The sequence below is a fragment of the Cucumis melo genome, chromosome 11 (genome assembly GCF_025177605.1).
Source record: "Cucumis melo cultivar AY chromosome 11, USDA_Cmelo_AY_1.0, whole genome shotgun sequence".
In the NCBI taxonomy this organism is placed as follows: Eukaryota; Viridiplantae; Streptophyta; class Magnoliopsida; order Cucurbitales; family Cucurbitaceae; genus Cucumis; species Cucumis melo.
Window position 1 is genome coordinate 7,925,759 of NC_066867.1, and position 71,571 is coordinate 7,997,329.

At 33.6% G+C, this 71,571-nt stretch overlaps 5 protein-coding genes and 1 long non-coding RNA gene across 27 annotated transcripts; 2 read left to right on the plus strand and 4 right to left on the minus strand.

Annotated features, from left to right (window-relative positions):
- Positions 1–1,694: 1,694 nt before the first annotated feature.
- Positions 1,695–7,189, minus strand: LOC103501131 (maltose excess protein 1-like, chloroplastic). The gene is made up of 9 exons (XM_008464630.3): positions 6,566–7,189; positions 5,836–6,009; positions 5,119–5,409; positions 4,925–5,014; positions 4,495–4,596; positions 4,289–4,407; positions 3,842–3,904; positions 3,699–3,760; positions 1,695–2,163 (listed from the first exon to the last, which is right to left on the minus strand). Exons 1-9 carry the CDS (start codon positions 6,821–6,823, stop codon positions 2,081–2,083), a joined length of 1,242 nt encoding a protein of 413 aa, XP_008462852.3. The 5' UTR covers positions 6,824–7,189; the 3' UTR covers positions 1,695–2,080.
- Positions 7,190–13,148: 5,959 nt separating this feature from the next.
- LOC103501091 (ABC transporter F family member 4-like) lies at positions 13,149–16,856 on the minus strand. Of its 2 annotated transcripts, none has more exons than XM_008464588.3 (2): positions 16,556–16,856; positions 13,149–15,572 (listed from the first exon to the last, which is right to left on the minus strand). In XM_008464588.3, exon 2 carries the CDS (start codon positions 15,557–15,559, stop codon positions 13,379–13,381), a length of 2,181 nt encoding a protein of 726 aa, XP_008462810.2. In that variant the 5' UTR covers positions 15,560–15,572; positions 16,556–16,856; the 3' UTR covers positions 13,149–13,378. The 2 variants fall into 2 exon arrangements, with proteins under 2 accessions (XP_008462810.2, XP_008462811.2); XM_008464589.3 differs by having other exon boundaries at positions 13,149–15,575; positions 16,556–16,787.
- A 3,885-nt stretch (positions 16,857–20,741) lies between these two features.
- On the plus strand, positions 20,742–32,530 carry LOC103501095 (septin and tuftelin-interacting protein 1 homolog 1). Of its 7 annotated transcripts, none has more exons than XR_001764279.2 (3): positions 20,742–23,878; positions 30,370–30,419; positions 32,067–32,530. XR_001764279.2 is itself a non-coding variant. In XM_008464592.3 (2 exons), the coding sequence occupies exon 2, from the start codon at positions 21,159–21,161 to the stop codon at positions 23,772–23,774; it is 2,616 nt and encodes an 871-aa protein (XP_008462814.2). In that variant the 5' UTR covers positions 20,742–21,016; positions 21,142–21,158; the 3' UTR covers positions 23,775–24,007. The 7 variants fall into 7 exon arrangements, 1 of the variants encoding a protein (XP_008462814.2); XR_007815535.1 differs by lacking the exon at positions 32,067–32,530 and adding an exon at positions 24,930–29,767 and having other exon boundaries at positions 29,879–31,136; XR_001764281.2 differs by lacking the exon at positions 32,067–32,530 and adding an exon at positions 30,538–31,136.
- Positions 32,531–32,573: 43 nt separating this feature from the next.
- Positions 32,574–36,147, minus strand: LOC103501092 (RNA polymerase sigma factor sigA). The gene is made up of 10 exons (XM_017047446.2): positions 35,903–36,147; positions 34,860–35,680; positions 34,412–34,610; positions 34,230–34,322; positions 33,769–33,897; positions 33,611–33,664; positions 33,437–33,514; positions 33,266–33,328; positions 32,994–33,106; positions 32,574–32,908 (listed from the first exon to the last, which is right to left on the minus strand). Exons 2-10 carry the CDS (start codon positions 35,549–35,551, stop codon positions 32,800–32,802), a joined length of 1,530 nt encoding a protein of 509 aa, XP_016902935.1. The 5' UTR covers positions 35,552–35,680; positions 35,903–36,147; the 3' UTR covers positions 32,574–32,799.
- Positions 36,148–41,127: 4,980 nt separating this feature from the next.
- On the plus strand, positions 41,128–57,043 carry LOC103501098 (uncharacterized). Of its 15 annotated transcripts, XR_007815545.1 has the most exons (11): positions 41,128–41,541; positions 42,145–42,250; positions 42,523–42,744; positions 43,879–43,951; positions 45,717–45,830; positions 45,922–46,014; positions 46,084–46,175; positions 46,253–46,329; positions 46,432–55,615; positions 55,889–55,975; positions 56,373–57,043. It is a non-coding gene; the product is annotated as an uncharacterized LOC103501098 (long non-coding RNA). The 15 variants fall into 15 exon arrangements; XR_007815544.1 differs by lacking the exon at positions 45,717–45,830; XR_007815547.1 differs by lacking the exons at positions 45,717–45,830; positions 46,253–46,329.
- Positions 55,398–56,781, minus strand: LOC103501132 (GDSL esterase/lipase At2g30310-like). The gene is made up of 3 exons (XM_017047441.2): positions 56,149–56,781; positions 55,723–55,984; positions 55,398–55,594 (listed from the first exon to the last, which is right to left on the minus strand). Exons 1-3 carry the CDS (start codon positions 56,779–56,781, stop codon positions 55,398–55,400), a joined length of 1,092 nt encoding a protein of 363 aa, XP_016902930.2.
- Positions 57,044–71,571: the final 14,528 nt, after the last annotated feature.

The following is a 71,571-nucleotide window of genomic DNA, read 5'->3' on the forward strand; positions in this document are numbered from 1 at the left end:
AGACATGCTTTGGAGTTATTTTTCAACGAGAAATTTATAGTTTTAGTTCATATACTAATTGTAAGTAATTTTTTTAACTTATTTTAAATTCAATGATATTTTCATTTTTAAATTTTTCAATAGTTTAGAGGTATTAACTCTTTTCATCCAAAACTAACAATAAGAACATTTTTTTAGAATTTGGAGGTATTTTTTAATTTTTTGAAAGTTTATAAGTATTTTAATTTTAATCTAAAAACTCTTAGTTTCAAAATATTCCAGACATCTATTTTAGTTGTTGAGCTTTAAGAAAGTTTTTTCTTTTTTAATTTTTGAGGCAAGTTTGTGTTAGTTGAGTAACACAATATTGATGATATGACATTATCTTTGGTTTTTTTCTTCATATAAGTTTGACAGATTGAGTAGTTGAAATGTTACGAAACATTATTAGAGATAAAATCAATTTAACTTTTATGTCAGTTTGCGAATCCTATAAAACAAAAGAAGAAATGTAATCTTGAGTCGAACTACTCATTATTCCTGAACCATCTCAATTCGATTAACTGATGGTTTACAAGGCCCCATATCATACGAAGTAAAAGATGAACAAGTTCAACGTTATGTCAAAGCTTTATATTTTCACACTTATAAGAGACATTATGTTCTCAAGTCTAATAATATTGCGCACCAGATGTATCTCCCTTTGCTGCTAGATCTTTGAAGAGCATACGTGTATAATTGGAGAGCATAATGTCTTGCAGTGGTTGATAGAAAAGATTACTTGGTGGGCCAACTAACACTTTCAGAAATATGGACATGACATCTATTTTCATTTTTGGCCCCTCGACAAACGCACTGATATAGAACCAAATAGGTGATAGACCTTTAGCTGTATGGTGCGATCGTTTTGTTGTACTATAAACTAAAGCATTTTCCTTTTTGATATCCTAAACCCTAAACATTTTGTAAACACAAGTAGACCCTAAAATTGTAACAAACAACTCTACATACGTATTTGTTAAATATAAATATATGTAATGCTTTGAGTTAGGAGTGAGACATGAATGAACCGAAATCACAATTAAATGAGATGGATCCTAATAATATGGGAGTATAGAAAATGCTTAAAAGAATGAGATGTATCCTAAGAATATGAGAGTATGCTTAAGAAAATGCTTAAAAGAACTAAAAGTTACTCTTTATGCAATGTACTTTTTTTTTTGTGACTCAATCATAAGAACCTCGAAATTAAATATGTTTATCTTCAAACAACTTATTTTGGTGATTTTCTTAGAAAGCATGTGAATGAAGACAAAACATATTGAAATGATTTACGTTGGTTTGTCAAAACAAGCTTCACTCATCGAAGTAGTTAGAAAAGCAAAAATGGCATATCCAAGTCGAAGGGGAGTTACTGAATCCATATTTTGAATTTTGGTCTGAATCCTAGGCCTGGACGTCAAGAACAATATCATAATGAAGCCTCTCCCAATAAGATATAGTTCGAAGACGAACCTAATAAAAGCCGGTAGACATGTAACACTTCAAGTCTAGGAGGCATTCCAAATATATGCTACATGCCTTAACCCCAATATGTGGCCCAGTATGTGGAGGGTGAAGGGGTGGGCATTCGTAACTTGGAGGTCATTTCCCAAGGATCTACATTGGAATAATTTGAATACATCACCTAACTTTAAAAAGATCATAAACATTAGTTTAAATAATGAACCATTCTCAGTACGATCTACTAAAGAAAATTAGAAGTACACTAGATAATGAGGAGTGATATCAATGGAACTTAGTTTGGTACCTTATTACTATACAAGAGACGTGTATGCTTTTTTTTTTTCAAAGCATAATATGTACCCAAAAAAATCAATGAGCTTACTCCATATCTCCTATTAGGGAGAAGAAAAAAAGGTCGCTTAGACTGGTTTTTTCCCTCTTCAAAATGGTGTTATTGATTGAGCAAATATTTCCAACCACTGTTTCCCAATTGCAGCCATTGAGAAAAAGCACTTGAGACTTGGGAGAAGTTGCTGTTGCATTTGTGTCAAAGCAGCCTGAAATCTGGCTTTTTCTTGAAGCTGGAATTTGGCAGTCAGGATCCAAAAAGTAGCTCCTTAAGAGATGTTAGAGGTGAGTTGAATCCATATACCACAGAGTCTCTCCAGAAGAAAAAGCCTACGAGAATTAGCCAACATTTGATATCTTCAGATGTCATCTTACAACAATCATGTTTCTCATTTACTACTTCATGGTTTTCGTTTTTTTTTTTTTTTTTTCCTTTCCATTGCAGTATCAGAAATCTAGAGCTCACTTGATATGATAGTATTCAAATGTTATTCAAATTATATTCAAATCTTATGTCGTGAATTTAAGCACCATTTGATAACCTTTTGATTTTTTAAAATTATGCTGTTTCTTATAACCTTCTTTATGTTTAATCCTTCCTAACTAAACACTTGAAATCTTAGTCAAGTTCCAAAAGAGAAAACTACTTTACAAGCTATTTTTCTAAGCTTTTGAAAACTCCTAAAAGATAGATAACAAATGGTAGTGTTTATAAGCTTAACTTTCAAAGAACCAATCAAATAGTTATCAAATGGAACCTTCGTTCTTTTTTCTAAAAATGTAGGGACATTTGGCATCTATTTGGTCTATGGTTTTTTAAAATTAAGCTTATAGACATTACTTTCCCCTCTAAGTTTCTTTGTTTTGTTATTCACTTCCTATTAATGTTTTTAAAAACTAACCCAATTTTGAAAACTAAAAAAATGGTTTTCAAAAACTTATCTTTGTTTTCAGAATTTGACTAAGATTTTCTGTCAAGAAATGTACTTCCTAGAAATGTATACAATTTAGGGTAAAACAAGTATATATTTCAAAAACTCAAAAAAAAAAAAAAACAAAACAAAACAAAAAAGAAATACAAAAATAAAACCCAAACAGGACCATAGTAATTCTTCTCTAAAATGAAAAATCCAATCTTATAGTTTACCTTTTCAACTTCTGAAAACACAAAGAAAACACAAATAAATAAATAAATAAATAAATATATATATATATATATATATATATATATATATATAATCTTTTTCCAAATAAAACTCATAATAAATAAAGAAATTTTTACATATAGAAAAAATGTCAAACTATTAACATAAATAGCAAAAAAGAAACCACACAAAAATATACACCGATAGACTTTTATCAACTTCTATTGATGGTAGACTTGTATCAGTTTCTATCACTGATGGACACTGATAGACTTTTATCAATCTCTATCAACGATCGACTTCTATCAGTTTTTTCATGAAAGACGTTGATAGACTTCTATCAGAATTGATAGACTTCTATCAGAATTGATAGACTTGTATCAGTTCTTATCACTTATAGATTTTGATAGACGTCTATTTGTGTTGTAAGGAATGTAGAAAATTTTGTTATAACTTATAAATAGTTTTGCCCATTTTTCTATATTTAGAAACCTGCTTATAAATACTTAAAAACAAGATAAAAAAGGACGGGATAGTTCTAATAAATCTATTTATCCTTTTTTAAAAAAATATATATTCAAGTAAAACTTCTACTTAAATAAGTAACAAACAAGCTAACAATGCGTTTCTTTAATTAGAAAGTCATTGTTTCTTTTCCAATGAATCAATATAAATCGGAAATAAATGGAAGAGAAAAATGAATTGAGAGGAGAGGAGAACCTATCCAGGAGAATAGACTAGCAGTTGCAGCAATGAAGAACTCCCTGCTCACCCCATTGCAACTGTGGGATCCATAAAAACATTTTCTTATCTAATACTGAGGCAACATAAATGTCGATGTATCAAAATGATCGGCAGCTTACCAATACAAGCATAAGATGTTAGCATATCCATAAAACAAAATTGCCCAACCCGAACCCAAGAACCTGCAATTTTGGTTGTAACAAGTATTATCAATACGGTAATAATGGCTGTTAACTTTCATACATTCTACAATTGTCGTGAATTGTGGCATTGAAGTGTATGCTTTTAAAAGTGAATGATATAGAGGCAACCAACAATGATTTGGCCTACTTGCATTGATCAATGATCTGCATAAGAAATCATTTTTAAAAAAATGAAAAGAAAAAAAACCATAGAAAATAAATGTAGTTTGGAAGCTTCTCAAGAGGGACTCCCTGTGCTTCTCAAAGCCATCCTGAATCCATCATAACTTTAAATCTTACCAACTGTGACATTCAAGTTGATTGAAAACAAAATAATGATCTGGAATCAAACATGAAGTACTGATTGGTTGGAAATAACTTTACCACATGAAGTCTCGAATGAATAATGCTCGTGGAAGCACAAGACCATTTCCAATCAGAGCAAGAAGCATTGTGAGAGCTGATAAGCCTTTAATGTTCTCAGGATTCAGATAATTAGTCCACTGAACAAGAAGGATGGTGGTTAGAAGCACAATAAAGATGCATGGTATATAATTTATCATAATCAAAGTTCAAAGAGTACAAAATACCATTTGCGAAACTGGCATCCACATGAAGAGAAGGGTTGCTGTCCATCCCGATAATGCTCCAACAAATTTCACACCTTTCTCAGGAAGTTTTCCTGCTCGTGCCTGTAAATCTTACAAGGACACTTCTAAGGGATGTTGAACTAGATCGAAGTAATAACATTATTAGCAACACGATGAGGAAAGATAGTAATATTGGTTTCAGATCTCTATTTCAGACTATTCAATTTAATAACCATATACATGTAAGAAAAGTTATTGTCCAGAAGAATTTTGCAAAATAGGGAGTATGACCATCCTATTTGGTGCGATCTTTGCAACACCATTATTGACAGAGATACTCAATTATCAAAAACATGAGATTTCTGTGCTGATGTATTTCATTAAACAGATTACCAAATGCAAGAAAAGAACAATGCAAGAAAAAATCTACCAAAGCAACTGCTAGCAGCGCTGCAACCAGAGCAGTTGTTCCAGGCAAGATACTATTCGGTAAGAAGGGAACAAAAGTAGACCACATAACCTGCAAGAAAATATTTGTGAAACTAAACATCCATCTCTTTGAGACAAATTTTACTGTTAAATGTTATCATCTCTTCAATGAAGCTGGGGCCGAAGAGAAATTACCTGGGGGAGGATAGAAAATCCACCAACAGTGATGAAGTCTTCCCAAAGTTTCAAGATTTGTATAGGAAGAATATTAAAGTAATTCGTAAAGTTTATAAGAAGACCAGATGCCACAACAGCTGATGTGGCTGCAAAGTAAGGCAGAGGCATGGCCCCTGCTATTGCAAGCTGGGAAAAAACTATATATGTTGTAACTGCTCCTAATGTTTGAATAATCATGGCCTCCTTCTCCCTCTTCTTTGCAAAGTATGATAGCAGTGCAAGGTTTCCAAGCAAACCAGTTAACATTCCCTACATGGATAAATTAATTCTGCGAGGTTCAATACCTTGGGACTTTGAGGATTAGAAATAAATGAAATTGGAAAGTGAAAGAGAAGTATTCCCTGTCTCTTTCACTTCCAGACTCCAGAGAACTTAACACTAAATATTAATGCACATCACTCAACATTTTAGAGCTAATTTTCATCGCCATTCTCATTAAACAACTTAGTATATGTTTAGGAGTCATTTTGAAAGGGTTGAAACTGAAACCACTTTTCTCATCTTCAAAAATTACTTTAAAACATGTCTTTAATCATTTAATATTTGATTTTAAATACAATTTAAAATTTATTTTGAATCGTTTTGAATAAATTTTGAACAAAACAAAGATGATTTTAACCGTTTCGAAATTATTCTTAAACATATCATTAAACTTTGAATGGAAACACTTCTTACCAGCCATGGAACAGCCAAAAGTGCGGTTGTGTTTCCAGCTAAAAGATTTCGAGCATTGAGGATAATTTGAGGCAATTGCAACAACATAAAAGGAATATTTGCTGCTGCAGAGAACTTTGCTGTTAATGAATTCCACTCCTCAAACCTTTTGCTGTCCTTTAAAGTCTCAGATCCCTTTCACAGTTAAAAAAGAGAAAGTCAGTACATACATACAATAACCAGGATCTGCTGGGTCATTCCAAAACTTTAAAGTTTTAGTGTAAGATACAAGGCTCATCATTACACACCTTATTTTATATTGCTATTGAAATTCATGGCCATGATAATAGATGAAGTTATCATTAAAAAATTGCAAAACCAACTCAACAGTGAGAAACGTAACATCTTGTTCTTCCACTTATACAACAACACAACACATTGACATCAGAAGAGAATGAGAGCAATTCCATCCCAGCTTGGGAATTCGCAAGCCGCATATTCTCTCCACAAATTGGAGATTTTTAAACTTGATCGATAATTTTAAAGAAATATTTTCAGAAATTGATATTTCTACTTCCAATTCATTCCTATGGCAAGACACGCCACAATCAAAAGCACATCCTAACATTCTAGCAAATATGATGGCAAGTTGAAGATTGAAATGGCCATTGTTCTAGTATTGACGAAGATTTTAAACAGGAAACAAATCCCAAACGAAGAGGGAAAAGAAGGAAGAAGATACGACAGCAACCTGGTGATGTGAATGGGGGGCATCGGAGTCCACGGCGGCTACCGGAGTGAAACGGCGGTTAGGCAAGTTTAATCGAGAACTGTATGGCAGCACCTGCTTCAAAAAAAAGCAATTGTGCGGATTTGTGTTATTCAAAGGCAAAGAGAGGAAAATGGGCTTCAAAGGAATCGAAGCCGCCGAGTAAAACCCAAGTGGGTTTCGTCGTAAAGGAGGTGTTGCTCCATTTGAAGCCAATGGGGGCTTAACCGCCATTAACATCGCACTAAACTCAGAATTCTGACAGACCCAAATGAAATTGATTGGTTAGAAAGACAGAATTCTGACAGACCCAAATGAAATTGGCAACGGAATTACAGTACAGAGAGTGGGAAAATGGGTTGAACTGTGAATTGGGGTAGGTTCAGATTTTTTAGAAACGGGAGATGACGCGTAGAAAGAATCTGGATTGGGAGGGTTGATAAGACAAAGATGAACTTGTTTGGAGCGATTGTGAGATGGGTCAGAGAGATATTTAGGGACGATCAGCATTTCGTTTCACGTTCTTTCTTGAAAAGGAAGTATGGGAAAGGAAATGAGAGACAGAGAGAAGCAGCCAGGTTCGGCACAAGATCCAATTTGATGAGTAATTTTTGCAAAGTACAAACCTCACATGCCTTGGCCCTTGGACGCTCATTCAAACTTCCTTTTTTTTCTCTATCGTTTCTTTCTAAGTCACTACATTTGAGGAAACGTTTTTTTCACCTAATTTTATTAACTTTGTGGGAAAGAATATGATTTTGAAGTACAATCTTAGGTTCCATACTCATTTATGTGATTAATGAGTTTAGATCTACACATTGACATATGACTAATGAAAATGGTCATATGGGTTTGGAGTTGTTTTCTTTTGTTAGTTGTCTTTGTGGTCTTTTGAGCTTCTTCTACACTTTTTATTATCTTATTTGAATATTTGAGGACCTTTATCGTAAAACAATGAGTAAGGTTTTTTTAGTACAACAACTGTGAGAATGAAAGATTGAATATTTCACATGTAGAATGAAAAGTCAAGTGAATTACGATTGATATAGCTCACTTTGGTAACAATGAGTAATGATGTTAAATGTGAATTTACCTCATAAAACCAAGATAGGTGAGATAGAATGAGACAATGTGTGAGAAATGTGTAGATCGAGAGAAGAGAGGATTCAACATTCTCTTATAAATTCTGGGAGGTTGAGAAGACAAAGAAGAATAATCAAAGTCAGAAATATCTCCATGGTAAATGTAGGCAAGTTGGTCGAACCACAATGAAAAAGGAAACCTTGATTAACTTGACGATTTAAGTTAACACTCGGGTTAATAGTTGGAGTAACAACTAAAGTAACAAATAGTAAAAACAATAATAAGAACACTAGGAATTGGTAACCCAATTCAATGACACAACATTGTCTTGCCCCATAGAAAGAGATCATTTATTACCATGTGAAATAATATATGAGTTCACAATAATGACATACAGAACTAGTATCACCACAAATACTTATTATATTGTACATAGAGATGTCCATTTAACTTGCAGGGCCATGTCCCAAATGAGGCGCGGAATCCACGGGGAATTGAGGAGGGAGTGGGGATTTTTTTTTTTTTTTGTTGATATTTCGAGGTTGAGGACAGGGACGGGGAGTGGCATCTCGTCCCCGCCTCATGGACATCTCTAGTTGTACACAATGATACTTGATATACTGATACAAAAATCATAAGAAAGATCACTATAATTGTCACATTAATATCGAGAGAAAATTCCCCTGAATCTAATCAAGTCGCCATGCATTACTATCAAGTTCCCACTTGATCATCTATGATCTCCTTAAGCAAAACCTCTTCAACAATAGTTATAGAGAATTGATGTCATGTGAGATGCACTCATCGTACTATCCAATTCATAAACATCTAAACGACACCTTCAGTTTCTCTGTTTCACTCACTTTCTGCACACCGTTAAAAGCCCAACCGACCTCGAATAAAACACCAAACCCAACAAGCCAACAGCCCACCGAAAAATAACTCAATCCAAACATAACAAAAAGAATCAAAACAACCCAATCCAACAAGAATAATTAAATAAATAAATAAAAAAGTGGAACCAACAACCTTTAACACACAATAATACTCTTTTGTGTTGTTGTTTTTTTTCTCTCTCTCTCTCTCTCTTTCCTTTATCTCTTGTTTGTTGTTTCTTTTTCAGTCATTTTGTTGTGTTTCTTTGTGAACTTCCATAACAATAGGTATGGAAGCCTTAAAAAAGAAGAATGGTTGATCGAATTAAAGTCAAATAAGTTCAAAATAGAGAAGATCAATGGAACACGTGACTTTAGTTTGTTGAGTAAGAAGCTTCGTGCAATTTTTGTTCAATTAGAAAATCGTGAAAGGGATTGGCGAAGATAAGGAAATTTCTATAACAAAGAACTAAAAAGAGAGGAATAGATGATGGAAACAACCCACGGTGCAATAACCACCCAACCTTTTTCACAATGAATTCACGAGCTAATATACCACAACAAAAGGTATAACTAAAACTCTCTCAAGGTTGTTTGTGTTTTGAAAACGTAGATAATTAGAGTTTGTCGATGTACAAAATTACAAATACCTACTATCGATCAAAAGTGTATGAGTGGTAATAAGAAATTAAGATAATTAAGTTAGATTGAAGGGCAATCATAGGCTATTGAAAGTATTATAAGTATCGAATTCACAGAATTATCTGTGTTTTAATTTGAAAAGATACCTGGTAAAATATTTAGTTAATTAGTCAATCAATTTAAAAACTCGTGTAAATATAAATTGCAAGTAAGATTTGTGAGATTTTATATATGATTTAAGAAATATTGCGAGAGGAAACTCGTGGAGAGGTAATAATTTGTATTAGGGATGTAAACGGTTTGGTTCGAGTTGGAGGACATTCTCAACCCAACCAATATTTTCGGATTAGTTGAGTTTGGTAACCCGAATAAGTCAAATAGTATTCCATATCTAACCCAACCCAACCCTTCAAATATGGATTAGTTGGTTGGGATGTCAGGTTGAAAAAGTGATGGGTGGAGGTCGAAGATTGAGAATTTGGGAAGATTGCATATCTATAATTTGAAAAAATTATGTGGATCTTAACGTTAATCCCATGCAAAATAACATTAAAGATTTTATACATTTGAGTATTTATATTGAAATCTCTAACGTAATTAACACCTATGGTTGAGCTTTTTCGGTGAAATCTCGAACAAGATTAACACCGAGATTCTCTACATATCCCAAATCTTATATAATTTATTTGCAAAGTTTGATCTTTCTCAAAATTCTCCACAAGACCATGTAAGAAATAGCACACAATCAAACCATTAAACTCATTGTTTATTGAAAGTTTTATAGATTTACTCTAATTCACTATCAATATTCACAAATATTTGAATTATTGATTTTTGGAAAAAAAAAAAAGATAAATTTAACCTCATTCACATTCTCTCTTATTAATTATGCCTTTCTTTAATAAATTTTTTAACTAAACGGAAATCAGTATTTAATCCGTTAAAATTTTTTGAATAAATATTAATTATCACATATATTGGAAATTAAATGCATTAAATGGTTTTTATTGTAAGTCAGATTTATTTTTCGTATTATTCAGAAGTAGCATTATTTTAGAAGTTTAGATGTCAATATATGAGAAATTTAGTTATAGATGTTAAGTATATGATATCAGTAACTTATTTTATGTGTCAAGTAATTTATATTCTTCTTAAAAGTTATTACATATTGGATGGAAGTTCTTTTTTATACTAAAATACTGACAACTTTAAGTAATATTTGGCACGTTTTGCGGGTCAAAGTTTGTAGGTGCTTTTTAGGAAAAAAAAGTTGTACAATTAGAAATTACCTATACAATTGTTCCTATTTTGAAGTCCAACAATCGTATTGAAATATATAAGACAAACAATATTTATCAACGAACAATCCACACATTTCCAATCTTTTCAACCATATAAACAAATAACGGTTTATGTAAACACAACAACAATATTAAAACACTAACAAAGAGTTGTAACTCTATTAAAACACAAATGTTTTAATATAAAACAAGTAGTCGATTCATCAACAAAGACAAAGCTTTATTACTAAAAAAGAGTTATAACAATTAAAATACAATCGTATAAGAGATACAAACTTAAAGAAGTTTGAAATTCAATGACCTTGAGTGATCTATGCTTCAAATATGAACTTGGATTCCGCAACCTAAACCAAAATACAACAAAAAAAAATGAGTCAAATTATAATATATGGACTCCGAGCAACACGTTTATCAAATACTTCAAGTGTTGGGAAATCCATACAAAAAGCCACAAACCCAACAAGTGCAAAATGGAAACCTAAGGAGTCGTTTGGATCGAGGGAATAGGGATGGAAATTGGTATGGGCTAAACTTGGCAAGTAAGTTTTCCCAATGTGCTAGTCTTATATCCCTCAAACTAATCCCTAACAACTAATCAAACTAAAACCAAACAAGCCATTAGTTATATTCTACTTTTATTTAACATTTAACCATTTGTAACATTAAATCAACTATAAAAGAGAACAAAATCTTGAAATTGAAACTGATTCAAAATTCAGAAAATTGAGTTGTAATTTAAGTGCATTTGAATGCTATTTCCAAGAAGAGAAGTATAACATAGTAAAATTTCTTCTATCACACCAACAGTTATGCAAGGGCAACTTTTAACCAACATTCTTTGAAGCAATGTAATGGTAGAAAATGTACATTATTTCCACCATCTTACAAAAATCTTACTTCTTAATTCATTTCATCGACATTAATATTTGTTCTCGGGTTAAAAGCATCAAACAAACTCAAATTGCATTTAGGTCTCGTTCCATATTAAAATCATAGCTCATACACCTTAACCACAAGCTACATAAGCCAAGACAACATGATAGAGCAAAAGTAAAGTTACCATAAACTTATCCCCATTACTCAACTAATTACGTAAATGTTAGACTTCATTAATCATAAAGTAAAGTTGCAGCCAAACTAGAAGCTAAAAATGGAATTCAAGGAAGTGCAAGAACCACATGACATAACAACATTTTCAATGATATGTCATAAAAGAAAGATCTAAATTCATTCATCAATCATGACATAGTTTACCTTATCCATGTCGGGGACGTTCTCTCAAAAGTTTTCTCATTTTGTCGCTAATTCTAGTCCTACAAATCTACCATCAAGAGAATAAAAAACTAAGTAGTTGAACGTAAGCTTTAACTATTTAAAAGAAAAAGAAAGAATCCAACTAACAAACTTATGGACATGAGCAACTTATAGAAACCACCAGCAAACTTATCCTTGTAGGCTTTGGAAAACCTATTCTTGTACATCCTGGATAAGAAAATATAATGAATAATGGTTTTCAATTAAAGTGTAAATCTAGTAAGAAAATATAATGAATAATGGTTTTCAATTTCAAGTATAATAAAAGAATACAAGTACAAAAAAAAAAAAAAAAAAAGTATATCATTTGGCAATGACAAAGGATAACATTTTCAACATTCCAACACATTTCCAAACAGAAATCGGTTCTTTGTAAAAATAGAAAAGTGTGTACCGTTCCCATATGTCTTGAATTTATTGGCATGGATGAATCCTCATTTTTTTCAACTTTTAGATGGGTCTCCAAATGATCTCTTGCTTCTCCAAAGCACAATCAAAATACATTATTTGCCACTCTTAACCACTATAGTAAATAGTTAATACAAAAAACGAGGGAAAAACATTCACATTAACCTCAGAAAGACCTGCAAACACCCAAATTAGTTTTAAAAATTGCAGATTTACTCAAACATCCACATGATCATACCCAAACTTAACTCAAAAAGGTTTCTCTTTTAGTTAACAACAACAAAGTCAATGCTAAAATAAAAACTGGAACCACATCAAATTTACTCCCATAAATTCAGTTTCCATCAAGAACCAATTTTTATAGATAGAAAAATGAAACCAAACAAGTGATTGACATGAACTTTAAAAAAACCAAACAAGTCCAAATGTACTTCCACAAATTCAAAACCCATAAGACATACTAGCACTAATACTACTCATGAACTTAACTGTAAACTCGGAACACAACTACATACGGCAGTATAATATTAATTGACAGCACCGAGAACAATTTATGATATCAAAGAAAAGTTGAACACTCCATCAAAATAAAATGCAAAATCACATATTTAAGTTCTTTATTCTCTCATTATCTCAAATTCTCACAAAATCTAATTTATTAAACGGTTTTAAAACTAAAACTAAATTAATCCATTTTTGAATCAGCCACCAGATACAGCTTTTTCTTCTCCCGATCGAATCATGTCAGTATTCAAAGTCTTGAACGATACACTGGGTTTAATTATTCACACCTTATTCCAAGCAAGCCTCCTTGTTCAAAAGCCAAAGAAAAGCTTTATGATAATTATTAGTCAGATCACATAAAATATATTACATCATTCATTTTCCGGAGGGAAAAATATAATCTGAGAGCACTAATAGAGAAATTAATAGAGACGGAAGTTTTGAACACCGAAATATTTATAGAATATGTTACAGTAGTAACTCCAGCAAAACTCAAGACAAACCCATTGATTGTACAAACCCAAATTAAAAGAACTTCAAGTACGAAGGATTACAGAATTAGAACCCATTGATTGGAATACTTTCATTGTAAAATGAACCATAGAAACTAAAAAGGATGAAGTAGAACTTGCTACTTAAAAATTCAACGTCTTTCTCAAGATAACTGGCTAATCATCAACCTCAGCTTTAATCTCCTTTTGCAATTCTTCCTTGTATTCCTCGAAAGTGCCAGGGAAAAACTCCACAGTGCCATTTTCGACTACCCAAATTTCACTTTTTTCTTCATCCTCGCAGACACGTGAAATGAGTCGTGAATCATGACTAACCAGAACAACTCCGCCGGTGAATTCATCTAAGGCATCAGCAAGTGCATCAATACTCTGCATGTCCAAGTGATTCGTCGGTTCATCCAGCAGTAGTATGTGTGGCTTTGACATTGAAATTGAGGTAAAAACAACCCTGGCTTTTTGGCCCCCAGATAATTTAGCAATTGGCGTGAGGTGATTGTGGCTTGGAAGTCCAAACTTCCCCAACTTAGCACGAACAGCCTCCTGCTTGCTTAGACCCTCTTGGTCAGGATGAAGACGAAGAAGATATTGAACTGGTGTTTCCTCCATTGTCAAAAGGTCTACAAAATGTTGCGAGTACCTCCCAATCCTTAACTTCTGACTCCTACGTACTTCACCTTCTGTTGGTACTAAATCACCTGCTAGCAGGTTCAGAAGAGTAGATTTCCCCGCTCCATTGGGCCCAACTATAGCAACCCGCGTTCCCATATCAATACCCACATCAACATCAGAAAGTCTAAAATCTTCCCTATTTGGATAGCTAAAGCTTACTTCAATCAACTGCAATAACGGTGGGGTGAGTTCAGTGGGTTCAGGGAAATGGAATTCTACACTGTAATCTCTCCACTTTCTAGGGGCCTCTGGCAGGGGCTCATCCTCGTCAACCTTTCCCTTGGACTTGTTCTTTGAGGCTTCCTTAGCAGCAGCAAATTTTGCTCTGTCTTTCACCTTCTCCTGTTGCGCCCTACTTCCAGATCTTTTAGCTGCTTTAACCTGCTTATCATATATCTCAAACTTCTTGTTCATTTCTTTCCGACGCTGCTCGTACCCACTTTCAAAATCATCAAAATTGCCACGATAAAAATGAAGCCTAAAGTCATGAAGATGAATAATTTCATTGCAAACACTGTTGAGGAAATCTCGATCATGAGACACAACAACAAGAGTTTTCTTCCACCGACAAAGGTACTCCTCCAACCAGAGAACAGCCCTAAGGTCTAGATGATTTGTGGGTTCATCTAGTAACAGAAGTGTTGGCTGAACAAAAAGAGCCCGAGCCAATGAAATTCTCATCCTCCATCCACCACTAAATGAACGGGTGGATCGGGCTTGCATATCCTTGGTAAAACCCAGTCCAGCAAGAATTTTAGAAGCTTGAGCCTCAGCTGCATCGGATCCCAAGAGCTGCAGCTTTTCATATAACTCAGCAAGCCTCTCTCCAGCATCATCATCATCATTTTCATCTTGGCCACCATCAGAATTCTGCAAATCAGCAACTTCTTGCCGAAGCTTGACCAGCTCCTCATTAGCAGAAACAACTGCTTGAAGTGCACTTCTATCATCACCAACCACCTCTTGTTCAACCAAAAGAACATCAATATTTTTAGGGACGGGTATCTTCCTCCAAGCAAGGAGCTTTAATAATGTGGATTTTCCCATACCATTAGGCCCAACTAAACCATACCTCTTCCCATGAGATATCTTCACTGATGCATTTTTTAAAAGCTCTTTCCCTCTAGCTGAGACAGAGAAATTATCAATTGTAATGTCTTTGACATTTGCATCAGCTTCATCATTACCATCAAGAACCGAAGCTCGACTGCCAATTACAACAGTGAAAGCATCATGGTCATCTTTTAGAGCTTCTTGTCTGGCCTGTTCTGCAGCATGGGCAGCAAACATATCTTTCCTCTCTCGTTTCTTCAACTCTTTATCACTTACAGCCACCTCCAAAGGCTTCAACTCAGCCCTGTCCTGCCAGGGTAGCCGTTTCTGGGAACTGGTACTCTGTTGCTCCCCATCAGACACAATTTCTTCTTCCTCATCATCTGAGGGAGGGAGATCAATGCCATCAGTGTAAGCTGCAACTTTTTTTGGAGCCTTTGCTTGAGGTTTAGCACCACCACCCAACGATGAAGATCCTTTTCTTGGTTTATCTGATTTCTGATCCATACTGGCAAGCATTTCTGACACTGAAAGCTTCTCTCTCTTCCCAGAAACATCTTTACCAGGCTTGACTTTGGCGTTTCCACCACCTTCTTCAGTTTTCTTCCGTCCCATTGCACCAATTAACCTGCTAATTGGAAAAAAAGTTATCTAGCACAAATCAATAACCATCAAACATGAGATGATCACATCTAACACATAGTCTAGTAATAACATTGAACATCTATTTTCTGCAACACAAGGATGACATAAAAAGTGAAATCATCTTAAAAGTTAAAAACAATAAGATCACTTTGGATGATTAGTATTGATCATTTTTTTCGAGGGATAGATGAGTATAACCCATAATACATATACTATGCTGTATTTCCTATGATTTTTTAAAGTTACATTATTTCGCAAGTGGTAATTCGTATATTAATCATATAACCTTATTGCAAATTCTAGTCATATAACTATATATCAATCATATTACCACATTATATATTAGATAGTTTAGTGAAAGAAATCCAACCCACATAACATATAGATATTAGCCATATAATATATATATATGCCTGTATATAACATTATATACAGTGCATATGATACCAATCTCAAATGTATTTTATTCGTATAGCCTCATCTACAAAATGTGTAAACAGGTAAGAAAAATCTCCCATGTATATGTGTGAGCATTAACAATATTTACATTTTTTTTTTTGTGTCCATTTCCCCTTTTCAATTGGACCTATATACCCATTTATATCAGCGGTTTTACCACATTAAATACCACAAATATAATGACGAATGTTAGCAATATTACCGATACATATAACACATTTTGGTTTATATATCTAGGAATACAAATATAGGGAATATAAGTATCGATATTACCAATACATATAACATTTTGGTTTATATATCTAGAAATATACATACAAATATATGGAATATAAGTATTGCTTTCAACCTTGAATTTACGCAAAACAGAGTAAGAAACTGAAGGTTTCAGATCTCAAATACAGGAAGTACCGATTTTTTTTTTAAGACGATGAGTTATGAAATTTGAAGGTTTCGGTCACAAATACGCACAAGACTAGAAAAAATGTTGGGGCATAAGGGACTTACCGATTTTTGAAGCTTCTGGGCGGTGAGGGTGTGATTTTCTGACGAATCTAGGTTTAGATCAAATCCTCACTTCGGTGAGGGTTGTGTCTTTCATCGAGATGGCGCACAAAGATGGAAAGGTCGTCGTACCTTGGTTGAAGATTTGGTTGTTTTCTTTTAAAGTAAAAACCATTTAGGGGAAAAATTGATGTGATTTCTTACGGGCGTTTCGGGATTATTATTACTCTATCTGTCTTTATAATCCGGCGTTAGGGTTTATAATAATCTCTATCTTGGTGCGTTGGTTTGAGGGCAGTTTTGGCTTCAAACTTTTTACTATTGGGTTGGATTACGATTCTCTTTCGGTCCTTTTTCTTAAACTTTTTTAACTTTTCATAACAGTATCTCTTCAACTTTCTATTAAAACTACAATTTTAAACATTTCCTCCAAACGCATTTTATCATATAACTATCTTTTTAAACTCTTCCTCAAACACATGTTATGATAAAACTATGTAATCCTTTCTCCAAACGGCTCCTTATAATCTATTATAATCTATTATTTTTATAGTTACATTTGGGTGTGCATTAGCTAAATTATTATAAATTGTGTTTAACGACATTATTATAATCTAGATTTTCACTATTTTTTTAATATATACTCTATATGAAATACACAATTTTTCTTAAATTGATTTTATTAAACCTTGTTAATTATAGTATTCATTTAATAAATTTAGTCAATCTTGTTTTTTCACCACTTTTTTTTTTTTGCATGCATTTATATGGTACATCAAATAAAAAAATTTCTTCAAATGATTTTATTTAATATTATTAATTATGATGTTCATTTCATAAATTTAACTTCAATCTTGCTTTTGCATTACTTTTTTTTCATTTTCGAGGTGCAGAAAACATTGCTAGGAAACACGCTGTGTGTGCATAAATTATCTCAATAAAGCATCCTCCAGTACCTAGGAAAGTTAGAGATGAACTAAGCAATCCAAAATAATGTCATAAAATTATATATGGACAAAAATACTATTAAAGACAAAGGTGAACTAAGCACAATTTTGTTCAGACCAACAGGAATAAGCATCTCAAATGGCATTCATATATTTATGACTAAACTTAGGTATTACATGTAACCAATGGATTTAACTCCAAGCATCTCAAATGACATTCATATATTTAAGCAGCATTTTAGTCAATAAATACACGAACTTTTAGCTAATAACAAGATTTCCCTTGCAATGACCATGGCAGGAGACTAAAGTCATTAAGATACTAATTGCAAAGTTTAAAAGAGCATCAACAAGAATATCTATATGCATCTCTTAATCGAACAATGCAAAACCGAGGATTCAAGTTTGATATCTACTCCTAAACAGACAATTGATGTTCAAGCAGCACTAAAACACTAACCACATGATATATAGCAAACCAGTTCTTCCCTTCATATTGACATCTTCCCACAATTACTTTGATGATTCAACTTCAACCAACATTAATGTGTGCCACCAGCAACAAACAATATTTTCATGGTAGACATCCATTGATGGATATCTTGGAAAAAACTGGTCATCATCTTTGAGAACAATCAGTAAAAGACAAGATTAGAACAAGAAATAACACAAATGAGCTGAACAGAAATGCCTTGAGATCGTTCAACCCATATTCATTTTAACAGACTGAATAGTAAAATCATACACGTACTATACTTGTTAGTATGATAATGTGTCGAGCACCACAAGAAACTCTATTTACACGTTTACCCTCCAAGATTGGAGCATCCAAACTTTGGTATAGTCTTATATAGAAAAAGAAATTATATCAAGACTAAGGACTACTCGAATGCTCTTTGACAATAAAATCTCTCAAGTACAGGGAAGGAAGCAAATATGTTTACTGATCCTATTATAAGCTTTGTATTGAGTACGAAAAAACAAAGATGCTTTATCTCTCAAATTTCCTTGATTTGAAAAAGAATCAGCTAACTAGATCGAAGCAATAAAGAATGTTATATTGTTCATTTTCTTTTCTAAACAACTTTGAGCAGGCTAATTAATAACAAACCAATCAACAGCTTTACTTGATATGGTATAAGCATATAAGTAGAGTGAAGCAAACTAGCAAAGAAAAAAGATGGATAGCACTATGAAAGTTTTGTAATCAACCTCATAGCCTTTTAGATAAAACCAAAATGGTTATCATAACCCCCACCTGTTACTACAACGCTATGACGACCTCCGCAAGCAATTCAATGCAAGAGCAATGGTCGTTTCTGTTTGAAGCAACCTCATATTTTCTTCGACGCAACTCGTAATAATATTCAACTTCCCTCTTTGCACATTCCTAACAATACTTCCAATTCAAATTTAATACTAAAACCTATAACTAATTCAAAATCTAAACTATAAAACTAATTTGAAATCTAAAACCTAAAATTAATTTGAAATCCAAATACTAAATCTAATAAACTAAACCACTTACCGAAATAAAGAGCGACAATGATGATGAACGGCAAACAAGGATGGCGATGATTATTACGAGTTGCATCGAAGGGGATATGAAATGACGATTTCTCTCCTTCTCAGTCTCTCTCTCAACTCTCCTGATCTTCTCTTTTTCAGTTATGTGAATTACAGAACTGGAAGTGAGTTTTTATAGGGGACTCCCGACGCACGAAGATGACGGGAGTCACTCCTATTCTCGACGTAATAAGTAAAACGTTGGGAATAGATTCCACCTCTACTGAAGTTTTACTATAGATATATTTCTATGTCTACGAATATAGACCAATAACAGTAAATTAGTCCTTCACAAGTGCTCGTAACACTAGTTGGGTCAAATTATCATTTTACCCCTAGGTTACTTATAGTCTTTAAATATCCATGCTCCTCTACTAAACAACCTGTTTGTGGTCCAACTAATAAATAAAAACTCCTTTCGTGCCATAGAGAGGGTAGGGTTTTTTTGTTCAAGTCCTAGAGATACTATTTAAGAGAACACTCATCTACTTACCCTAGAGTTAGGAATGAGTGAATTCCATCTTGTGTGATTATGTTTCAGCTCCCCACTTGGTCTTGCCTCAAAATGATAAGCATATTGAGTCGGCAATCTGACCACTCTTATGTAAAATCAAAGGACAATTCTTCGCAAATAGAAGTTTAGAATACTCTCAGGATTAAGATTAAGTTATCTGGGTCATCCTAATGAAATAGAAACCTAACTAGTTAACATAGTTACATCTAGTGGTCACTATTTCGTGGTCTGATCTTACGTAAATTCATTGCATAGGATATTCTTACTCACATGTCACTTATATGAACATGTTGGATCATTGCGTTTGTATCAAATATAAAGTGAGTTGTATCCATAGTGTTACCATAATAAAGTATCTAGCCTTGTCCTTATACTATATACTCTTTAAGCTGATCTTGAACATTGATCATGCATGTCTATTCAAAACTCATCAAACAATTTAGAATGTTAGTTTATTGGATTTATATTACTAAGACAAAACTAATAATATAATCAATAACGCTTATTAAAATTATAATAATAACACTTTATTAATAACGGTCAATAAATTATATTTACTATCTACAAGTTTTAGAATATAAAACCCAACATATATCACATTCGACATTGATTTTTTTTAAAAAACCTATTCTATTAATTCATCTAGTGTAATTGAACTATTAAAATATACCTAGAAAGTCTTCTTAGTGAGAAAATCATAGTAAACAATTTATACTACACTTGATTTCACTTGTTGAGATGGTCCAAAAATAGAATTTATATGTATCATATCTGTCTCACAAAATCTCTAATATTATATAGATATATATTCGTTGACCCTATTAAAATTGGTTGCTTACTCTTCTTGAATCCCATGCTTGTTTAGCATAATATATTTGGGGGACAATAATTATTTTAAAAACAAAGTATTTGTTCATATTTGTTTGTATTTGTTTATAGTGATTTTTTTTGTTAGGTAGGTTGATGGTGGAAAGTAATTTGAAGTTAAAAAAAAAAATTAGATTTTAAAAAATGAATAGAATCTTGGTTTCTACATTTCCTAATTTTTAAATTTTCAAAATTAGTCATTTAAATAATTAAGATTTTTAAATAGTTAATAGAATATTAGTTGGTATGATTTAAATTTTAGATTTGGTATTTGCAAACTAATCGGTCTTAGTCTCCATACGGATTTTCCTATTTGCAAACTAATCGTAATCGGCCTTAGTCCCCAAGGAAGGCCCATACCGATTCAACCTTCACGAGATTGACCAGCGCCGACTCCATCAAAACCTGAGAACTTCCACTACGACGACCCAACTTCTGAAGAGAGAAGGGCAACGGCTTCGCCTTCCATAGCTCCAAGCCGGTACGAAAGGCTTTCCGCCGCACCCGCCACTATGGCGAATCACCGCCCCTACTGCCACAATATTTGAATCCGTCCGGCACTGGGCATTTGTAGGTTTTCTTATCTTTCAACCGTAATTTGTTTCCTATAGTGAAATTAGGAAATCAGGGTCTTTTTTCTTCCCAATTCCTTTTTGTTCCTTAAGTTAGCGTTTAATTTTTGTGTATTTGAGAAGGAGGAAGAGAGCGAGAGATGGATGATTATCAGGAAATGGAGAGGTTTGGTATGGAGAATGATTACGATGATGGCCAATGGATTGGCGGTGAGTTTTATTACCGTAAGCGCAAAGAGAAGAGGTCTCAAACAAAAGAAGATGTTGTTTATGGTGTCTTCGCAACTGGGTCGGATTCGGACTCTGATGGTGATGGATTTTCGTCTAGGAAGCGCCGCAAGGACCGGGACTTGTCTAGGAAACCTGACCTCACCAAGCCTGTCAATTTTGTATCCACCGGCACCGTCATGCCCAACCAGGAGATTGATAGGATTTCTAAGGATGGAGATACTGACAATGTGGACGATGACCATCCTGGCCTTGGCTTGGGTTCTAGCACGTCTGGTTCTGGCCTGGGATTTAATTCGTCAACCTCTGACAGAAATCCCAATGGGTTTAAGGAAAATGGTTCTAATGTTGATGGAGATGAAGATGGTGATGATTTATTTTTGCCCACTGCGTTTGGGAAAAGGATTAAGGAGGGAGCTGAAAGGAGGGAGAGGGAAAGAGTGAAATCACAGATAGAGAAGAAAAGTCGAATTGTATCCGGTAGCAGAAAAGATTCTGACCCTGGGAATGTTGGAGCGTTTGAGAAGCATACTAAGGGCATTGGTCTGAAGCTACTTGAAAAAATGGGATACAAAGGTGGTGGGCTTGGAAAAAACGAACAGGGGATTGTAGCTCCCATCGAAGCTAAAATGAGGCCTAAGAATATGGGTATGGGTTTTAATGACTTCAAAGAGGCACCTAAGATACCTGCTTTGCAGGAAGTTGAGGAGAAATCATTGCCCCAACCAACAACTAAGGCAAAGGAGAGGCTATGGTCGAAGCAAGTTAGGTCTAAAAAGAAGAAAGAAGCATATTTAACAGCTGAGGAATTACTGGCTCGCAAGCAGGACCAGGCATTGGAGGTTGTTCAGAAGGTGTTTGATATGCGTGGACCTCAGGTACGGGTGTTGACTAATTTAGAGAATCTGAATGCTGAAGAGAAAGCCAGAGAAAATGACATTCCTATGCCAGAGCTTCAGCATAATGTGAGGTTGATTGTAGACTTGGCTGAGCTGGATATTCAAAAAATTGATAGAGACTTGAGAAATGAGAAGGAAACTGCACTGAGCTTACAGGAAGAGAAGCAAAAGTTCGAGATTGAGCTGGCTCGTCAGAAGAAGCAGTTGAATAGTATGGAAGAAATTATGAGCATGATTGAGAGAATAGGAGAAGATAATTCTGCTGGAACATTGACATTAGATGGACTTGCCAAGTGCTTCAGTGGGTTGCGGAGAAGATTTGGTGAAGACTACAAGCTATGTAACTTGTCTTGCATTGCATGTTCATTTGCACTACCTTTGTTTATTAGAGTATTTCAGGGCTGGGATCCCCTTCAAAATCCTTCTCATGGGTTAGAAGTGATATCGTTGTGGAAGACGCTGCTTCAAGATGAAGACTGTGTTGACATCTGGGACATGACATCGCCCTATACTCTCCTGGTTTCAGAAGTTGTACTACCCGCCGTAAGAATTTCTGGCATAAATACGTGGCAGGCTAGGGACCCTGAACCAATGCTTCGGTTCTTAGAGTCTTGGGAAAAATTGCTGCCTCCTTCGGTGCTTCATACCGTATTGGACAATGTTGTCATGCCTAAACTGGCAAGTGCAGTAGATTTGTGGGAACCTCAGCGAGATCCTGTTCCTATCCATATGTGGGTACATCCATGGCTGCCATTGTTAGGGCATAAGCTGGAGGGTATGTATCAGGTCATACGTACGAAGTTGAGTTTTGTTCTTGGTGCTTGGCACCCAAGTGATGCTTCTGCCTATACTATATTGTCACCTTGGAAAGCTGTATTTGATTCTGCTAGTTGGGAGCAGCTTATGCGTCGCTTTATAGTGCCTAAACTGCAGCTTGTCTTGCAAGAATTCCAAGTAAATCCAGGAAATCAAAAACTTGATCAGTTTTACTGGGTTACTAGTTGGGCTTCTGCGCTACCGATCCACCTCATGGTTGATATGATGGAGAAATTCTTCTTCTCCAAGTGGCTGCAGGTATTATATCACTGGTTATGTTCGAATCCAAATTTCGAGGAGGTTACAAAGTGGTATATGGGCTGGAAAGAACTTTTTCCAAAGGAGCTTCTGGCTAATGAAAGCATCCGGTACCAGCTTAGTTGTGGACTGGATATGATGAATCAAGCCGTTGAAGGGATGGAGGTGGTTCAGCCAGGTTTGAAAGAAAATATTTCTTACCTTCGGGTTCTTGAGCAACGGCAATTTGAAGCTCAGCAGAAGGCTGCTGCGCAAGCTAAACAGCAAGGATCGGCTGGATTGGGTAATGCCTCTAATTTGGATGGTATGGGTGGTACACTTGAGATGACTCTGAAAGAAGTACTTGAGGCCCATGCCCAACAGCATGGTTTACTCTTTAAGCCTAAACCTGGAAGGATGCACAATGGGCACCAGATATATGGCTTTGGAAATATAAGCATAATAGTGGACGCTCTAAATCAAAAGGTGTATGCCCAAACTGAGGAATCGTGGTCCCTAGTATCACTTGAACGATTGCTGGACATGCACGGTAGTTCTACAACTAAGAGACGGTAGATGTAAGCTTGACATAACTTTCTGTAGAAGTTTCCATGTTTTGAAGCAACTTTAAGCAGTGTTTAGATTATGTAGACTGCTTGTACCATAGGAGAAACTATAAGGTTAGTATGTCTTTAATCTCTCAGCCACTAGTGAGCAAGTTTCTTTCATCATTATATATGATCTGAAAATTCTTTTTTCATCAATATGTACTGATTTTTCTTTCATGTGAATTACTATCTTATTATCAATCTTTTTCTTGTAAACTTCTATATTGCATTTCTAATAGGCAGGGATAAATTACCAAAAGGGTATTCTTGATGATGATTTATGTTCTAAATTTATTGATTTCTTATTAGGTTTTGGTTAATGTCTTAATAACTATACTTGATAACTGGTTTAGATATGCAATTAGGATGTGACATGTAAATAATGAACAGGTTTTGAATAGAAACATAGGTCTTGCATAGCGGCTAAAGATTGTGTAAATGGGCGGTGTCATAAATTGATAAAGGGGGAGTTTAATAAGACTTGAGGTTAAAAGTCGCTTTCTAAAAGTCTAGGAACTGATACTAAGATGAAGATTCGATGGAAGTAGATGGACTGAGATTAACGTTTTGAAAAATTTGGAACTAAAATGGCAACAAGGTAAATTTATTAGTTATTATATAGGTCCATCTAGTGATTATTTAGTTTTTGGTTTTGAAAATTAAGCCTATAAGTGCAGTTCCATCTATTGGGTTCTATATGGTATTTATATTTTTGGAGTGTTTTCAAAATTAAAGCCAGAATTTGAAAACTGAAAATGGTAGTTTTCTGAATCTTGTTTTGTTTTTGAAAATTATCTAAGAATTCAAATGTTTATATAGAAGTGTGTAAACTTGAGTAAGAAATTGTGAGAAAACAACACAAATTTCAAAAGTAAAAAATTAAAAAGAATGATTATCAAACGGGGCATTAATTTATCCTTTCTTGGAAACTTTGAACAAAAAGTTTTTCTATTAAAAGTGTATGTGTAGAAAAATTCTTGTTCATAATTTTTATTGAATCTGCATAAGGTTTTGAGATTGTGAGATTTTTTTTTGTCTTTAATAATTGTTTTAATGGTCATGGTGCCATACTTAATCAAGCACGGACACTTCTAATGAACTGGAAATCGGAATCCCTTTTCAGGGAGGCAAAGGCCAGCTATAAACAGGGCCTTGCAGTTAAGTAACAAAAACCATTAAATGATAATTAGAAAAAGGCTCTGCCATCTAAAAAATGCCTTTTTCTACACTATTCTTCAAAGATCTACATGCACCACACTTTCAAGAATCGGAACAGCAAGGCATTTGAGGAGCTGGACTTCAAAGAGTGGGGCGAAATCCTCAAGAAAAAAGGTTTGAAGTGCAAGAAAGAAGAAAACTGGTTCAAGATTATCAAGAACTCCCTCCAAAAATCCAAGATTACTATCAAGAACGAAGAACCTCAAGAACGGAGCTCTACTGATGATGAACCTCAAGAAAGGTTAGTAAATTATCTAGATAGAAGGTTCTGGCCACGTTTTGATGATAGAAGAAGGGAGCCGACCGAATATAGAATGAAAATAGACTTGCCTATCTATGATGGTAAGAGAAATATAGAGATTTTTAGATTGGCTCAAGAATACTGAATTTTTTTAATTACACGAACACACCTAAGGGAAAGAAGGTGCATTTAGTTTCTTTGAAGTTGAAAGATGGAGCTTCAACTTGGTGGGAGCAAATTGAAGTCAATAGGAGGAGAAATAGTGAAAGATGTATTGCTTCTTGGGAGAAAATGATGAAGATGAAAGCTCGATTTCTTCCACCCAACTGTGAACAAACTCTCTACAATCGATATCAAAACTGCCGACAAGGAACTTGAACTATAGCTGATTACATTGAAGAATTTTATCGATTAGGGGCTAGAATGAATCTGATGGAGAATGAACAACACCTCATTGCTTGGTTTGTTGGAGGATTGAGATTTGATATAAAAGAAAAAGTTAAACTTCAACCTTTTCTAACCCTTTCTGATGCCATCACTTAGCCAGAATTTATTGAACTAAGTTCAAGAAAGAATACCAGATGAAGCCCATAGAATACCAATACTAGCAACAAGTCTATGGCTGCAAACTCTTCCCTTACTAAAGAGGAGGAGAAAGACAAGACAAGTGCTCCAAATGGGAAGAAGACTGAAGCAATTCCCAAGAAACAAACAGAGAATGTGTATCAAAGGCCTAATCTGAGTAAATGCTTCCATTTTGGACAAGCTGACCACTTTTCCAACTTTTTCCCTAAAAGAAAGACCATAGCCATTCTAGAGGAAGATGAAGACGTCGCTGAGGAGCAAGAAGGAAATTTTGATCAAGATGAAGAGATCCTTGAGCCTGATGAAGGGGAAACACTCTCTTGTGTACTTCAAAGAGTACTAATTGCACCTAAAAATAAGAACTCCCACCAGCATAGGCATAGTCTTTCCATGACTCGTTGCACTATTCAAAGTAAGGTATGCAACATGATTATTGATAGTGGCAGCAGTGAGAATTTCGTTTCTAAGAAGCTAGTTACTGCCCTTAAACTGAAGACAGAACCTCATTCCAATCCTTACGAAATAGAATGGATCAAGAAAGGTGGAGATATACAGATAAAAGAGATTTGCTCGGTTCCTTTGTTAATTGGAGGAAGTTATAAAGACCAAATCGTCTGTGATGTATTAGATATGTGGATGTTTGCCATATCTTGCTTGGGACGCCGTGGCAGTATGATGTTCAAGTAGTCCCTAGAGGAAGGGAGAATACCTATGAATTCTAATGGATGAATAAGCAGATTGTCCTAATGCCTCTTAGCAAGAAAATGAAGGAGTTAATTCGATGAAGTCCATTTTCAAATTGGAGGCCTAGTAATGACCCATTTGAAGAAGAGGAGTTTCCCAGCTGGAATCTATGGAAAGTTAAGAGACAGACAGATTGGCCCATTTAGAATAACAGCTAAATATGAGCCAAAACGCCTACAAGCTTGAGCTGCCTGAAGGGATCAACATCTACCCAATTCTCAACATTATAGACCTCAAAAGGTACAATGCGCCTAATGGATTCCAACTTACCTAGCAAACCCAACTTGAGGACGAGTTTGATGCTTAGGGGTGGAATGATGTAAATCAACTACTGGCCTAACTTGTTTACTGTTTTACTTATTGTTATAATTGTTACAACTAAGTAGTTACTAAATAACTAACTTGTATTACAATTTTTTCAATAAGTAAACATTTCCTCTCACATTGAGAGATAAGATTTCATTCAAACAAAATATTAGACTTTGGTTTTACACCATTTTATCTCAAATTTGAACGATGGGACAAGCTGAAGCACAACAGGCCAATAGTCACGAAAGGATTTGGAGGATGGTTGAAAATAAAAAATCTCCCTTTGGATTATAGGTGCAGGAGAACTTTCGAGATTATTTGAGACCATTTTGGGGGACTTGAGCACATAGCCTTAAAAACACTCAATCTTACAAATTGTACTGAAGGAAGAATTAAAGTCAAGAAGAAACTATGTGGTTTCATGCCCTAACGATAGAATCAAAGACTTTAAGAGAGGAAACATTTTCTTAAATTTTGGTGATATTGAACTGTTGAATCCGTCAAGTAAAATTAGAAAGGCACTTGTGGTTGAAGACTTTGAAAACTCCATTGATCTCTCGAGATTCAGGACTGTTTTAGACGATGAAGAGGTATATCTTTCCTGTTTTCCCCCGGTGCTGAATTTCCCAAAATCCACCTTGGCAAGAAATCCTTTGAAGCTCTGCAAAAAAATCACATTATACATCACAATCGAAAATAAAACCATTTGAACAAAAGAACCCAAACAACCAAAGCTAACCCAACCTTCCCAACTTTCCCATCATCTCCGATCCCACCCTTCCTAACTTACTATGTAATTATAGATTTCCCAAGTTAGGATTTTAGGGGAATGCATTCCCAACTTTCCCATCCCAATCCAACCCAACCTTCCCAACTTTCCCATCATCTTCGATCCCACCCTTCCTAACTTACTGATTCTATGCTCAATAAACTTGTATATTATGTAATTATAGATTTCCCAAGTTAGGATTTTAGAGGAATGCATTCCAAACCTTCCCAACCCAATCCAACCCAACCACCTATTATCTGACCAAACCTAACCCAACCTTCCCAACTTTTCTGTCATTTCCGAACCCACCCTTCCTAACTTACTGATTCTATGCTCAATAAACTTATGATTCATTTGTTTCATGAACACTCATCGGCGCCAGAGAAGAGGGAAGAGACGTTCAGGCAGGCCAATTAATGGGCTTTGTTAAACCCGCTAAAGACATTTGTTCGAATAAGTCTGTGGGCCCCACAAATTTTGATTCCTTTTTTAAAAATCAGGTACCCAAAGGGTCGGAGAGGGAAAAAGAAAACAGAATGGCGCCTTCAATTACTGTGGTTCTGAAAATGCTGCCACCAACCCACCCTATTCAGATTTTAAACAGCCTCTCTATCAAAAAGTTTCAGTTAGCCGGTGCCGCTCAGTCCTCAACAAAGGTTGTTACCTCATTCAAGCTTAGACTAAGTAAAGGAAAGAAAAAAGGCAGTTCTCCGAAAATTCCCCTAAAGCATTTCATCAGAAAACAAAAATCTTTTGATAATGTCTGGACTGCACTGCTAAAGTCTAAATCACTTGTTGCTTGCTCTTTCAAAGCTACAAAAGAGGCTCCACAGCAGAACTTAATTATCAAGCCCTCTCTATCTGAGAATAACCCAAATCTCCTGGAGGCCTGCAGCTCCAAAGTTCGAATTGATACGCTTCAAAACAGGTCAGTTACAGCTCCCCCAGCTCCTAAACTCTTCAGTTACTCGAGTTTCACAGATCCTAACACTAAAATTATCTTATTACGAGGTTCTCCATGCCACTCAGTTGATTCTGTTATGAAAAAGTCAAATACTGAATTGGTCTCTCCCTATAGTGGTAGCAGTGAAGAATCAGCGGGCTTGAAATACACTTAGGAGGGTAAAACAAATGCTGAAGTAGAAGGAGTGGATTTGAATACCCTATTCGAAGTTGATGATCGATGCTGATATTGGTGAAGTTCCTTGGTCCTTCCCTATTAAATTATCCGAAGTTACAAAGGAGTTGGTGCCCATTATAAATGATTGCTGTATTGTGTTGGTTTGAGTAAGCTGTTGTGTTGATGTTTTTAAAGATACCTAACCAATTCCATGGAATACAAGGGGCTGAAAGATCCTACCAAGCGCATAGCACTTAAGAAATCCATCAAGAACCATCATCCGGATGTGGTTATAATTCAAGAATCAAAAATGGAAAACTTTGATGCATTATTTACTAAATCAATATGGAGTTCCAAAGAAATCGGATGGGAGTTTGTGGAATCAATTAGTGCATCGGGGGCATTCTCAAAATGTGGGATGAGCAAAATTACTGTGGTTGAGATTACCAAAGGGAGGTTTTCTGCCCAATTAACGGTGATACGGTATGCAAAAGACGCTGGTGGATTCGCAATGTATACGGCCCATGTGGTTACTTGTTTGGTCAGAGCTCTTATCCATTTTAGATGCGGTATTGCGGAGATTTCAACGTTACTCACTGGGCTCATTGGCAGAAACACAAGAGGAATGAGGCTATTTAATAACTTCATTGATTCAGCTAATATCATGGAACTTCCTCTTCAAAATGGCAGATACACATGGTCAAGACCTTGAGGGTCAGCCTCAAGGTCCTTGCTGGATAGTGTTATTTATTAATAGATAATGGGAAGAAGCGTTTGAGAACTCCAGAGTGTCTGCTGCACAAAGCTATTTATAAAGCTCTTTGGAAGACCAGCAGCCCAAGGAGAGTCAACATATTAATTTGGATTATGGCCTTTGGCCTCCTAAACTGCTCCTTGATCATGCAAAGGAAAATCCCCGATCAGTGCTTGTTGCCTTCGATGTGCCCTCTTTGCTTAACGGACAGTGAGGACTTGGTACATTTATTTATTTTTTGCCCCTATTCCAATAATTGCTGGAAGAGTATTCTTTCTACTTTTAATGTGGTTTGGGCTTTTGACGGATCTCTAAGCTCCCATTTTTTTCAGTTGTTGTGGGATGCTTTGGTGCCAAAGAAACCGAGTCTAATTTGGGCAAACATGTCAAAAGCTCTTCTTCCAGAAATCTGGTTTGAATGCAATCAGCGCATTTTTCTCGACAAGGAAAGGGGCTGGTTTGACACTTTGGACACGGCAAAGAGGAATGCTGCAGCCTGATGTTCTTTAAATGTGGAATTAAAGGATTATTCAATTCAGGATATATGTTTAAACTGGGCGACTTTCATCCATCAGCCACTTTAATGGGGGTGGGGGGTGATTTTATGCACTCCTCAGAAGCTTACTTTGCATCTTTCGGCTTTTGCTTTTATTAGAGGAAATACTTCTCAGTTTTGTTAGCTATATAGGAGATTATATGTTTTAGGGGCCTTGGGGGTTTTATCTCTCCTGTGTTCTTTTTCTTTTCCTATTGGTTTCTGCTTTTGTTTGTTCCCAGAGTAGCTAGCTTGTTTTTAGTTGTTCTATTGAATTTTTTATTTTAGGGGTATGATGATGGTGCTAAGGAGGTGTCAAACCTAGTTGAGATGTTCAGGTGCGCCTCTTGGTCCTCTCCCTCTCCTTTCATTTTAGGCTTCTCTATTATTCTCATTGTATAATTCTCTTGTACCTTGAGTTTTTATATTTATAAAGAAGCTTGTCTCATTTTCAAGAAAAACCAACAATTAGAAGGTGAATATGATTCGTCAACTGGGGCAGTTGCCGATGGCTAGAGAATTTATAGGGATGATGGAGCATTTTTCTGGGTGGGGAAAAATAGCGTTAAGCTGAGTACTGTTGAAGTAGAGAAACAAAACACTCAAATGTCGATGGTCGCAAGGAGGTGCAAGGTCTGGTTCATCAAGGATGAGAGACTGATGAAATATAGTTTTGACTTGTGTTAATGATGGGTCTTGTCCCTTGTATGGTGTTACGATGCAGGAGAAAAAACATTTGAAAAGTAGAGAGAAAAACAGGGAGTGTTTAAAATTCCTAGCGCAGTTGTCAATATGCTGGTAGATCCGTGAGAAATATTATCTGGGAACTTGCAGAGGAAAATAAGAAAGGAGAAGAGAAGAAAAATTAAATAAATGCACTTGTTCAAATTTATTATTGATTGGTGAGGGAAGATGTTGAATTTGCTTCTTTTTTTTTTCTTTTTCCTTTTCATTTTTCTCAAATGTAAAATTTAAGCTTTTATTAAGGTGAATGAGAATATAAGAGTTCCTATTGTTTGTTACTAAAAAGGTAGGTTATTGTGATTGATGTTTGAGATGAGAGTTTTCTGTTATTGATTTTGTTAAACATTTGACCTCATTTTGTTGTATGGGCTGGAGAATTTGCATAAGAAATTCATAACATTAGTATGTGTATTACAAACCATTGTACTTTTCAAAGCCTATTATATTAACATGTTTTCTCACCATCCTTGTTTTAATTTCTTTTTTCGTTCAATCTTTCTTATATGTTTGCTTGGAATCTATGCTTCTTCTCTCTGTGCATAATCGTCCAAAAATTTTAAATAAAATCAGATTACAAATATTGTAAATTTATTTTTTGAAATGGAAGTTTCATATTGGATCAGCTTGAAGAGAATACCTTTTAAATATGAGATCAACTAGAAGAGAAGAACTTTTGTATTAATGAACTAAAACCAGAAGATTAAAATATCTACTTTTAGAGTTTTAATTTTAATTCACTAATATAAAAGGTTTCTCTTCTAGTTGATCTAATATTTAATCAGTTTTCAGGTAGATATTTTAGTCTTTTAACTTTAATTCACTAATATAGAAGGTATTCTCTTTTATTTGAAATGGAAGTTTCATAGCATAATATTCTATTTATTTGGGGGGTTCCTGAATCCAAATCTCTGGTTTCTTGTCATGTGCTGTTATTTTCAGAGAACCTATTTTGGTTCATTTTGGTTAATTATCCCTGCTTCCTTCCTATTAAGTGAGTCTTTTTTTTAGATGATCATGGTTTCAAACCTGATAGATCTTATATATATATTTTTCTTTTTAGGTTAATCTTTAAATACTCTCCTCCTAGAAGTATTTGTTGTGTGATGTCTCTTCCTCTTCTTTTATTGTTTTCTCAATTTCTCTATTCGCTTGAAGGTTAATGTATTTTTTTTAGCATTAGTCCTTTCATTTTATCTAAGAAAAGTTAGGTTTCCTTAAAACTCTATGTAAATATATTGCAGGTATTTGTGCCAATTCGAAGAATAATACCGATTTGTCCCATTCTTCTCAAGATAGAAATGCTCTAGTTGTAGCATTTTGAACTTTTACTACTTAGGTCTTAAAAATATAGAACAAAATTGACTCCTTTCCACGTGAGAACATCAAGGAAATGATGGAAAGCAGTCAGTTAAAACAAACATGGGAAAAGAATCAGTTCCAAAGATCACCTTAGTGTTAGTGGTATGGGGATATTGGAGATGAGAATTTTTCATCTTTATTGGGTAAAACATATATCTCAAACGATTCACTTCTGTCTGTTGTGAAACTGGGAAACAAAGTATTCCTGTATGGACTCATTATGCTACATAGGAAGTCTGATTATTGAATTCCCCACCCCAACGCTAGCAGTGTCTAGCTATTTTCTACTCGACATTTTTCTAATAGTTGAGAGAATACTTTCTTACAATAGATGATGCAGCATTGTGCAGGATCATGACACCATTGAGACCACGTGGCTCGAAATCAAATTTCACAAAAAATTGATTCGCATTTAGTAGATGGCGACACAAATCAACAAGACCACCTTTGGGAATGGATGCAAATCTCGTTCCAGAAGCTTTCCCTATTATCTGTTATCGCTATTTCTGATCAAAATCACAATGGCGAATAACACAGTATCGCTTTCTGTATATATACATTAGACAATGGACGGTCTCTACAATGTATGACTTGTAATTATATGTTTTTAACAAATTAATGTTTAATCAACATGGCTTCCATCTTCCTTGTCTTGGCTGCCTTCTTTAGTTTCTCCAATGCCACCAATCCAACTTGCCTTACTCTTTCTCTGGACAATCCTATGCTGAAAAACTCGGAGCAAAAAGTGCATTTTGTCAGCTAACTTAAATGAAATTAGCATTTTGCTGAGATAAGTTCCTTTGGCTTACCGTTTGCTTATTTCCTCCCATGTAAGACATTCATTATCCAGACCATGGTAAAGGCGTATGATCTCTCTTTCTCGGTCCCCGAGTGTCATATTTATGAGTTTGTTAACCTCAGCCTGCCAATATTTTTGAGTAAATTTTGGTAAATTATGGTAAATTATTCATCTAGATAAGCAAACTAACTGTCCACTCATCTTATATTGATGAAAATGGTGTAGTTTTTCACTCCCTTAAGTCTATTTATTTTTTTGGTGGTCTATCTATCATCATTTTACCTTCAGAATCCATGTGTCTGTTCCATGCCATGGGTTGTTCTCAAGGCAATTATCTGCGATATACTGTGAAAACAAAACGATAATGAAAAAAACTCAAGGAGTGGCAAGAACCGAGAACAAAGCTCTAATCTTGTTATGTTTGCAGAAACAGAGTTCGTATTCAAGGCTTACACTGTGATGGGTTTCGCCAGGAAGACCATTTAATGAAGGGAATGCTTCTCGGTCGAGTGAAAACACCTTGCTGATTGCCTGAAAGAGATAAGTTGTTGGTTTGATAAGGAAAATGAAAAGCAGATACTCAACATGAAGGAGCAAAGTGGATTGTTTGTTGGAAATTTTTAATACCTCAGTGGCATTCTTGACTTTCTTTTTGGACATGTTGAGGGATTCTGCAATCCTCTGAGATTAATAGTGTTAGGAGCAATTCCAAAAAGTTCAAAAAGTTTATATTAGTTTAGCTTGCAATTTAATTTGCCTTTGAATGCCAACAATATTTCACTTACATCAAGTGATGGAGTGATTCCTTTCTCTTGCAGTTTAACTTTGGCGTTGCGAATCAATCCTAATCTTTCGTGCAAATGTGTTGGCAATCTCAGCGTTCTTGAATTCTCAACTAATGCTCTTGAAACACCCTGTGTATGGATGAAGACATTGAACTATCAATGCTTGCACTTGCACCAAGTTAAAGATTCTTACATGAATCATTGAAGCTCAAAGATTCATTTTTCCTCTCAAAAGGCTCTCGTCCACTCCTTTCATCTCTCCTTTTATTCTAGGCAAAAACATCTCTTATTCCATTTTACCTCCACCAAATTTGAATTTCATTTTCTTTTATAGGAAAATCTCTCTTTCAACTTTTCAAAATAAGAAAACAGTTACAAAACTATGAATGATATTTGATGGTTTGGGTTTTGGTTGGTAATGTGGTATCCATCTATTTTTTCCTAAGAATTTGTAACCTCACCTGCCGTATCCACCAATATACATAGGTTGAGATTTTAAACCCCTTTGAAGAATCAAACTTCTCAATCCCACGGAGAAGTCCAATCAAGCCGCCCTACATTAAACACAAGCAAATTCCTCAATTGGAGGGAAGCTACTAATAGGGTGTAGAGTTAATTGTACGTGTTGTCACAAACTTTTCACCTGAACTAAGTCAGCCATTTCAGCTCCCATGTTATCATATCTTTGTGCAATAGACATTACCAAACGAACATTGCTCATCGCTAGCTTCTCTCTTGCCAAGGAACATTCCATCATTCTTGATCGTAATTCGGCACGAGAAATCTTAAGTGATATTGCTAGTTGGTCTTCAGAGGGCTCACATCCTAGCCTTTCCTTCAGTCTGAGAGCAAGTGTAAAGTTCATGACACCATTACTAGAACTGTGTTTTATCAATTGAGTAACAGAACTACATAAACTGTGTTTTATCAATAGAGTAACAGAACTACATAAACACATTATATTTCTCTCTCTCACATCAGGTAAGCTAGGATAAAAACAAAGCAGGAATAGTACTATCTATTACCAAATTGTATAGGTACATTAGAGCTGAAGTAAACCATGAGAAACTGAACAAGAAACATGTCCTGACCTGGTTTTATGCTCCTCCAATGCGAGACCTACCTTAATTTTCTTCGAAAGACGAACAACCTCGGCATGAGAAAGTAACTCTTCACTCAATAAACCTTTCACGTAGCCCTTTAATCGATTTTGGAGTAGCTCAGGACTAATGGTAGGTCTTAACTGTTTGCTGATTTTTGGTTGAGCCATAAAAACATGTTTACTCTGTATTTTCCTCTTAGAACTCATTCTCCTTTGCCGTGCAGACACACCGGAACAAGTGACAGGTACTTTCTTCAGCGTTTTTTCTCTAGGCATATCCGTCGACACAGTTTGTTCAAAAGATAGATTCCATTGCTTCTCCAGCATGGACTTTTGCAGCAAAAGAAGAGCCTCCACAGTACATTTCAGATCAGTTTCTTCATCTTCCCAGATTGTGGTGTTAGGAAGCCATGGCTCTGCAGTCGGAGAAGATGGAGTTTCTACATGTTCCTTCACAGCTTTGATGCATTGCTGAGAGTGCCGATTCGACAATGGATAGCTTGGAGAAAAGTTGGCTGAACTTTTTGCTATTACCACACTCTTTGTAGGGGAAACTTGAGTTTGTCCCAACCTATAGTCATTAGCATACAGAATCTTTTCTGTGAAATCAGAATAATAGGATGAAGAATTCAACAGCCTCTTAGCCGCACCAAGCCCAATTATTGCAGTTGTTGCCATCATATGGCTTCTCTTCTTCTGGTGCACAAAACTCTTATCATCAAAATCAGTTACACCAAATCAAACTTCAAACTCTATTTTCTTCGCCAGCAACAGTGGATCAATGACTTCAAATTGTCACCACAAACAGCCCTAAATTCATCAAACAGAGCAGAAAGGAGATTAAATTCCCACGTGAAATTGACAAGCAATCAAAGAAAATAAACTCGAAAACAACGCAGAAGAATTAGAATAAGAGGAAACAGAACAAAATCAGTCTACAAGAACGAACTTCAGATTGAATTGTACTTGAATGGAACATGCAAACAGCAAAAATTGGAGAACCCAGAAACAGAAATGAAGAAAAAAAAGTACCTGAAAGGAGAAATGGGAGGAAGACCGTGGAGTCTTTCACTCCAAAACTCTAGAGAGAGAGAGAGAGAGAGGACGGTGAATCCAAAGGAAGAAGAAGGCAGAATGGTTAGTTGTTGTTGTTATTGGATTGATAGAATGAATATCAAGGATATTTTTGAGAATTTGATGCAAAATTTCTGGTGGGGTTGAATTAGAAAAAATTCATGGAAAGAAATAGAAAGAAATGGTAATGCAAGAATGTTGGAGAAAAATGAAAGATAATGGGAAAAAATTGAGAGGAAAATGTTTGAGAATTGGAGATATGGGGAGCTGAGATGCTATTGGTTGGAATAGATATTGGGCCCACCTTTGTGTGGTCTCAAAACTTTTTGGGTAAATTACACTTTTTTTTCCTCATTATTTTAAATAAATATTTATTTATTTAAGAACTATATATTTTTCATTTATATAAGACAATAAAATTTGGTGAAGTTGGCTGAACCACAGAAACTAACTAGACAATAAAACAGCCACGTGTAAACATTTCCTGTTTTCTCTTCTTTTTTCCTCTTTCTTAAACATATGGAATAGTTCCCATAAGTAATTCTCTAACTTAGTTCTTAATATTTTATATATCTCTATTTGACCTTTAATGTTTTAAAAATTCTCTATTAAATGTCTCGAATCTTAGTGTTACTGAAAAAAAAAAGTCCGTGTGAATAATAAAATAACAAAATGTGCATTATCAATTTATCATTGAAATTCAAATAATTCAAATACATGTATCATAAAAACGTCTTGAGTTTATCGATGTTTGAGATTTAAACGGAGGTTTGCCTTTTCAAATATATTAGTTGAATCAGTAACAAAGATGAACATAAACTACATAAACTTACTATTTGATGAGAACAGAAATATATGAGTTGAGAGAAGATGTTTGTGAAAAATGGAGATTGTTGGATTGGATAGGAGACAGTTTAAATAAGTGAGAATGAAGGTGGTTACAAGGTTATTTAATTTTAAAAATTGAAGTATATTATTTGTAACAATGTTATGGTGGTTATGAGTTAGTTTCCTATACTAGAATCTAATTTCACACAGGAGTTGCAAATTCAGTGATTTTTTTAGTATAAATTTGGTGACATCATAACAATATATATTTTATTATAATTCATATATACAAATGTAGAAATTTCATCTATTTTACTAACATTGGTTTGAAAAAAAAAATGAACATATAGTCTACTATGCATGGGAAAAGAATCCTATGAGGTCTTGTTTGATTCAATTTGGAGGTTCGTTTCGAATATTTTGACTAGAACGGTTATGGTATTAAAGTCGACTATTGGATGACTTGACTTGAAAGAGGGCGACAGTGGTTAAGTTAAGTAGGTCTGCTCTTTAAGCAATGATGTGATACATCTTTTTCATTTTTTTTTAATGTGATTGATTAAACTTAATACAAAGTGTGATCATTTGAATTATCACAAGTAGTCTATTATATAATTATCTTATCCGTCTAAATATACACGAAACATACAAAAGAAATTGTTATTTAAATTATTCAATGAACTATTCTATATAGGAGATGTTGCAGTGTTCATTGTGATTGAAGTGTTACAGTCACATATGTTAGTAATTTGTCCAACTTAAAGAGACAATTGTTCATAACCCTCAGAGGAAAAAACTGTCTAGTAACAACATCATCTTTGTTGAATTTAGATTAGTTGTTTTAATTGTTTTCCTATTCTTCTATAATTTACTCATACAAAAATGTTAGTCTATTTTTATATATTTTTTTAATATGTTTATATTTATTTATTATTTTTCTTTACCATTTGTGATTGTGATTAACCAATGCATTTAATATATAGCCTATTGTCGTTTGACACGACCAACTTCTCGTTATCGTTTTCCAGCAAGTGTCATTGGCTAATTTCTAGTCACCATCTTTCAATGACCATGATCAACCAACTCTCATTCATGGTTTTTTAGCAATTACTTTGGGCAACTTTTGACCACCGTCTTCGGAGATCACTTATGACCAACAATAGGCGATTATTTTTCCAACAATTGTTACTAGTCAACCTTTATTGGTTGCTTTTGGACAACTTTCGTTGACAAACTATCTACAATCCTTTTCTAGTAACTATTGTCGATTAACTTCTATCGATTGCTGCCGCCAACGTTTGGTCATCGTTTTCTGGCAATCGTTGCTTGCCATCTCCAACCCTAACCTCTATAAGAAAATTATTTTATTATTGTACTTTGAAATCAATGAAAACAATTTTAGCATATAACAAATCAAACAAACTTTTACATTAAACTACTTTTAAACGAAATTTTCAAATACATATGTGTTTTTATAAAAATGTTTAAATATGCGATACATTTTAAAAGATAATTTTTTTTTAAATAATTCCAAACAAACATTGATTTACTTTCCTCACACAAGAGTTTTAAAAATTTTAAACAAAAATTTTCTACGAAAGAGTTCGAGTCCTTGGAAATCATTCAAACAAAATTAGTTGTCCAATGCTAAAAAACAATGTAAAAAATATGTGGTTCACATTAACGGAAACATAAAATTAAATTTGGAAACTATGGTGTAATTTTGGCGTACATGAAACTTTGGTTAGTTTTCGTAAATGTAACAAAATACAAAAATATTTATGGATCGTGTAATAAAAAGTAAAAGTCCATGAAGTTGATACAATATTTTGATAAATTACAGATTTGTCTTTGAATATTGTGAATGATTCGTCACTTCTCTTTCTTCTTCTTCTTTGCAATTTATTCATTTTCTCTTCTATATTTCTTCATCTCCTCTTCCAGTTTTTATTTTCTCGTTTAGATTTTCTATTTTATCTTTACCGTTTTCGACAAGATTCTTTTAAGTTACTTCATTTTTCTCATATTCGAGAATATCAAGATCGTCTAATTATTATTTTGACATGATGTTTACAATTGTCAACACAATCGTTTACCATGGTCAACATAATCATTTAAATTCGAAGCCTTTTTTCCATTGTTTAAAATGATCTAAATGATCACTTACCATAGTTAACACAATCGTTTAGAATGGTCAACACGATAGTTAGATTTGAAGTTTTTAAAGCACAATCGCCAACCATAATCAATGATCGTTTTTCATGATCAACACTATCGTTTAGCATGGTCAACACATCGTTAAAAAAGAACTACATAATCGTGTATCATGACCTAAACAATAATATATTATTCATTAGATTGTAGTACACTAGAAGAAGATTACTCGCATGTGCGTGTGGTTGATTAATCACGTGTTAACTGGGGCATTTTTGGTATTTTCTATTGTAGACTTGTGGGCTATTTCTGTTTTTAAAATTGTTAGATAAGCTCATGTGATTTGTCAAAAGTGGTTGTTGCAGTTTATTATTGAAGCTGATTTTTACTGAAGTTTGTAATTGGAGGCAACCAAAGCCTGAATTGGGTCGCATGACAAGGTGGTATTAGAGTTGGTTGCGAAATTTGTCATTCAAAGGTGGTTGTCGAAGACTGAAGTTGGTCATCAAAGTTGCTTGCTCGAAAGTGGTTGCAAAAGTTGATATCATAGTCTGCTGTTAGAGGTAGTTGCCAGAGCTTAAAGTTGGACATCATAGTTGGTCAAATCCCTAGGCCATCAAAGTTGTCATTGGTGGTGATTGCTAATGCTGAAAATTAGTCGTCGGTGTTGGAGTTGGTCACCGGAGTGTTATTAAAAATGGTGGTCAGAGCCCAGAGTTGGTTGCTAGAGTTTTCATCGGAGGTGGTTGTTTGAGCACGAAGTTGGTTCTCGAAGTGTGACAATGATAGTCACCAACAATGGTCATAGGTGGTGCCATTGAAAACATTCGAAAAAGGGATAGTTGAGGTGAGTTGGTAAAATATAACAACTCAACTTATGTTGGAGAATCAAACACTCTTAATGTTTATTTTAAAATAGGAAGTGAAATGACAACTATATGTAATTTGAGTAATCTTCTATATGAGAGAAGAACTTACTTAGTTGTGAGATGATGAGAGACAAAAACTTTCATCGTTGCTTTTCTGAAAAAACAAGATGTCTCTTTTTCTCCGTTTTGGTAATATGATTTTGAACATACAAGCAATGAAATTTCGTAACTAAGTATAATTGCAATACAAAGTCTCTAGAAAGATTATTGTATCTTTGAAATGGAGTTAAAAATAATTTAGTGTAATGAAAACACATCGATGACTTATATCATAAACGTGCCTCAATCCCATAAATATAATTACAAGGAGTTTTAAACCCTAATTCAATTGTTATTTATTTAATTGAGAAATTTCTGTTTTCCTAAAATATTTTCTAACATGGTTTTTGAGCATGTATATTGGTTTCGATGGAATTTTTATTTATTTACTTTTGGAGTACAATAGTTACGAGGATTCGTGGATTAAACTTTTTCCATTTTAAGAAATGAATCTTTTAACATTTCAATTTATGCTTATTTGATTTAAAGAACTTTTCTAGTGTCCGACAATGATATTGAGAAATTTTGAGAAATAATGTCTTTTTTTTGTTTTACATTTCACAAGTAGCACAGTTTGGGAAAATTCGTAATCCTTTTTTTCTTGGTCAATCTCGGTTGAGATTGTCGAAATTTCTTAAAATATTAAAATTTTCCGATAAGTTTTGAGTTTTCTCGGTGCATCTCCGTGGACAATTAAATTCAGATTCTACCATTTTTCAAATCATCTACAATCTTATTTATTTATTTTAATCTTTTTTACTACTTTTACCAATTGTTCCAACTAATTCTTGTAAATTGTCAATTTTCCTTTTCTTAATCATTCTCTTCTTCCACCCAAAACCTTCTTTCACATTACACAGTCATAGCAAAGGCCACCACTCCCTTTCTTTCTTGTTTCTACCTTATCAATTCTTCTACCTCCCATCAACGGTATTGCAGTTAGATCTCCTACTTCTTTCTTCTTTGTAATTGGGGTAATATGAAAATTTGATCACTTCACTACCCTTCAATAACATGTAAATTTTAGTTGGGCTGCAAACTTTGAATTAACCAAATTTTAAAAGGGTATTATGCTGCATGCCTTTTTAATATGGTATAATTTTAAGAATAGACATAAACCATACATCAAAATTTCCATCCACTAATTAAATTATAAAATTTCATATAATTAAGATTTTCTTCTCAAAAATAGAAAAATTAACAAAATATTTCACCATGTTCTCTAATTCTATTTTTCATCATATTTTTCGATTAGAAGAAAAAGTTACAAAATATATAAATTAATTTACAGTTAGAACGAAACAACCATAAAAGCCAATTCTTTGCTCTTCCCGTCGCCTCCCGATCCTTGAACAGCGACGGAGCTCGAAATCCACCAACTCTCCCTTCCAATATCCTTCCTTCTCAACACTCTCACCCACTTGCTTCTTTCTCCAATTCAAATCCGATATATCCTCCCTTCTTCCACTCTCGGAGCCACCGGAAGAGGAAAATATCGGTATCCATTTGTCACTGCAGAATATCAGCCTACCGCCCTGGCCAAGGCCGAGGAGGTCTGTGAGTTATTGCCACAGAGAACCACCGAGTACTTTGGGCTCCGCGATGATGCAGATCAGCGAGACTCTTCCTGGGCATCAATTTGCTTCTGTGAGTTGTAATCTATTAACTCATCGGATTTTGATTTTTTACTTCATTTTTCTTTTTTCGTTACTCAACCTGTCAAATGCGATGCATTAACAAGAATTGGTGTTACCTTACTTCATCAGGAATAGTGAATACCTTATCTTGAGATAAAAATTTTCTTACGTATAAGAATTTTGTTGCATTGGCTTCATGACGTAATGCTTGGAATGCCCTGTATTTATAAAAACAATCCCTGAGGCCTGATGATTTGGTTTTTGAAAGTTGTGTTTATTTTGATAAAGACAACGAAACCTCTAGTCATCTCACTTTGGATATCAACCTTAGTGGTTTTGTTTTTGGAACACTCCTAACATATGTTCACACCATATAACATTTGTATTCTTAGTCATATTTTAAAAACAACTTTGTAAGAACTTTTTTTCTTCCAAACTTGGCATGATTTTTAAGAATATGGTTTAGAAATAGATAACAAAACAAAGAAAGTCATAGGCGAGATGAGTGTTTATAAACTTAACTTTTAGAAACCATAAACCAAATGGTACAAAAAGGACTCGAGCTTTAAGTCCATGTTTTTTTAAAGATTGTTTATCATCTATACTATTGAAGGTTAGAGCAGAAGTCGAGATGGCCTTGATTGATGCTATTGCTAACAGCAATGCCGCTTTGAAAACTATTTGGTGGAGTTCCAGACAGTATAACCACTGATATAACAGTAAGTCTCCTTTTATCTCCCAGTGAACGCATGTTTGAAATTCCAGACACTTCATTGGTTTTAATTTTTATTTTGGATGATCATCTAGTGGGGTTCTTTTACAATTCGTATATTGCTGGAAATTTTATTTTTAATCATGAACTGCAATGAACTCTTGGTTTTATCGCGGTAATCATAGTATATATGAGGATAAATAAAAATTCAAATTATATCAGTGAGAAGTAAGTCAAAAGATTGTCGTAGAACTACTCTGATCCATTTTATTTATGCAGATTCCTTACTTCTGCTTCTAATGCTGCCAAATTAACTGCAAAATATCGCGATAAGGGATTCTAGACGTTGAAGCTGAAGGTGGGAAAGGATCTAAAATCTGATATTGAAGTTCTTCAGTGCATCAGAATGGTCCATCCTGATTGTGAATTTGTCCTGGATGCTAACGAGGGATATGACACAGAAGAAGCTATCCAAGTTCTTGAAAAGTTACATAGTAAAGTGTAAGTCCTTCTCATCCCTGCAACGGGGCTTATGAAGGTATTCTCAGCCCATCCCCATATCTTGAACTTTGATTCATCAATGTCCTGTTTAATAACCAGTATCTTTGTTTTCTTAACTACTTAAAAAACTATATATATATATATATATTCCCCATCTAAAACTAATTGTTTTTTTAAATTAAACTTGTGAACACTGCTAGCCTTGCCTATGAATTTCTTTAGTTTGCTATCTACTTTTTAGGTGTGTTTTCAAAATCCAACCTAAAATTTTAAAACTAGGGTTTGTTTTGGTAACCATTTTGTCTTTTGGTTTTTTGATTTTGCTAATTAAGCCTATTTGCTCCCCATCTCTTACAATGGTTTACATCTTATTATGTAGGATGGTTTAACCACATTTAAAAATAAAAACAACTTTTAAAAGCTATGTTTTTTAGTTTTCAAATTTTTGCTTCATTTTTTAAACTATTCGTAAAAAGTAGATAACAAATGAAGAAATTTTGAGGTGAATCAATAGCTTAAGTTTTAAAAACAAAAAATAACATGGTTACTGTTAGTGATATAATTAAATTTCCCTTCAACCACCAACTTAAGCTTTTGGGTGCATTTGTGGTTTATTATGGTATCGAAGCGGGTGGTCTAAAGAGCCCCTGCATTGTTGTTTTCAACCCAATTAAAAATTAATTTCCATCTTTTGGGCCTTTCACCTTTCAAACATTTCAAGCTCACAAGTGAGGGAGAGTGTTAGTGATATATAATTAAATTTCTCTTCAACCACCAACTTAAGCTTTCGGGTGAATTGGTGGTTTAATAGTTACCAAACAATACCTAAAAGAACAGGTTTATTGTGTTTGAAAGTTAGCTATGAATTCAAATCTTTCCTTAAAACAGATTGAACTTCACAGTAAAAAAAAAACAAGCACGCTTTTCAAAAACTCAAATAGCTATCAAAGAAGATTAAATTTGTTTTTGTTTTTGAAATTTATATATAAATTCAAATGGTTCTTTTACGAAGAACGCAATCACAATTTTACAAAAACTAAAAATTAAATGGTGTTATCAAAAAGGCTAAAGTCCCATAAACCTAACATCGGAAGTAATATGGTAACTGTGATCTGATTATAGTTTGGAATGTAGTTTCTGGTGCTGTGTACAAGTTCACAAAGTCCAGAGGCCATGGTGGTTTCCTTCATGGGGATAACATTGCATTGTGAGTTTATTTTCCCTCGTTTTTTTGGGTAATTTAGAATTTTGATCTTTGTATTAAATAAATATGGGTAAATACCTTAGTACTTTTTTCCAATATTCATCAGCCTTCATACCTTATAGATGTAGATCTTGATCGTATCTTCCTATCCATCTGATTTATTGCTGCACATCCACAAGTAGTTCTGTCAAATGACCACACATGGTCAAATTGTCGAGGAATGGTGACCGTTTTATTTGAACTTCACCTCTTGTTTGGCTAAAGGAGTTCTTAAATTAATTGTGGGCTCTGCCACGTGTTAACATCAATTTTGACTTATCAACTCCTTACATTTTGATTTGTTATAGACCTATAGATAAACAACTATCACTTATTGTCCAAAACACTCACAATTGCCAACGACTTTAACATGGAATTCAAAATGTACAACTTACTTTCCTCCTCATCTAGATATGTCCTTGGATTATAACAAACATTGATGTTTCCCAAATAAACAATACTCAAGTGTATCATGGGCTGCATTCATCTTTTTGCGGTCCATTTCAACCACATAAAAGAAAAAAACTCAAAAACATTTAAAAACTACTTGAGTCCATCTTCAGTTGCATTCATCTTTCTGCAATTCACCCAAGTGTTCAACTTCAAGTTTCAAGTGGCAAACCTTTTTTAAACCCCACACGCACACAAACCCAAAGAATCATCAAGAAGAGTGCTAAAAGAAAAGATGAAGGCATCAAGAATTGGGATAATCCTAATGATAGTAGGAGTGATATTATCGATATCAAACTCAAATGAAGTAAAATGGTGGAAGCAGCAGATCAAGTGGTATGCAATTCAATGCAAATGAGTTCTTGTAGTTGTATGAATTCAATCATATCAGGAACTCCACCATCAAACCAAGGTTGCAGCAAGATCAAAGAGCAAAAGCCCTGTCTCTGTGGTTACCTCAGCAACCCCTTTCTTAAGAACTTTGTTAATTCCCCAAAATGCAAGAAAAGTAGCTAATGATTAAGGAACTCCTTTCCCAAATTGCTGAACAACCATCCATTTCATAATAGCTTGCTTGGTTGTGTGTGTGTTTCTTATCACCAATCCTTCTTTTGTGTTCTATGTTCTTCTTGTGTGTAAACTGCTATGTTTTCTGTTTGTGTTTTGTTGAATGATAATATTGTAATGCACAACCAATTCTTTAATAGTTTGGCATTCATGCGACATTTTAAGGAAAATATACATGACATTCACGTGACAGCAATAGTAAATTTTAATTTGAAGAGAGAACCTGCATAACAAAGAAAATGGGCTCCGATGCGTAAGTTAGTAAGAGAATTATAGAATAGAAAATAAGTTAGAAGCTCTTAGTTACCTCATTCGGAACCATAATGGTGTATTATACCTGCAAAACAAGGAAAAAGGCTACGATGCCTAAGTCAGTAAAAGAATTATATAATAGATAATAATTTAGAAGTTCCTAGTTACCTTGTACTGAACTGTAATGGTGCATTTATAAGAAACTTAATATAAAGTTTATATTTGTCCAACTAGAATATATGTGAACCAAAAAAAGCCAATCTATTTTATTTTTATTTGGCTTGTGAGGACAATGGTCTTGATTCTTTTAGAGATACAAGCAGCAATGGAAGCATTGACTATGATTTAGAAAGAAGCTTTAACTTTTCTAGAGAACAGTGGGATCATCCACCATTTAGCTTGTGAAAACCTGCTGAAAATGAGAAAGACTTCTTTAACCAATGAACGTAAAACGGTGCAGGAGGGTTTTTTTTGAGTGATGTGGGGATGCAGGATATCCTCGGAGTGGTTTGCTCTTTCAGTTTCTTGAGCAAGATCCTCCTTTTCAATATATACCATTGGTTGATAATGCTAGGTGGTTTCTTCTTGCTTCATTTAGTAATTATATTGTCTCACATTTTGCTATTTTGAGAACTCTATTAGTTTACTGGTATTGTTTGTGACAGATATTTAAACTTAGCTTACCAATTTCCTGGTTTGAAAACTTTAAGAAGTTGTGGTATCTTTCCCGCTAGTTGGGCCTTTGTAGAATGGTGGTGGTAAGTCTTTGGAGATTGAATGTTGTTAATAATTATGTAAAACATGGCATTCATTTCCTCCAATTGTAGGTACCCTATCAATCGTATACCCACTAGTCGGACCTTAAAAGATTTGGATGCTTACTTTTTAACATGTTACTCTTTTTCCACACCCAAAAAAGGTAATAGGACATTCTTAGTTTTCTTCTGGTTTGTGCCTGTAACTTTTTTGGTAATCTTCAATGCATGTGATCTCTAGGCTCCCATTCATTCATTTTGTCAACTCAACGAACCCATTAACTTCTGCTGAGCCTACCGTAAGATGAATTAGAACATGTAAATATGCTAGAGTTCTTTTGACTTCCCACTCTCACACAAATGGTGTTTTATTTATTTATTGTTTTTTCTTGTAACTTTTATCCTTTTGTTGCTTAACAGGTAATAGACATAACCTACCGCCAGTATGGTATGTCCAAAGGACATCGATGATATCACAAAGATCTCCCCACCTATTTTTGGAATGGCTTCTTATAAGCTAAAAACATTCAATATGAGGGCAAAATGACATCAAAGAGCATCCAAAAGCAAATTCTCTCATGCAGCAGATAAGTGGTTGAGGAGCCTTCAGGTCAGTAAACTTGATTTTCAATTCTTTTCATCTCATGGGACATACAGGAAATGACAGGTGATGACTCAACATATATATATATATATGTCTACTTCTATGTTGCTTATTCCTTGGAAACTTGAGCAAAGCTATTCTCTATTTCTACACTCCTATCAATTGTTTCTCTGGTTTTGTAAACATGAAGAAGTACAACCTTGCTACTGTATGTATATTACCTATGTTTTTACACTTTTTAAATTTACATATAAGTATAGATGAAAGTAGAAATATCATCTTTGCAACATTTTTATATTTTTGAACATGGATGGAATAGGAATCATATTCCCCATGCAACATTGGATAAAGTTGAACCATTTAAAATATTCATAAGGGAACGTGGAAAATGTGAATCAACATTCTTTTCCTTCCTTGATTGACGTGAAACCTTCTTGGAATAGTAATTCTTTTTGTGAGAAATTGGACTATAGAAAAGAAACTTTCATAGTTATCTTACCCCATCAAAAGTTTACACCAGAATAACCTATTATGCCACTTGTTACTTTTTCTCTTTTAGATGTGTTGCCCTCATCTTTTTGTAGTTTGCTCCAACCTTATATGGTAGTTAGTAAAACAGGAAAAATACCCAAGTACAAATATCACAATGATAACATTCAGATCCATCCTCTCCAACTCCAAAGAAAACAAGTTTGAAAAAAACATCTTTTTTGATCCATGAGTTTTGATGATCAAGTGCATTTGGTCGTTAGTCTCCAATTTTAAGAAATTAGTTTTAAAGGTCGTTTAAAGATAAATTAATTAAATTTAGATTAACCAAATTGAGTTATTTGGGAATGTGAAAAATATAAATATATTTTTAGTATTTTCTGCGGTGTCTTTCTTTTTCCCCGGTCTCTTACCCCTCGTTGTCTCTTCTCTCCTCTCCTCAATTTTTGTTCCCAAATCTTTCAAAAGAACCGGAAAAACCTAACTTAGCCACACCCATTTCTCCAAGGTTTATTGCATTGACGCACAAAAGGGGCAAGAAACTTCGGGATGAGGAAGAGCTATGGAACAATCTTAAAATCAAAAAATGGGTTAGGCTATAGAAATTTATTGAATAGGTAAGGAAATTGAACAGCTTGTTGCTTGGCGGAAAGAACACATTTAGAGCGTTAAGTTAAACTAGATACAATTGTTTACTTTTCCATTTCTTTTCTGCAAATTTAATTTGTAGGTTTTGGATTCGTGTGATTGAGTTTGTTTGGGTATTATATTGATTTTGCCATAGAGACGGAAAAAGAGAGAGAATAGTTAGACATGTGGTGGGAAGTGAAAAATCGGTAGATGTGACAATAATTTCCTCGTTTTTCTTCTCTGTAAATAGCTGAAAACAACATATTTGCTCTCACAGTCTAACTTCATTACTAAAGCTAGCTAGATGGTAGCTACTTCGTTTCTAATATAAACCATTCTTACTCATAATCCAATACATAGTTTTCTTAAAGGATTTGGATGTTTTCTTTTTAACACATCATTCCCTTTCCACACCCACAAGAGATGATATGACATTCTTATTTTCTACTGGTTTTCTGTTGCTAATTTTTCGTTAATCTTCAAGATATGTATTCTCTAGCTTGCATTCACACATTAATTTCTGTTGAGATTGCCATAAAGATGAATTAGAACAAGCAATCATGGTCATTACCTGTTTTTCTAACATCTCCACTCTCATAAGAATACTATTTTTTCTTTTCTAGTACTTTTATCCGTCTTATTGATGAAGCTTGTTGTTATTAGCCAAGTACTGGTCAACCGAATAATTGATTGTTCAAAGAAAGACCCTTTCCCTATGATTGCCCATGTCAAAGGTATGTTGTAATCCTTCTCAGTCTCTTGCTGACAAACATATGCACTGGTGCTTACATTACCTATGGAGTTATATTTTGTTAAATCATGGATAATGGTAGAATTAAGATAACATTATTTCTCATGTGTATACAATATCTCCATCGTCTGTCTAATAAACCGGATGTAGGCTTGTGTTCATTCTTCTTCATGTCCTTACCACTCTCGGTGAAACTTTATCCAAGAGTTCGAGTAACTTTTCAAATTTTGCAGGATGTGAATAACACATCAAATGTTATTTTTCACCAACTCCTTGTACATTTCGTTTTGGAGCTTATTCATTGCTTTTCTGCTCATCTTTTAAGCCTCTGCTCTACTGAAGAAAATTTTAATTACTTCAACTAATTACTAGTAGACTTAACATTTGTTTGTCCTGAACTAAATAGATGATTTGCTTCTGCTTCATCTAGAGCTCTTACGTACTTGAGCCCTTTCGTACTTGAGCCTATCTCATTCACTAGCCACCATTGTCTGCAGAAATCCAATTTTCCTTCTGTTGTTTAAGGATCGTTAATTTGGCTTATTCTCCACAAGTGTTGATTGTTTTCACTGCTTCACAGGTAATAGAAAGAGCCTGCCACTAGTAATGATATATCCAAAGGATATTGATGTCACCGGAAGGGTCTCCTTCCTGTATATGGAATAACTCTTATATGGAATAACTCTCCTTCCTGTATATGGAATAACTCTTATAACCTGAAATGATCGATATGGGGGCAAAATGGCGTCAAGGAGCATTAAACAAAAAACTCTCATGCAAGCTGCAGATAAGTGGTTGAGGAGCCTTCAACTCGATATCTTTGCATCATATGGGACATATTGGAGATGACAAGAAATGACTCAAAATATGTTTCTACTTCCATGCGGCCTACATGAACTACCAAAATCCTCGTACCCTTTTCGACTATTAGACATGCACCAAATACTGGTAAGACACATTTTGATTTCGAGTGATTTGTTCTTTTTGAGAATATATTTCATGGAGGCAGTTAAAGAAAAAGTTTGCATCAACTGGTTAGGACAAGCAACCACAGGGAAAGGGTCTTTCTATGAACAATCAGTTATTATATAGTTGACTTGTACTTGACTAATAACAACAAGTTCCATCAAAAAGACGGATAAAAGTAATAGAAAGGACAAAAATAGCATTCTTATGAGAGTGAGATGTTGGAAAAACGGGTAACGACCAAGATTGCTTATTCTAATTCATCCTTATGGTAATCTCATTAGAAATCAATGTGTGAATGCAAGCTAGAGACACACATATCTTGAAGATTAACAAAGAATTAGTGACAGAAAACCAGTAGAAAACTAAGAATGTCATTATCTCTTGTGGGTGTGCAAAGGGAATGATGTGTTAAAAAGAAAGCATCCAAATCCTTTAAGAAAAGGATGTATTGGATTATGCCTAAGAATGGTTGATATTAGAAGCAAAGTGGCTACCATCTAGCTAGCTTTAGTAATGAAGTGAGACTGGGAGAGGAAAATATGTTGTTTCAACATATTTTTTGAGAAGAAAAATGGGGAAATTAATCACACGAAAGTCACATCTACCAGATTTTCACTTCCCACCACATGTCTAACTCTTCTCTCTTTTTTTTTGTCTCTATTGCAAAATCAATATAATACCCAAACAAACTTAATCACACGAATCCAAAACCTTCAAATTAAATTTGTAGAAAAGAAATGGAAAAGTAAACAATTGTATCTGGTTTAACTTAACGCTCTAAATGTGTTCTTTCCTTCAAGCAAGAGGCTGTTCAATTTCCTTACCTATTCAATAAATTTCTATAGCCTAACCTATTTTTTGATTTTAAGATTGTTCCATAGCTCTTCCTCGTCTAGAAGTTGCTTGCCCCTTTTGGGCATCAATGCTATAAACTTTAGAGAAATGGGTGAAGCTAAGTTAGTTTTTTCAAGTTCTTTTGAAAAGAGAACGAGAGGTGAGAGACTAGAGAAAAAGAAAAAGACACCACAGGAAATACTAAAACTATATTTATATTTTTCACATTCCCAAATAACTCATTTGTTTTTTTTTTAATCCAATTTTAATTAATTTATCTTTAAATGACCTCTAAAACTTATTTTCCAAAATTTGGAGATTTACAACCAAATGCACTATCATCAAAGCTCATGGATCAAAAAGATTTTTTTTTCAAACTTATTTTCTTTATTATTAAAATTTATCTCAAAACCTTCAAATTAGGTCGACGGTTAGAAATTCTAATTTATAGTAACATTTAAAAAACAAAAAGGTTTGGAAAAAATAAATTAGAGAAAATTGAGCCATATTTTTTTGGTTAAATAAAATGTACTCAATAAAATAAATAAACAAATACAAATAAAAAGATTGGTTTTATGGTTAATTAAAATAGACAGCGCTTTTAAAGATAATAACTAAGTATGCAACTAAACTTTTATAAAACTTGAAATATAACAAAATCTATTAGTAATAGAATCGGAGAGGGATCTAAATGTTATCACCATTGTACTAACTACCATATGTGGTTGGAGCAAACTACAAAAAGATGAGAGCAACACATCTGAAGGAGTATGGTAACAAATGACATAATGGATTATTTTGGTGTAAACTTTTGACGGAGTAAGATAACTATGAAAGTTTCTTTTCTATAGTCTATTCTCTCACAAATAGAATACTATTCCAAAAAAGTTTCACGTCAGAGGAAAAGAGGAAAAGAATGTTGGTTCTTGTTTTCCACATTCCCTCATGAAATTTTAAATGGTTCTTTCTCCTAATGTTGGATAGGAAATATATTTTCTATTCAATCCATATTAAAAAATATAAAAATGGTACAAACATAATATTTCTACTTTCATCTATACTTATATGTGAATCTAACAAGAGTGAGAACATAGGTAATATACAAAATGGGAGTGTAGAAATAGAGAATAGACTCGAACAAGTTTCCAAGGAGTGGGCAACATAGAAGTAGACATATCTGTTATTATCACCTGTCATCTTCCGTACGTCCCATGAGATGAAAAGAATTGAAAATCACTGACGTAAAGGCTCCTCAACCACCTATCTACTGTCTGCATGAGAGAATTTGCTTTTGGATGCTCGTTGATGCCATTTTGTCCTCATATTGATTGCTTTTAGCTTATAAGCCATTCCCAAAAAAGGCAGGGAGATCTCTGTGATATCATCGACGTCCTTTAGATATACCATACCTGTGATAGGCTATGTCTATTAACTTTTAAGCAACAAAGGATAAACGTTACAAGAAAAAACAATAAATAAATAAAATAACATTTTTCTGAGAGTGAGAAGTCGGAAGAACTCTAATATAATTGCATGTTCTAATTCATCTTATGGTAGACTCAACAGAAGTTAGTGGGTTCATTTAGTTGATAAAATGAATGAATGGGAGCCTCATTGAAGATTACCAAAATAGTTACAGGTACAAACCATAAGAAAACTAAAAATGTCATATTACCTTTTTTGGGTGAGGAAAGGGAGTGATAGGTTAAAAAGCAAGCATCTAAATCTTTTAAGGTCGGACTAGTGGGTATACGGTATATAGGGTACCTACAATTCTAGGGAAGGACATGAATACCAGGTTTTACAAAACTAGTAATAACATTCAATCACCAAAGACTTACCACCATGCTACAAAGGCCCAATTGGCTGGCAGGAGATCGCAATTTCTTAAAGTTTTCAAACCAGGAAATTGGCAAGCTAAGTTGAAATATCTGTCATAACACAAACAATACTAGTAAACTAATGGGGTTCTCAAAATAGCAAAATATGAGACAATATAATTACTAAATGAACCAAAAACCAACTAACTTTACCAGTCAAGGGTACCTGTTTCAAAGGAAGACCTTGCTCAAGAAACTGAAAGAGCAAACACTTCGAGGATATCTTGCATCCCCACATCACTAAAAAAACCCTTTTCCACCATTTACGTCCATCGGTTAATGACGTCTTTCTCATTTTAAGAATGTTTTCACAAGCTAAATGGTGGAGATCCCATTGTTCTCTAGAAAAGTAATTAAAAGCTTTTTCCTAAATCATTGTCAATGCCTCCATTGCTGCTTGTATCTCTTAAAGAATCAAGATCATTGTCCTCACAAGCCAACCTACCAAATATAAAGAAACAAAAGAATGAACCACGTTCGTGGAAAACCAATGTTCTCATACGTTAAGAATGATAGGAAAAGTTCTTGATCACATCTAAAAAGAAACCCATACTAGAGTAGAAGATAAATCTTGGTAAAATAGATCTCACACTCACAGTTCGTTAAAAACAGATATATATTTGATTTCAAGCAAAAGAATTCAAGTACTCATGATGATTAACATATTCCACTTAGAGATCAAGTACCTGGCGTGAGAATCTGATCTCCATGCAGCAGCTTCGCCATGTATTTGGATACCAGACAAATATGGAGCGTAATATTGAACAAGATCATTCAGAAATGAAATAAGGTTGAAACTCAATATCACAAGTCCTCCATTCCCTCATAGTTGTCTGGAAAGAAAGACAATATCATCATAAAAAATTCAGATCTCCAAAGAAAAATAGAAACAAAAATCTCCCAGACGGGATTATTTACTTAGAGGCAAAAAAACTTGTAAATGCAGAAAAAACCATGAAGGCCATTACAGGGCCACAAGAAATGGAACAAAGATTATGATCCTAATTTGGTCATTAACTAAAAATTTATCGGCAACCATTCAAGATTGTACGTAATCAACTTTCTTTGATTCTAAGCATTTTCCTTAGAGAAGCACTGTGTTGGAACTGAAGGCCTTGTGTGTTCCAAGAATCAACTTTACTTGATGGGCTCTCAGTTTCATCGGTCTTGGTAGGACTCCTTGAAGGCTTTTGATGATTATAATTCTTTCTTGCCCTTACCGGAATATAAAACCGGTCTTCACCCTTGATTCCTCCAAATTGCAACGCAGTTCCCAACATTTCTATATCTATAACCCAAAAGAAGAACTCTCCGTTTAGTATCAATTGAAAACAGAGGAAAGGAAACCACAAAGATTATAATGGGGAACCCCAAATTTCTTTAAAATGGGTAAAAATAACTCATACCACAAGAACAAAAGAAGATTACTCCTGGAAGTAGTGCAAAGCCGAGGAAAATGGGGTTTCAAAGAAAAGGGGTGCATATTCTTTAAGGGTGAATTGTATTCGGCTGCAAAAATATTTATATAATTTGTAAATATATCTTCAAGATTTCCTAATTCATATATATATATATAGCAAATTACGAAAACTGATATATTTATTTAATTTTAATTGCTATTGTACTGTTATAAAATTCTCTTTATAACAAGATTGAAGATTCCCTATTTTCCTGGGTAAAGTACTCTTCTTGGAAGAGGATAGGGTTACTCTCTTTGTTGACCTACCTCTCAGTTGCGTTAGAGATTTGCCGCATCTCTTAGTAAGAGTTATACAAAATAGGAAGTTTGTTTAATAAAGAAGAGGAGTAGTCATCTCCATATCCCTAAGAGTTTGAGCTCCATCTAGGTGATATGAACCTAAATTCTTTTTCCAATGATACACAAGTGCCCCAGTTGATCAGAGAAAACACAAAATAGGATTTCAAATTGATTCAAACAAACTTGAACCATATGAGAACATGGGGAAATTTTGAGAAATACTGATTTTTTTTTGTTTTACATTTCAATAGTATAGTTTTAGGAAAACTGGTAATTTTGTATTTGTTTGTCAATCTCGATCGTGATTGATCAAGATTTTCCTAGAATATTAAAATTTTCCAACTTATTGGTTGTTTTGGGTTTTCTAAATAATCTCTAGACCGAGATTCTACCATTTTTCAAATCATCTCCAATCTTATTTATTTGTTTATTTTTATTTTTTTTTAAAAAAATATTCAAACCTTTCCAAATCTTTTTCATTTTTTTTTTAAAAAATATTCAAACCTTTCCAAATCTTAACTAATTTTTGCTACTTTTGTCAATTTCCCCAACTATTCTCTGTAAATTACCTTTTTCTTTTCCCAATCCTTTGTCTTCTTCAACCCAGAACCTTCTTTTACATTACTTAACCACAACCGAGTCATCACTCTGTATCTTTCTTGCTTTTGGCCAATCAATTCTTCCACCTCTCATCAAGGAAAAATGGTAATTTAGAAGGAACAGTCGGAAAAATTGACTGAAAGATAAAAAAATAGTTAAGATTTGGTTAAAAGTTTGCAAAGGTTTTAATAATTTTTTGAAAAAATAAAAAAATTAAATAAGATTTAGGAAGATTTGAAGAATAGTAAAATCTAATTGTCTACTGAGATACACCCGAAAAACCAAAATAATGATAAATTAAAAAAATTTCATATTTTAGAACATCTAGTGGTCGATTTCGCTTGAGATTGACTGATAAAACAATTTTACGAATTTTAAAAATGTGATATTTTTGAAATCAAAAATAAAAAGTGTGCTACTTTTGTCAATTTCTCGATGATATTGGTGGCGTGGACATGCTTTTTCTGTTTTTTTGCTACTAGTGTGTTTAATTATAATTTTGTTTGTCACCAAAATTAAAAAGAGGTATGAAGGTTAGTTAAATGATAGTGATCATCATCTTTCATCATTCATCTTTCTCTACGACGATTGAAAGTTAGATATTAGATATTCTATCCCATAATTTTATCTAAATATTTTACCCTCTTTATTTTTTGTCGGTTGATCTTTGTCTATTTACTTCCCTTTTTCTTCTTCTTCTTTTTCTTTTTTTGTAACGACAGAAACACCAATATGACCACTATTATATACATGTTTTGTTGAACTAAAGTTTTATTAAAGCTTAGTGAAGCAAAAAAGTTTATAGTTCTAAATCAGCTAACAATTTTCAAGCGCCAGAGCCTTCAAACTAAAATCCGCCAGGTGAAGCCATCAGTTCCAATTCTGGGGATCTCCAAGTTTCTTGAGAAGTGACTCGGCGATGAATTTGTAGGCTGCTTCCGTCGGATGAATGCTATCCCAAAACATAAATTTTGATGAATTTTCACACGTTGGGATTTTTGGATTACACAAAGGCCCTGCTTCCACCAATCCAGTTCCACAGCAACCTTTGTTCGTGTGCTCAAAACCTGTTTGATGAACAAAATGAGGTGAAGTTTGTTTTCACAACATGATTTCTCTAGCTCTAATATTTACTGAATTATAGTCAATAAGTGGATGGGTTTTGTAAATTTTGAGTGGTAGGGCACTGACTTACCATAATTTTGAGGATTGTTTAGCATGTCGATGAGGGGGGTGTAAATGTCTGCGTACAAAATTTTGCTTCCTGAGAGCTGTGGCTGTAAATTGGTCAGCAGCTTTGAAAGCTTCTGATTGTAGGCTATGGAATCTGAGTTTTGATCTTCTAAACAATGTCGCTTTAGGGGATTCTCAAATGCTATGGTCTCTTGAATGGGAAGACAACCAACAGGTGGGAGGCCGGCAACCACTATGTTTCGGCATCCAAGTTGGTAAATTTCCTGTTAAACAGAGTTAAAGTCTTTATTTTTAGTTGATTCGAGTGTAAACAGGATTTAGTAACCTTTTGAAAATAGGATTATAGTTTAAAGACGTAATAAGCTTTCTTAAGAGTATAGGGATAAACTGAAATGGAAAGTTATAATTTAGCCTTTGTATAATTTACCTTGATCAAACTTTTTAGCCTATTCTGAAGAAAATCTTGATAGCCACTAATATTGTACTGCAACTGTCTAGTGGGAAGGTCATAAAAATTGATGTTCAAGTCATTGGTTCCTGCACTAATAACAACCAAAGCATTGCTAATAATCCTCTTACTTTCACCCACACCCACAAGCCCTTGAAGCCTCTGAATGTAGTTCTTGAAATGATCAATTTGCTTCATCACAGGAATGACTTTGGATATAGCAGCAGTTAGATCATCGAATCCCGTGCCGGCAGATGCAAAACTAACCCCTGTTTTTATGTCATCATTTGACAATTTTGGATCCAAAAATGGAGGTACAAGTTCTTTTATCCCTAACCTAGAAGCTACCATATCAGGAATGAGTTTTCCATCACTGAACCTTCCAGTAGCAAGATGACCCGGGAAATTTTTGCCATACGGGGAGTAATTGCCCTTGAAAATGGTGGGAATGAAGTTGTTATTTCCGGTATCCACCGTAGAATCGCCGAATATGAGAATGGCAGGAAACGATGGAGAAGTTTTTGGCTCTAAAGAACTGCACGGTTTGGTAAGAAGTAGCAGCCAAATTGTGTGGAGTGATAGAGCAGCAATGAGGCAGTTAACTCGTGTCATAGCTGATGTTCTTCAAATTCTTGTGTTTTGATATTTAACTTTGCTAATTGGTCAATGTATTTGTAGAGATTGAAGGATATATGTAACAGTAAGTTCATTATGGTTCTTAGATGGAGTTTTTAGTCAAGTTATATAGAGCAAACCGTTTATGAATTCATTGCCTTGAGAAAGGGTAGGGAATTAAAGGCAATTGAAGGACATATGTTTCTTGAAGAATATATGAAAGCAATTGAATGAAATAATTATGGTTGATTTGGTTTTATTTATTTGTCAAATTTCTCTTAACTTTTATGTCTATATTTGTATTATATATTTTGACCATTGAAAGTCCCTCAACATTTAAGTTTATTATGTCATTTTCTTCTTTGGATCTTAGAAAGTATCTAATTCATCCTTGAACATTTAATTTTCATATCAAGTAGTTTTTTTAGAAAATTTTAAGACGTTTTGTTTTATTAGTCACAAAATTGGAAGTCTTAGGATTATAGAGGATATAAAATTCAGTCGTATTTAATAGATAAGTTACTTTTTGTAAAATCTAAATATGTCATAGATAGACTAGACACAAAATTGAAATTTCAAACCAATCTTTTATCATGTAATCAGTTTTAAATATGGTATTTGTTTTTAAAAAATGTTAATAAGTTTTCCCACATTTCAAAACTACCATTGAAATAGAAATTATTTCAAATTTCAAACTAAGAATTGGGATTATGAAAGATGTAGTGGTGCCACCTTAAGAAAAATGAAATTCATATCCTCACACCATTGTAAGAATTTTTACTCGAAAATAGGTTTCAACGTTTATGAAAAGTTTGAAGATTGCAAAGTATAGAAATACATTTTTGAAACAACAAAGTTTGAAGAATATTTATGTAAATTTAAATAACAAGTTTAGTTTATAAATTTTGAGGTTACGTCTATTTAGTTCCAGTTTTGTATCTAATAAATTCTTAAGAAGTTCTAAATCTAAAAAACCTATTGATCTATCGAATAAAAAAATTATTTTATATCTATGGTATGCCGTGCACTTTCATTGGGTGTCTAGTAGACTTGAAAAATTTTAAAAATTTAAAATATAGAAGAACTAAAATTGTAATTATAAAAGTTTAGAGATTAAATAGACATAAACTGCTGCATTATTCAAAATTTAAAGAATTATTAACGTAGTTAAAGAATTTATTAGTTATTTCTTTTTATCTATTAGACAATTTTGATGCACAAACTCAAAAGTTATCAAATAATTTAGGTCCCCTTTCAAACACTTCTTTTTCTTCTAAATTTTTGTTTTGTTAATTATCTTTTACCATTTGTTTTAAAAGACGGTGTGAGCTTTTGAGAACTAAAAGAAAATTAGTTTTTAAAAAGTTATTTTTGTTTTTATAATTTTCTTAAGAATATTTAACTTAGAAAGATGCAAAACCAATAGATAAAACAAACTATTAATTTTCAAAACTTAACGACCAAAATTCAATTGGAGCATAATGTTTTCTTAGTTTTAATTTGAGTTTATGTGTTAACTCATGAAACAAATAAGTTAACAATAGGTAGAGTTGTGCCAACAAGAGCTTAGCTCAACTTACATGTTTCGAGATCAAATCCTTCTGCCCAAATTTATATTAAGATAGGAAAGGGGATTGATAACAAAAAAAAAAATACTTTAGTCACTAATATATTCTAATGCAAATATAAGATAGCGTTTCATTTTTTGTTTCCTATTTTTCATGTTTTAAAAAATAGTCTTTTTTTTTTTAAACGTTGTAGTTTCTTGTTTGTAAATTTTAAGAAAAGCTCCTTCAAAATGGGTCAAATTTGAGAAAGTTCCTTCTTGTTTTGTTTCTTGTTCATAGTTTTTTGTTATGACAAATAAATAAAAAACATCCTTGGCTCTACTTGGTGCTTACGTAGATTATTCAATTTGCTTCTTCAGTTCCAAAGTATAAATGATAATCTTTTATCACCGTCTATTATTGATAGAACATATATGAAAGTTGTATTGCTTATCAACTTCTTTAAATAGAAAGTAAAATATATAAAGTAAGTGATATATATACATCACTTTCCATCAATGTTTTTTTTAAATGTCTTTAAGTTCAACATGAAGTAGTGAATTTAAACATGAGACCTCTTGTACTCGAAAATATATAAATGTCAGTTGAGCTGAGTTTATACTAACACTTTCTATCAATGTTTATTAGTGAAGAAAAGTGAAATAGTTTTCTCAATTACAATTTGTAATAGTCTTTTGCCACTATCTATTATTGATAGAACATATATGAAAATTGTATTTTTTATCAAATTCTTTAAATTAAGTTTACTATCTATAAATAAGTTTACTATTAATAGTTTGGCAGTCTTCTATCATGGTGTATTGGTGATAAAAAGTGATATATACTTAGTTAAGCAATAGTTTTCTATCAATGTCTATTAATGATATAATATGTCAATTTTTTTTATTTCTTGTCAACTTCTTAGGGATTGTTTGTTTCACGGACATCTTAGATTTTCATGGAGTGAGCATTTAGACTATTATGTTTAATTTACTTTGTAATAATGTAAGGGTTCTCCGATATCTAGAGATTCCCATGCATCCTAGGATGATTGGATAGATGACATGCGGAGAATTTTAGGATATGCCTTTTACACATATACATGTATGTACGAATGTATATATCTATATATATATATATTAATTTTTTTTTGGTTATATTGCTATTCTTATTATTTTTAAAAACTATTCAATTTTAATTTTTAAATTAATATTTATTTTATAAAAATTTTTAAATTATGATAAAAGATAAAACGAAATATAGTTTATAACCAAATGGAAGGACTTTTTAGGTTTAATTTCGAATGTGAATTGATTGGAAAAGCAATAAAATGGTACCAAACTACGGGATATAGTTATAAAATGTAATAAACAATAGGGCTTTGAACCCCACTCGTTATGGCCCAACACCAATGTTAAGAAGACTACCTACCAACTATGTGATCTTCCCCCTCTCCATACATCACTATCATATCTTTTCCTAAGTTTCTTTACATCTTTTCAATCACTTTATTCTTTCTTCCTACACTCTCTCCTCAATTGCCCTGTCATGATCTACATTCTCCTCCTTCCATTTTCTCACCATAGCTTATAAGGTTGGTAGAGTTTCAACGTTAAGAGTGAGAATATTTCGATGATTAACACAAGAGTTTGAATTATTAACGCCGATATTGGAATTCTTAACTATCTTTCAAATTAAAAATAACAAAATAGGTAGGTAGTGAATTAAACATCATGCTACCAATTAATTTTTCTTCTGCTCATCCATGTTGGACCAAAGAATGGGATGAGAATGAAACGGAGGAGAGAGAATAATAGAGAGGAGGGGGAAAAAAAAATATCCCCAATTAAAATATAATTTAACAAAATGCAACCATTATGAAACTACAAAACCATAATTTATCAAATTGAAAATCGAAAGTTCAAGGATGTGATTTTTCTTGTCATTAATTTCCTCATAATATCAAATTAATATTTACAAGCATTCTATTAACATTATTGTACTTCACAATTTTGATTTTGTTTTTTTTTCTCTATTGCACTCCAATATTTGTATTATATCTCTTATCATTGTCATTAATTTGTCGTTTTATGATTTTTCGTGGATTTAATAAATTATATTTAGGATCTTTATCTATATCCTAGATTTTTTTAAGAAAAAAAAAAAACGTATCTTCAAACTTATCATTATCTTAGTTTTTTAGAAATTTGATGTACCACCAATATCCTCTCGTATCTGTATGTTATTTTGAAGTTTTTGACAAACTTGTTGTGTTGAGGGTGACCTTTTTTTTTTGCTTTAACTTGTTGTTTAGATGTGGATTTGCTTAACTTGTGTTGAGAAGTGAGGTTTGAACCTAATACTTTTCTACTCGTTTTCTAAGTTTTCTTTTTTACTTCACTTGTTTAATTTCTCTTTGTTTAACTTCTTGTGGAAAGTTGAATGAGGTTTTTGAGGTTTTAGTTAGAATGCTAGATATGAATTTTGTAACAGTGTGCTTTATTTGATGTGATTGTAGGTAAAATGTCATTCAAAGATGACCCATGGAGATGGTTTTTGGAGATGACATATTCTCTCTTATTTATTTATTTATAGCATTTTATAGACCACTGTGTAAACTTCTTTGTAATTATATACATCAACTTTATGCTGCAATTTGTTTTTTTTTATTAGATATCTTTTGGTTTTATTAATATTGTTCTGAGTTTTAGTTTATTTAGGCGAGTATTGAAAAAAATAAAAGAAAATCAAAAAAAGGAAAAAATGGAAGAAATGGAAGAAACTTGTCCTAACGACGTCGTCAAGAGTTCATGAACAATTTGTTATATCGAATAGACACAAAAATATATCTACGGTAAGAAAAGTGTAACTATTAGTCTTTAGTGGAATGATTGATAGTTAATGAATGAAGATTAATTTAATTAAAGAGTTTAAAATTAATTAATCTCATATCATTGAAGCTTTAATCTGTAGGTCCATAAGATCTCCTTATTAGCTCAACAAAGATAAATGAGAATCAAATTTATTTTGATTTAATTTGAATTGTTCAAATTGATTAAAGGGAATAAATTGTATATGATACAATTAATATAATGTATTTGATACATTATAATATAAACTTTTTACGAGAGAAGTTAATATTTGAATATAATCCAAATAATAATAATAATAATATGAATAAGATTCATAAATAAACTAATTGTTAAATTAATATTGATTTGATTCATATTAGTACTATAGATTATATGAGAGATTTAAACTATTGCTTATATTATATATGATATAATATAAAGTTTATATTATATGAGATATGCTAAGAATGAAATTTATATTAATTTAATTTTATTAATAGATATTTAATTAATAAAATAACTCCCACGTGCAGAGAGAGTGAGGGAGCTATTTTTATAACTTCCTTTCATCTCTCTTGAGATGGTTGAGATATACAGAATCACTCTGCATTCTCATCTCTATACTCTCTCTTTTTTCGACGATCTCTCTGTTCCAAAAAGAAAAAGAAAAAGAATTTTCTCTCAAAAATTTCCCTTACCAAATTACAGAAGTCCACAACTCTCTGTTGATTCTTTCCTTGAGAATAATGAGGAAGACTTCGTGGTGTTCTTGAAAGATTCGAAGAAGATTTCTTGGAGATTTTACAAATGTTAGTTTCTTTTTCCCTTTTCCTCCATATAAGCATGTTTAGTTTTTAGTTTTGTTTTCTTTGATTTTTTTTTTTGTTTTACAAATTGAATTACATTTGCATGATGTTCGTACGCTTTCGCGTTGGGAATTGCATTCCTTCACTTACAACTTCCAATAGCCTCATCTAGTCTGATGGAAGTCATTGTTCTCCAGACGAGTGTTTTTCGACCATTTTTGTGGCGACGTATTGGTCATCGAGAGTTCAATGCCAAACGCCATTTTGAACATGACCTGATGATTTGAGGCATTTGGGAGGTATACTTTCTTTTTCAGTTGTAGTATGTCTTGAAATCAATGTGTAGTTTGAACAAACCACTCACAAAATTTCTCTTCACACTCACAAAAAGTTGTTTGCTTCAAACCTAATACTCGAAAAAACTTTCGATTGAAGAACAAGCAAAACAAAATATGCTACAGGAGCAACAAATGCTTCTTGAGATTAATAGGACAACAAGAAGAATATCCAACGAACAAATCAGCAAAGCTCGATATGAAAAAGGAAAATATCGTAGTGCATCAAATTAGAAAAATAATGTAAATATGGAAATAAATATTATGTAGGAACCGCTACTTTCATGACAACTACTGAGATAAGGTAACTCTATATATATTTAGCCAATTAAAGTTAAAGCAACAAACTAGGGATCTTAAACAAATATATTTAGCCAATTAACAAGGCACCAATTACAAAGTTAAATCTGTGAAATATTGACAAATATTTAAGAGGTTTAAATGAGTTTTTAAGTGAGGGCATAATGGTAATTATGCCTTAATGACAATTTTAAAAATATACACATCTTCTTTAATCTTCTTTTAGGTTTTATGTGTGAAATAAAAAAAGAACAAAAAGAAAAAGAAAGAAGAGGAGAATATAAAGCAGCCAACAATCCACAACCAAAGGAGAGAAGAGAGAGTTGCAGCGACGTTTGATGGCGAGAAAGTGATCAACTTCTTTCCGTTCAGCTATGGTGAGATTTCCGATGAGGGTAGATCAGGTAGCGTGTGGTTGCCATTTGTGTCTCAGTTTTCAACCATTTGGGTGGGGTCACAGTTTTTCGAGCTTCAACAATGATCTTCATTAGTGTTTGGGTTCTGACAAGTTTGGGTACTGACAGGTTTGGGTACATTTAAGGATGGATTTCAATGAGTTTGGATCTCTTTTTGTGGTCAGTTCTAACGAGTTGAGGTCTTAGTTTCAGAGGTATTCATGTGTCTCATATTCTTGGCGTTGTTTGAGTTGACAATATAGTTGGGTTTTCTTTGATTAATTACAGATTGTTGATTGTGTTGATTTATGTAATTGTTCCTTGAATTTGCTCTTAATAAAATCCTTCCAAGTTGGTTCTCAAAGTGGATGTAGACCAAATTGGTCGAACCACTTTTTATCGTTTGTGTTTGCTTTGCTTCTTTATCGCTTTATGGATTTTGCATTCTGTGTAGTTTGGATTATTGCATTATGTTTAGCTTCATTTTCTGAATTAGTGCAAACATCATAGCAAATGGTATCGGAGCTCCATTCGATCCAAAGAAGATTTGGATCTTGTATAGTAGTTTGCAGTTGACATATCGTTGATTTAATCACTTTTGTAAAGATGGCTTCGACGCGGTTTGAAGTGTCTAAGTTTAATGGGAATGGTGACTTTGCTCTTTGAAGGAAAAAGATTAAAGCTATTTTAGTTCAACATAAAGTAGCTAAAATCTTACGTGAAGAGAACATTTCAAAAAATATTACAGAAAGTGAAAAATGGGATATGGATGAAATGACATATTCAACAATCCTTTTGTATCTGTCAGATGAAGTGCTTAGGCTAGTGGATGAGGCTACTACTACAAGAGAGTTGTAGAAAAAGCTAGAGAGTCTTTACTTGACAAAGTCCTTGTCAAATAAATTATATCTAAAGGAGAAATTCTTTGGATATAAGATAGACCAAAATAAAAGCTTAGAAGAGAACCTAGATGAAATTTAGAAGATTATAGTGTTGAGAATATGTCAAATGAGAATCAAGCAATGATTCTTTTAAATTCATTACTAGAAACATATCGAGAGGTTAAGACAACTATTAAATATGGTCGGGATTCATTGACCACGAATATAGTGTTTTATGCCTTGACGACTAGAAATCTCGAGATTAAGAAAGAACATAAGGATGTCGAGTTACTTATGGCCAGAGGAAGGAGTGAGAAAAAGAGTTGGAAAGGCAAAGAGAGGAGTTCCAGGTCAAAATCAAAAGGGAATCTAGAAAGTGTTTCCTTTGTCATAAAGGACACTTCAAGAAAAATTGCCCTTTGAAAGTAAAGAAACATCAAGTGGCAAGCATGGCAGCTGAGACTAGTGAAACGAATGTTACTAATGGTTATAATTCAACATAGATTACTGATGGGTATGATTCAACAAAGACTACTGATGAGTATGAGTCAGCATAGGTCTTGATGGTGTCTCACAGGGATATACATGATGCTTGGATCATGGATTTAGAGTACAAATTTCACATGACTCTTAGTCAGAATTTTCTAATTAACTTTCAGAAAAGTGATGGGTGAAAAGTCTTATTGAGTGACATTGGTACTTTTGATGTAAAGGGAACTAGTTCAATTTAATTGCAACACATGATAGGATGATCAGAATGCTTACTAATGTGAGATATGTTCCAGAACTTAAACGTAATTTAAATCTCTTGATGAATTAGATAGATTAGGTTGTACCATAAAATCTGAAAATAGAGTTTTGAAAGTTATCAAGGGTTCTTTGGTTAAACTGAGGGGAACCTTGAGGCATGGTCTGTAGGTGTTAGAAGGTACTACAGTTTTAGGTAGTGCTGCTATTACGTTAGGTAAAGTTACCGATCTGTCTATGTTATGGCACAAAAGGCTAGCTCATGTGAGTGAAAGAGGTTTACAAGCACTTTCTCAACAAGGTTTGCTGGGAGAAGTTAAAGATGTTGAACTCCCATTTTGTGAACATTGTATAATGGGAAAGTCTACCAGAATAAAGTTTAGGAAAGGGAAGTACACAACCAAAGGTATTTTGGATTATGTCATTTAGATTTGTTGGGTCCTACGAAGGAGACTTCAATGGGAGGTTCAAGATACTTCATTTCTATCATTGACGATTTTTCAAGGAAAGTGTGGATGTATCCATTGAAACAAAAGGATAAAGCTTTTGGAAAATTTCTTGAATGGAAGAAGTAGGTTGAGAACCAAACAGGTAGGAAGGTCAAATATCTGAGGACAGATAATGGTTTAGAGTTTGTGAATAACAAATTCAACAACTTTTGCAAATACGAGGGAATCACGAGGTATTTCACTGTTAGGTACACTCCACAACAAAACTGTTTGGCTGAGAGGTTTAACAGAACTATTATGGAACTTATAAGGTGTCTCTTAACTAATGCTTCATTATCCTTGAAATTTTGGGGGGAAGCTGCCTAAACAGCGTGTTATCTCATTAATAGGAGTCCTACAACTTTAAGCTTAAAGAATCCTCGAGAGGTATGGATAGGTAAAGCTCCAAGTTTAGATCATCTCAGAGTATTCGGATGCACGACTTATGCTCATGTTAAAGATGGAAAGCTGAACAAGAGAGGGCACTAAAATGAATGTTTATTGGTTATCCTTAGGGTGTTAAAGGTTATAAACTTTGTTGCTTGAAAAAGGGGATGAATAAATGTATTATCAATAGAGATTTAACTTTTAATGAGATAGAAATACCTTATTGTGTCAAGCAACCGAAATAAGACAGGTGATCATGTTGTGACAGAGGTTAGAATTGCTTCAGAGGTACGACCATTAGTTGGCTTAGATGAATCTAGTGTTCAGTCACCACTAGTTTCAGAGATAAAGGCTACACAACAATCTGAATCTGATGGTAAACAGTCTCAATAGGAGAGGATTTTCATTGATGAGAGGGTTTTTATTGAAGAAAGCTCAAGTAATAATGACCTATAGAACCATCAACTTACTTGTGATCAGGCTCATAAGGAAAGACATGCTCCTACGATGTATGGTTATGCTGACTTAGTTGCTTATGCTCTTACTTGTGCAGCTAACAGTATTAAAGTAGAGCCTTTTACTTTTGAAGAGGCAATTGTATATGATTCACAGAAACAATGGAAGGATGCTATGGAAGTAGAGTTGTTCTCTTTACAGAATAATCAGACATGGTCACTAGTTCCAAAGCCTTATAATCAGAAACTCATTCAATCACAGTGGATTTACAAAATCAAGCTAGATACAGGAGGTAACAGTAAGCCTAGGTATAAGGCTAGGTTGGTAGCCAAGGGCTACACTCAAAAGAAGAGAGTTGACTTTCATGAGATTTTCTCTCCGGCGGTGAGACATTCGTCCATTAGATTAAACTTATCTATTGCTGTTCACTTTGATATATTTATTGAACAGATGGATGTCAGTACATCATTCCATCATGGAGAACTGGAGGAGGTGATTTACATGGCTTAACCTAAGGGCTATGGACTAAAATAATCTCCAGGACAGTGGTATATCAGGTTTAATACTTTCATTCTAAAGTAGGAATTTCACAGGAACTCGTATGATGCTTGTGTTTACTAGAAACTATCTCAGAAAGGTACGTACTGCAGGGATGAAAACCCTTTACAGCGAAAAATTACAGAAACCCAATTTTAATTGGAACCTTAAAATTACAATACATTGGCAAAAAAATTACAAAACTATTTTTATGGTTAAACATGGTATGAAGAAAGATACAGAGAAGAAAACTTACGGTCGTTGACGACTCTGAATCTACCAATCACCAATTTGGGCACCACCACTTGGAAACCTTCCTATTCTCTGATTGAGATGGTTTGTAGAAACCAAAATTGGAATAAGAGAATTTTTCTTGGAGAGAAAATTTTTGGTCAGAGAGAAATGGGAGAGCAAAATTTTTCGAAGAACTTTTTCGCAGAACTCACTCCCTGTTACGCAAAGTATTCCCACTTCTTCAGACGGAAGAAGTGGGAAGTTGGAGATAATAAGTGGGAACATGGGAAAACCACCCACGTTCCCTATTAACTTAATAATAATTACTAAATTAATATATATATTAAACTAATTAATTAATTTAATCAAGTAATTAATTAATTTAATTGAATAATTAATTAATTTAATTAAATAAATAAATAATTTAATAATTAATTAAATCATATTTAATTAATATTTTCATTTAAATCATATTTAAATGAATATCTCTCGCATAACCTATAGTTTTAATTTAATTAATTTAATTAATTTAATTAAATCAAATTTAATTAAATGAAATTAAACTAAACTATTAATTAATTCTCAATTTAATTAATTTCTAAATTAAATATCTTATATTTAATTTAATCCATAATTTGAATCATATTCAAATATAAATTTCTCTCATAACCTATAGTTTTAATATGTATCACATACACATTAAATTTTAACCTATAGTTTTAATATGAATCTAATTCACATTAAACTAATATTTGAACTCATTCAAATAATTTATTCTCTCCTAATTTAATTTTGAATCATATCCAAAATTAAATTTATATAATAAAGTCTAATAAACTTTATATTATAATGTATCAATATACATTATATTAATTCCCAAAGTAAATTTGAACATTTCAAATTACAACCAATATAAATAAATATAATTACTCTTTATGAGCTAGGAAGGGAACCTAATGGATCTACAGATCAGAAGCTACAACGATATGAGATTAATTAGCTAAACTCATTAACTACATTAATCAATATTCGTTAACTGTGTGTACACTCCACTAAAGACTTACAACTGAACTCTTCTCATTGTAGATATATTTCTGTGTCCACGGATATAGACCAATACCAGTAAGTTAGTCATTCACAAGTGTTAGTAACACCAGTTGGGTCAAATTACCGTTTTACCGCTAGGTTACCTCTAGTCCTTAAATACCAGTGCTCCTCTAATGAACAACCTATTTATGGTCCACCACTAAACAGAAACCCGTCTTGTGCCATAGAGAGGGTAGGGCCCTTTGTTCAAGTCCCGGAGACACTATTTAAGGGAACACTTTTCTACTTACCCTAAAGGCGGGAAGGAGTGAATTCCATCTTGTGTGATTATGTTCCCAGCTCCCCACTCGGTCTTGTCCCCAAAATGATAAGCATATTGAGTCGGAAATTTGGCCACTCTCACCCGTACAAATCAAAGGACAATCCCTCGTAAACAGAAGTTCATAATACACTCAGGATTAAGACTAAGTCACCTAGGTCATCCTAATTAATGAAATAGAAATCCAACTAGTTAACGAAGTTACATCTAGTGATTACTATTTCGTGGTCTAGTCTTATGCAAACTCATTGCATAGAATATCCTCACTCGCATGTCGCATACATGAACACATTGGATCAATGTGTTTGTATCAAATACAAAGTGAGCCGTATCCATAGTGTTAACAGGATAAGGTACCTAACCTTAATCCTATACTATAGACCCTTTAAGCTGATCTTGAACATTGATCCCCGTATGTCTCTACATACTGTTCAAGACTCATCAAACAGCTTTGGATGTTAGCTAGTTTATTGGATTTTGGTTATTAAGAAAGAACTAATAATATAATCAATAACAATTATTGAAATTATAATAATAAAACACTTTATTAATGGTAGTCAATTGATTATTTACTATCTACGAGTTTTAGGACATAAAACCCAACACGCTATCTACTGTTATATGTAGATGATATGATACTAGTGCTTAAGAATTATGCTGAAATATGTGAGCTCAAGAAACAATTGAGTGATGGGTTTAAAATGAAAGATTTAGGTGAACTAAAAAGGATCCTAGGCATAGATGTAAAAAGAGAGAGAAAAAGGTTTGTTAACCATTTCGGTGGAGAGTTATGTGATTAAATTGCTTGAAAAGTATCATATGTCTGGTTGCAAGGCAGTTTCAACACCCTTAGCATCTCATTTTAGACTTTCTTCATCTCAATGTCCTGTTACTGAACAAGAAAGGTTAGAGATGTCTAACATTCCATATTGTAATGTTATTGGAAGTATTATGTATCTGATGATTTGTACTAGGCCTGACTTGGGTTATGCTATGAGTATGATTAATAGGTTTATGTCAAATCTTGGAAAGGAACATTGGAAAGCTGTTAAATGGGTGTTACGATATTTGAAATGTAGTGCCAGTGTTTCATTGTGTTATAGCAATGATTGTGATAAATAGACACTGTTGGAAGGTTCCACACATGCAGATTATGCTGCAGATCTTGATAAAAGGTTTCTATCAGGTAACATTTTCGCTTTTATGGTAATGTTGTCAGTTGGAAAGTTACCCTACAACCAATTGTTGCTTTGTCGACTACTAAGTCAGAATATATTTCTATTGGTGAAGCTGTGTGGTTGAAAAGAATAGTTGGTGAGTTGTTATCGTAAGAGTTTATTCCTATTATCCGTTGTGATATCCAGAGTGCTATTCATCTTTCAAAGAACCCATCTCATCATGAACGATCTAAGCATATCGATGTCAAATTTCATTACATTAGAAACGTTATTGCTCAGAAAGATGTTGAGCTGGTCAATGTTCATACAGTTGAGAATTTGTCAGATATGTTAACCAAAGTTCTTTCAGCTCATAGATTTAAATACCTATTAGATGAGTTGAATGTTAAATCTGGATGATAGGGTGTTTGGAGAATTAATTTGGTGTCTTAAATAGTTTGTTATGAGGGAGATTTGTGAAATATTGACAGATATTTAAGAGGTTTAAAATGAGGTTTTTAAGTTGATGGTAGAATTGTAATTATGCCTCAATGGTAATTTTGAAAATATACACATCTTCTTTAATCCTCTTTTAGGTTTTATGTGTGAAACCAAAAAAAAAAAAAAAAAAAAAAAAGAAAAAGAAAGAAAGAAGAGGAGAATATAGAGCATCCAACAGTCAAGAACCAAAGGAGAGAAGAGAGAGTTGCGGTGGCGTTCGAGGGCGAGAAAGCGATCAACTTTTTTTCATTCGACATCCAACGAGATTTTCAGTAAGGGTAGATCAGGTAACGTGTGGTTGCTATTTGTGTCTCATTTTTTGGGCATTTGGGTTCCAATTTGGGTTGGGTCACTGTTTTTCGAGCTTTGATGACGATCTACGCCGGCATTTGGGTTTCGACAGGTTTGGGTACATTTGAGGACAGATTTTGACGGGTTTAGGTCCTTTTTGTGGTCAGTTTCGACGGGTTGAGATCTCAATTTCAGAGGTATCCGCGTCTCTCATATTCTTGGCGTAGTTTAGGTTGACAGTATAGTTGAGTTTGCTTTGATTAATTACAAATTATTGGTTGTATTGATTTCTGTAATTGTTCCTTGAATTTTCTCTTAATAAAATCTTTCCAACCTGGTTCTCAAAGTGGATGTAAACCAAATTGGTCGAACCACTATATATCGTTTGTGTTAGCTTTGCTTCTTTATCGCTTTGTGGATTTTGCGTTCTATGTCTTTTGGATTATTGCGTTATGCTTAGTTTCATACTCTGAATTAGTGCATAAATCATAACAAAATCCATGGCTAAAAACCCAAATATTTTAAAAATTATCGTTCCAATTAAATTCCCTTAGTTCTTTTGCCTCTATCATAATTGGGTTGAGCAATAAAGATCATCTGGGAGATCAAATTTACAAACAAAAATAAAATATATATATAACAAAAGTGTGTACATGTGATCAAGATTTAGGGTTTATATTAAAGTATATATGTAGACACATATTTCTATTGATAACGTTGGAAATATGTTATCTTATTCCACTTAATTCAAGCTCGTTCCGTGGTTTTACGTTCTTGATAGACTATTTTATAGGTTTTGTGCAATTCGAAGGTAGAATTTGGTGCAGGTGTGTTGATTTGATGCTGAATCGGGAAAATACTGTTGGGTTTTATGTCCTAAAATTCGTAGATGGTAAATATATAATCAATTGACCGTTATTAATAAAATGTTGTATTATTATAATTTCAATGAGTGTTATTGATTATATTATTAGTTTTGTCTTAATAACCTAAATCTAATAAACTAACATCCTAAGCTGTTTGATGATTCTTGAACAGTATGTAGAGACATACGGGGACCAATGTTCAAGATCAGCTTAAAGGGTCTATAGTATAGGGTTAAGGTTGGGTAACTTATCTTGTTAACACTATGGATACGACTCACTTTGTATTTGATATAAACACATTGATCCAATGCGTTCATGTATGGGACATACGAGTGAGGCTATCCTATGCAATGAGTTTGCTTAAGACTGGACCAGATGTAACTCCGTTAACTAGTTGGATTTTTATTTCATTAGGATGACCTAGGTAACTTAGTCTTAATCCTGAGTGTATTATAAACTCCTATTTGCGAGTGATTGTCCTTTGATTTATACGGGTGAGAGTTGCCAGATTGTCGACTCAATATGCTTATCATTTTGGGAACAAGACCGAGTGTGGAGCTGGGAACATAATCACACAAGATGGAATTCACTCCCTTCCCACCTTGAGGGTAAGTAGATAAGTGTTCCCTTAAATAGTGTCT

Excerpts from the sequence above, each read along its gene's own strand:
- LOC103501095 (XM_008464592.3), top strand. The coding sequence starts at position 21,159 with ATGGATGATTATCAGGAAATGGAGAGGTTTGGTATGGAGAATGATTAC.
- LOC103501132 (XM_017047441.2), bottom strand. The coding sequence starts at position 56,781 with ATGACACGAGTTAACTGCCTCATTGCTGCTCTATCACTCCACACAATT. Across the intron at positions 55,985-56,148 it reads GGCTAAAAAGTTTGATCAAG|GAAATTTACCAACTTGGATG; the intron begins GTAAATTATACA and ends TCTGTTTAACAG. Across the intron at positions 55,595-55,722 it reads AAACAATCCTCAAAATTATG|GTTTTGAGCACACGAACAAA; the intron begins GTAAGTCAGTGC and ends TTCATCAAACAG.
- LOC103501092 (XM_017047446.2), bottom strand. The coding sequence starts at position 35,551 with ATGATGGCAACAACTGCAATAATTGGGCTTGGTGCGGCTAAGAGGCTG. Across the intron at positions 33,665-33,768 it reads GAATCACTCCATCACTTGAT|AGGATTGCAGAATCCCTCAA; the intron begins GTAAGTGAAATA and ends TATTAATCTCAG. Across the intron at positions 33,329-33,436 it reads CTGGCGAAACCCATCACAGT|TATATCGCAGATAATTGCCT; the intron begins GTAAGCCTTGAA and ends TTGTTTTCACAG.
- LOC103501091 (XM_008464588.3), bottom strand. The coding sequence starts at position 15,559 with ATGGGACGGAAGAAAACTGAAGAAGGTGGTGGAAACGCCAAAGTCAAG.
- LOC103501131 (XM_008464630.3), bottom strand. The coding sequence starts at position 6,823 with ATGTTAATGGCGGTTAAGCCCCCATTGGCTTCAAATGGAGCAACACCT. Across the intron at positions 6,010-6,565 it reads CCCCCCATTCACATCACCAG|GGATCTGAGACTTTAAAGGA; the intron begins GTTGCTGTCGTA and ends TAACTGTGAAAG. Across the intron at positions 3,761-3,841 it reads AACATCTTATGCTTGTATTG|TTGCAATGGGGTGAGCAGGG; the intron begins GTAAGCTGCCGA and ends TGGATCCCACAG.